Below are 68245 nucleotides of genomic sequence, written 5' to 3' on the forward strand. Positions count from 1 at the left end.
ACAGCCAAGATGTTGTTCATGCAAGACAAAGTCATTAATTTTTCTTTTTACAAAAATAGCATGGGGGACTTTCTGCACAATTTTGATAATGTTTTGCATCTAATTTGATCAATTTGTCTTATATGGATATTTGAAGAGAAAAGCAAAATTGAAGACAGTCGAAAATCCATACAGGATCAAGCTCAATACGGATACTATGTCTCTGATACCATATTAAAAAGGAATTCGAACTTCAAACCTAAAATCGATTGGTGATAGATGGAGTGGTCCTTCAGCCTTATAAACTAAAGAGAGATCCCACATTTTTTAAATATGGGATATATTCAACAATAAGACTTGACACGTAGTTACATGAGGTTTTTTTTAATAAGATCATTGTGAGTGCTCTAATTAGTATGTATCGACACCAATCGAGCATTGCTAGCCATACATGGCCTCGTTAAATATCATATTAGCCCTTGCATCCTGTCTGGCAATTTCCCATATTTAATTTCATCCTATAAGTGCTGAAAAATGTTGTACAATGATCAGTTCCAAACCATTCGACGATATGCTGGGATGGATCCATGATAACCGAGCACGAATGATGCCAAACTTGTTGGTTCATTGCTCGGGAGTAACCACGAAGACTCGGAGATCGATTTTCGCCCGGCCGGACAAAAAACTTGGAATGAATCATACGTTTTTGGCTACTTGTATCAATTATAATAAAATTTCGTCATACCAGAATATATGAAAGAATGCTAAATTTGACTATAGATCAATTCTTGTTTCATTTGAGTATATCCCATCTTCTGAATTTTTGCCTACCACCATACATTGCATTGTCTTGCATTTAGGACCTTTTCTTTTATATGAGCCAAAAAAAAAAAAAAGTCACACTTTTATTATTTTATCTTATAAAAATGGAAAGTCCTGATTGAAAGACAATGCATTCATATATCGTGACGACAGTGAAGATTCGAAAGATAGGATATACTCGAATATAAATCCATAGGCAAGTTTATCGTACTCTTATCTTATGTTTGTATGACAAATTTTTGTTTGACTTAATTAATACTATGAACCAAAGACGTAGGACACCACCAGGGAATTGTCTTTTCCTGAAAATAGAATTTTGTTAGGTGATAATAGTATTTACTTCATTTGTTTCATCCACCAAAGGAAAATTAATTGAGATTGGACATTAGTTTTAATTGGGAATTTTTTGTTTATTGTCTTGGTTTGAAATATTTTTTTTATATAAAGTATATAAAGAATTATGTCATTAGTAAAAAAATAATAGTTTATGTTGAATATTAACTTTTTAAAAAGAATAAAATATATAAAGTATATATTATATTTGTTGGGAATCGTATCATGAAAAAATTCTTGGGAAAACAATTAATTTAAATTAATAATGATATTGGTTGATGGTAATATAAAATATAGGTATTGTGATCAAATAGATGATCTAGTTAAGTAAAAAAAAAACTTGGATAGAAGGTAGAAATTGTGTTTTTATGGTTATGGTAAATTTGTAAATAATTAAATTTAAGATTGAAAACTATAAATTAAGAAATATATAAAAGTTTCTTTATACATAAATAAAATTTACATGTTTTTATGTGGATGGATGGAGTAATTTTTATAAAATATTTAACATAAAAATAAATATGTAATAGTATATATATATATATATATAAGGTTTTGATACGTTAAAGATATATTTTAAATATATATTATTTTTATAGTAGTTATTTTATTTAAAAGATGGGAAAGCTATTATAAATATTTAAATATATTTATAATTAAAAAAATTCAATGATTCGTTATATCTTATATATATTTTGTTAATGTATCTATTTTTATCTAAGCCATGCCCTTACGGCTACTTTTATCTCTACTCACATAGTTTCTGTTTGACTCTAACTCTATTAAGAACTATAGTTCTCTTGTGATTGGCGAGTTCTGTTTTTTACCCTAATTTCATTGTAAGCAAGCGAATCCGGATTCCGACTATAATGGTGTTGGGAACCTCATTTCCAATTCTATCAACATTAAGAGCTCTGTTTCCAACTTTAATGAAATTAAGCATTTTATTTCCGACTTTAATTCAATGAATGAGCTTGATTATATCACTTTCCGTCTCTCTTTAGACAAATTCAGGTTGATTCAATTCTACCTTGAGTTTGAAGATAAGTGTTAAAAAGATATTTAGAATATATATTATATTTATGTTTAATTATCTCACTGAAGAGACTTGTAAAGTATTATAAGAATGCACATATTTGTATTATTAAAATAGAGAATTTCATTAATATTCCAATACGATGGAAGTACATATTATAGTGTATCGTTTTTCTTTAAGGTTTAAATTTTAGTTTGAAATCCGATAATTATAAAATTTTAAATTAAAATAATAATATTTGATGTGATATAATAGCACAAATCAAGTCTAATTGGAAAAAATATATATATCCATGTGTTCCTTTGAGTTTGGAGTAAGAAAAATTAGATTGATTTAATATTAAAATAATATTTAATGAAATATTTTGTGATAAAATAGTAAAATTTAAAAAATTTATTGAAAAAAAACATATTGCAAAAAATAATAAATAAATATTGATACGATTCAATAAAAACTCTGTAGTCATACTTCTATATATAAGCCAAGCAACAATAAGAAACACATAACAAATACCATCCTTTCTTCTCTAAATGGCTCTCCCAAATGGAATAACTTCAAGTAAAGAGCTTCTTGATGCTCAGGCTCATATTTGGAGCCATGTTTTCAGCTTCGTAAACTCCATGTCCCTAAAATGTGTAGTTCAATTAGGCATCCTCCATGTCATCCACAGGCATGGCAAGCCAATGAAGCTTCCGGAATTAGCCGATGCCCTCTCCATCGACCGAGCAAAAACTCCATGCCTCAAGCGACTGATGCGCCTTATGATTCATTCCAAGTTTTTTGTTGGCACCAAAATCTCCGAGGATAGCGATCAAGATGGATATTGGCTCACGCCGTCTTCCCGGCTACTCCTGAGGGATGAGCCGGCCTCAAGTTTGGCGTCATTTGTGCTCTACCGTGTGGACCCGAATATCATGGATCCGTGCCATTCTATGAGCAAATGGTTTGGGACGGATCATGGCACGCCGTTTTTCACTACTTATAGGATGGAAATTTGGGAATATGCCGGGAAAGATGCAAGGTTTAATATGTTATTTAATGAGGCTATGGCTAGCGATGCTCGATTGGTGTCGGGTATACTCATTAGGGATTGTAGGCATATTTTTGAAGAGTTGAGATCGATTGTGGATGTCGGAGGGGGCGTGGGAGTTGTGAGCAAGGCTATTGTTGATGCCTTCCCGGGCTTGAAGTGTACCGTGCTCGATCTCCCTCATGTTGTCGCCGGATTGGAATCGACTAAGGACTTAACCTATCTTGTAGGAGATATGTTCGAGTTCATTCCTTCAGCTGATGCTGTATTTATGAAGGTATGTATATATACCGTATTATGTCAGGAAACATAGGTGTGTTTATTAGTAGAGTTTGTGTTAATATGATATTTTAAATGTATAATACTACATCCGTCCACCACCAATCTATCTATTTGCATTTGGCGTCGTTATTTTTAACATTAACTAATATTCAAAAAAATTTATTGTTTTTCCTTGATTTGTACTATATCTTGATATAATAATTAATATTCAAAGATTCACATGCAAAAAATAAATGGATAGATTGGCGGCGGAGGGAGTAAGTATAAAAATTAAAATATGTGAAGATAAATCAGCTGCAGATTTGATCTAGAGAAAAATATGTAAAAGAAAAACCCTACAAGCAAATACAGCCTTGTTTGATCTTATTAATCAGGCATCTTAGTTATTTAAATAGATGGTGTCTAAAAAAATAGTTAGAGTGTATTTGTTTGGAAGATTGTGTTAGATTTTTATTATTTACAATTTTTAAATATATATATCAAATTAAATACCTCATTTTAATTTTTTACATAATATTAAAAATCAATTTATATTAAAAAAATAACATCAATTTCTATTTATATCAAATAAAAAATATATAAATTCAAATACAAAATCTTATTATTCAAAATCAAACTCCTAAACAAAATCTAACTCATTCATTCATAAAACCAATATAGTCCTAATTTTGATCTCATTATCGTTAACGATAATCGATAATGATATCGAAAGAGATGCAAGATCATTTTCTGGGATAGTCATTTAAAGGATTAAGGTAAAAGAAAGGGCAGATTACAAAAGTAATATTACATTTTAAAAATATATATATTACTGTATTACTATAATTCTGGTATTGACTTTGTTGATTGAGATAATTTGTTCGCTTTGTTGATGATTTTTAGGATGAGATACAAAAGGTTCGATATATGTTATATATATAATTATGTCAGTGGATATTGCACGATTGGCCCGACGAGCACTGCATCAAAATATTGAAGAACTGCAAAACAGCAATCCCCAGCAAAGAGAGGGGTGGGAAGGTGATGATTGTTGACATGGTGGTGAATGACGATTCAACCAAAGCTCAACTGTTACTCGATATGCAGATGATGATTTACACTTCTGGGAAAGAGAGAACAGAAATGGAGTGGACAGATCTCTTTACTGCTGCAGGATTTAGCAGTTATAAAATGACAAATGTTCTTGGATCCAGGCATCTAATTGAGCTTTTCCCCTGACCCTAATGGCTATTTTGCATGTAAGATCGTGTGTATATAATGTTTATATATTTTCGAGATATCAGGGACTTGGTTAAAAGTTTCTACAAGTAATCTCATAATGCTTAGTGAAGGCCTTTTGAAAGTCGATTTAATTGGTTTCTGATGCCAAATGCCAAGAAAGAATTTCAAAAGTCTAAAATCAGTGTATAGAAAATTAAACTACTTAACCTAACAAGGATGCATTGTTTGGCGCTTAATGTTATAAACACTGCTTTATTAAAGATTTGAATCACATATAAGAAGTTATATGTACGGCTGTGGATCTAGTGCTGATCTAATCAAATCATTATCGAATCAGCAAATCACATAAAAATAATCAGCATATTTATATATTATCCTAACATACTTAGGATACAACATATATTATGTTATAAATCAACATATGATATCTTATAATACCTTGTGTGTACATTAGTATTAAAATATGTATTATATAGCGACAGCTACAGTGAATGTAAAATTTGGTATTGTGCTGAATAGCACACCGTCTATTACCGGACAGCACACCGTCTATTACCGGACAGCACACAGTGTTACGATAGACAACATATAATACAAATACAGCACTTGACTTAACAACATATGATATATTCTCACACAGTACATACAATACTTGATTTTAAAGCATGACATACTCTCATACAGCATACGTTATAATTATAAACAAACAGCACATGCTTTTATTACATACAATATATGTGTTGTTTGTAATAAAAGCATATACTACTTGATGTGTGCTGATATATATATATATATATATACATCTAATATTTTGCAAGAAAGTTGGTTAGGGGAAAAGCTTGATTAGATGTCTCGATCCAAGAATATTTGTTATCTTATAACTGCTAAATCCTGCCATAGTAAAGAGATTTGCCCACTCTTTCTCACTTCTTTTTTTCCCAGAAGTGCAAATCATCATCTGCATATCGTACAACAGCTGAGCTTCAGTTAAGTCGTGACCCAGCAAAATATCTACAATCATCACCTTCCCAAACCTCTCTTTGCTGGGGATTGCTGCTTTGCAATTCTTCAATATTTTGACACATTTCTCGTCGGGCCAATCGTGCAATATCCACTGCAATTATATACTGAAATTTTTACTACCGAACTGTTTTATCAATCTCATATTCAAAATTAAACATCTACAAGACAAAGTGAATAAGTTAATTATCTTAATTTACAAACTCAGTACCTGAATTTACATACAATTTTAGTTTTATATTTTGTTGTAAGTATCACAAAAATGAGATAAAAAAATTAAGACTATTTAAATAAGTACAAATTGGGTAGCTAGATAGCAATATATTAGATGATGTCCATTTAGGTAAATGAAATTATACTAAAAAACATGCAATGTAATTGATCAAAATGGGTTATAACGTGGGCTAACAAACAAACACAGTCCACCATATTATTTTAATAACACATTAGTTATATTAACATAATATAAACACAAATATATAACAATTAATTTTAGCAAATGATATACTCATATATTTCTATACAGCAAGTGTTATAAGCATAAAACTTGCACATGCAACAAATAGGGAGACCTTACCTAGACTCTGACACCATATCGGATGCTAATGATCGTCTCACCTAAAAGCTTTAACTGTTAGGGAAACTAAATCATTATTCACATATCCGCAAACGAGAGTCCCAACACAATAGGTAAACGAAATATAAATCAACAATACAAGATATATTGATAATATAATACATATTCAAAATATATGTTCATATTTTATTTTTATTTTTTTTTTATGAGCGTGAGAACTCGCAGCCGAGTATGCACTGGATAAACCCCCGGTCGAACCTAATACCCTGCAAATTAGACCTAACACCCAAGTCACACCCCTAATCATTTCTTTTTATTTTTTCGGTAGATATAACTTATGGTGTGTTTGTGTTTAATTTAAATAAAAAATTATATTATTTCTTATATGATTTTCAATAAAAATGCATTATTCAATCAAAATGCTTCATCGGTCATCTAAATATATTTTTTTTTATCATTTAAATTTATTCTCATTTCCCTTTATTTGAATATTTGTGAAAAATAAAAATTACATATTAACCTAAAAAGAGAATGCATATATATTGGCATGTGAGTCCTAAATAACAATATATAAAAAATATGTTAATATCCTCTTAATATTATGGTATTTTCTTAAGTAGAAAAGTACCATTTTTGTACATTTTCTTTAGGTTAAAAAGTTAAAAAAATTATTTTTACCTATTTTTTTTTAAAACACGTGTCTCTGGTCAAACGAGTAGTATTTATATCATAATTCAGTTTTATATGAATACATATTCTAATTTAAAGTTTTAAAACATACCCTATAGTATCCCAGGGGCGGTATTATGTGTGGCCAAGACTGGGCTTCAGCCTCCTTCCCATTAATTTTTTGTGGGCTAAGGGTAAGGGTGGCTTCAGCTTCCCTTTCATTTATTTCGTCCGGACAAGTAAAAAAGAAGTAGAGTAAAAATTATTTTTGGTCTCATTCAATATTATAATTATTAATTTTGTTCTTATTTTTAAAAAAATTATTAATTTGGGTCCCCACTCAAATAAAAATTTATCAATTTTAGTCTCAAATCGGTTGATTAGGACTGAACACGACCGTATTGGCTTGAACACAACCGTGTTGAATGACTCAAAAGGTGACTGAACGTCCTAGGAAGCCAACACAGCCGTGTTCCCGCCCGTGTTCTAAACACAGACATGTTCCTGGAACTATATTTAACTTTTTGACTTTTGCATAAAATATTGTATCTTTTATTATTATTTTGTAGGAATTACAATTGGAAATATTACGGGATGAATTGAGCGAAAATAAATATATATACAAAGTATTAAACACAAAAATATTAAAATCATCGTACAAATTTCAAAACTAATAAAATATTACTTCTTTCGTCCTGAAAGAATAGGTTAATTTGTATTTAACACAAACTTAAAAATTATTGATATTATATTGATAGTTAGTACAATTTTTTTAAAAAAAAAAAAGAAAATTGCTCTTATAAGTGTGTTTTAATTTAAGTGTAGAAAAGTGGTAATATTTATGTAATAATAATAATAAAATATATATATATAGTTACATAGTATTAATTTGAAACGTGTTGAACATAACTATTAAGTCCGAAGGGTGGGAGTATTGTTTTTATATCCAACTAAAGTTACTAAGGTGTGTTTGTTTTGTATTTTGATTTGAAGGAAAAAAATTCATGTGAGTTATAGAAAATTGTGTAGATAATATATAAAAATAATAAGTATGTGTAATATATTAATTTTTTTTTAAAAAAAAATTGGTTGAAAATTTATTACAAAGTAGGAATTGGGGTTTGATATTCTAATAAAAAAAAATATATTATATGATATAATAAGTAAGAATAAATATTGTAATACTCTTTGTCCTACTACAATGAACACTATTTTTATTTTTGTCTATCCTATAATAATTAACATATATATCTATTTTTTTGGTAAAATTTACCAAAATTAAAATATACTTAACAATTATAAATAATTAACTATGTAAGATATAATATCATCATGTAAACTCATTCAAAACTCTTTTATTTATATATTTCTCTTTAAAAAATATACATATATTTATCTATATTTAAAATTTCGCATCTTTTATAAAATTAATTTATGTTAGTTATAAATAAATAAAAGTATTTTTTTTATTTACTTCTATTATAGAATTTTTTTTTTACAAAATTATATTCATATTGTATATATTTTTTTTGCGATATAATTTTTAAAATATTTAAAAATATATTTTAATTTTTTTTTAATCATATACTTCGTCCATCTCATTGAAATGTTGTCATTTTCTATTTTCGTCAGTTTTAAAACAAATTACTATTTCATAATTTAATAATTGTACTATATATTTAATATAATAAATAACCTTCCAAATTACAATATATTATTATAGAAATATTATTACTTTTATATTATACAATCTTAATAGGGATATTTTTGTCTTTTTCAACTACAACCCAATATAATACTAATTTAAAAAAAATTATGTGCAAATAGTAAACAGTAACTTTTCAATTGGACGGATTGAATATGTTAAATTTATTTTAAAAGTGTTGGATATTCGATCAGTCCCCAAAGAGGTCCAACGTCTCTGATCTATATACGCAATGAAAATAAAAAACCGTCGGTGGATTGCACAGCTTTGAATGAATGATTGTCGCGTGGTTATAACGGCATTATGTGTTTGTGCACAGATCGATGACTAAATAAGTGCAGAAAGGAAACAATACACAAAGTTTGTTTACCCAGTTTGATTTTCCAACCTATATTCGGAGGATTCCAATCCAGGAGTTTTAACTAAACCAAACACTTGGTTTACACCGTATAACACATCATACAAAATTACTCAACCTATTTTCTACCCAAACTTCATTTAGTTTACACAAAATCTCATAGACTGACTGTTATTACACCGTAAAAATTTCAACAAATCAGCGGCCAAGCTAAAAATAAGATTTCATACCGGATGGTTATTTCTTTTGGTTTCGACTCCAAAAATTCTTATTCTCGTCTTTTCAAACTTTTATGGATGAGAGTCTCTCAACACTCTAACCGGTGGAAATGATACACCACTCTTGAGTTCTGATTGTTCACTTGATTCAAACACAAACATGAAAACAAAACATATACACGCGATATAGAAATGGACAAAGTTGACTGGGAGCAACTTTGAAGCAGCGAGTACTAGACAATAAATGTCATGCAGGATAAAAGGGACACTGAAGAGGGGCTTATACACTTGTCTCATTCCAATTCAATGCAGTCAAATTGACCAACTCGGTCATTTTTCTGTCTGTGTCGAAGATTTTCTAATTTGTAATAAATATTTTTTATTTGTAATAAACATCAGTTGCGACAGCAAACACTCATTTGTTCATACGTCAAAAATAAATAATTTTGTCATTTTTCTAATAAAAATTATCAATATTATTAATTATATAAAAATAATAATAAAATAATATTATAATTTATTATTATTAATTATATATATATATATATCATTTCCTTAAACATGTACTTTGGTGCAAAAATAAATATTGATGTTTAAAAAAAAAAATGGTTAAATAATGAGTGGTAAAATTCTCTCACCAAATACAACCACCAATCTTATTTTTTATCCAAACGGGAGTATTTTAATTTTTTTATTGATTTATCCGAACTTTGAAAACCGGACAGGGACACGTCATACGCGTACAAAGAAATACGGAAATTGAAGAATCAACCACATAGGAACGCGTGTCACCTGTCAAAACATCGTCATCAACCCTCTTACCCTCTGCCTCTCTCTGCTGCTGCGCAAATATCTCCCACTGCTGGATGGATATGGATAATTGGATATACACACCATTCGTACAAATCCATACATCTCTCTCTCTCTCGCAGACTATCCATTTTGTCTCAATCTTAACCCCACCATGTCTGGAAAGGAAATCGTCCACAAGATGATGGTACCCCCTCTTCCAATTGCATCGTTTTCGCTTTTCAATTTTGATTATCAGACGACACACAAGACTTCAACCATTCCGAGGTCGTGCAGCACTGTATGTAATCATGTAATAACAAGCTCTTAATTAATTTCAGGAAAAAGTGGGAATCTCTTCCCCCCGCGGCGACGTGGGGAAGGGAAAGAGCAAGATGTCGAAACACGTCACGCATGGATTCCATTTGCTGGAAGGCAAATCCACCCACCCCATGGAGGATTACGTTTTCGCGCAGTTCAAACAGGTCAACGACAAGGAGGTCGGCCTCTTCGCAATCTTCGACGGCCACCTCAGCCGCGACATTCCAGAATATTTGAGGTCTCATCTTTTCAACAACATTCTCAACGAGGTTGTCATTTTGCTATTTAAAGTTTTATAATCCCCAATTCAATTTATTCAATTAATTTAATTTGATTTAATTTTGAATCTGCAACTTGCAGCCCGATTTCTGGACAGCTACGGAGAACGCAATCCGTCGGGCATACCGAATCACAGACACCATGATTCTCGACAAAGCTAAGGATCTCGGCAAAGGCGGCTCCACCGCCGTGACGGCGATACTGATCAATTGCCAGAAGCTCGTGGTGGCCAATGTCGGCGATTCCAGAGCCGTTATATGTAAGAACGGCGTGGCGAAACAGCTGTCGGTGGATCACGAGCCGGAGAAGGAGAGGGAGACGATTGAAAACAGGGGTGGATTTGTTACAAGGTTTCCAGGTTCGAGGATGTCGACGAATTATCGATTACTTCCATTTCGATCCAGATTATTTGAGGTTGTCTGTATATATGTTAATTAATTAATCAGGCGATGTTCCGAGAGTCGACGGGCAATTAGCGGTGGCGAGAGCATTCGGCGACAAGAGCCTGAAAGAGCATCTGAGTTCGGAACCCGACGTGGCCGTGGAGATCATCGACGATGAGACTGAGTTCATCGTCTTGGCCAGTGATGGCATCTGGAAGGTCTGCAGTTCATCGTCTTCTCCGAATGCCTTATTTATTACAGAAGTAAATTGATGGCGTTGGGATTAATTGCAGGTTATGTCGAACCAAGAGGCAGTGAACTGCATCAGGAACATCAAAGATGCTAAATCTGCAGCCAAGGCTCTGAATGAAGAAGCAGTTTCTAGAAAGAGCACAGACGACATTTCTTGTGTAGTTGTCAGATTTGGGTGACAAATAATATCTTTCGAACAGTTTCTTTTGTTACATGTATAAAATTTGGCTGTAATGAATTTACACAATCAGAATGATAATAGTTTAGGCCGTCAGATCCAAATCGAATTGAAGAACAAACCGGATCAAATGCATTCTATACAATATACATCGAAATTGAACAAACTTTTGTCTCGATTATAGGAGAATGTCCTATTCCTAAATATCGACCGCATCTAGCAACGATACAACTTCATCGATCGAGGGTCTTCTCCGAGGATCACGGTCTAAACATTTACAAGCAATACCGAGCACAATCATCAGTTGTTTGTTGTTGTCATAACAATCTTTACCTCGAAGAGTCAAATCAAATATCTCTTCCTCCGATTTCTCGAATTTCTTTTGATGCACCCACGCAACAAGGTCCCGGCAACTTTTTCCCTTACACACCTCGACAGGTCGCCTACCGGTAAGAAGCTCAAGTAGAACAACTCCAAAGCTGTATATGTCGCCCCTGAAAGTCGCCGTCAATGTCTGGCTGTATTCCGGCGGAATGTACCCCAAAGTACCGACTAAATCTGTCGTTACATGAGTGTCGTAAGGGCGGAGTAGCCGCGAGAGCCCAAAATCGGCTAAATGAGCTTCGAATTTCTCGTCCAAAAGGATGTTACTCGTTTTGATGTCTCTATGAATTATGTTCGGCTCTTTGTGCAAGTACGCCAAGCCATGAGCTGTGCCACGTGCAATTTTTAACCTAGTATCCCATGTAAGAAAAGAACTTGCATCGACTCTTTCGTGCAGCCAGTAGTCGAGACTTCCATTTTCCATGTAAGAGTAGATTAGCAGCCGGTCGTTCCCACAGCGACAATAGCCCTGAAGCGAGACGAGGTTTTTGTGCTGCGCTCTTGAGAGAGCTTCGACTTCGGCTTGAAATTCGCGTTCCATTTGTCCGCAGTCTCCAGAAAGCCTCTTGATCGCTGCTTTAGCGCCGTTAGGAAGATCAGCCATATAAACTAATCCGAAGCCTCCGCAACCAACGATGTTCGATTGGTTGAAGTTATTAGTCGACTTAAGCAAATCAAGAACTGTGAGTTCCCGACACTCGGCATTCTTGAAAAGAACCAGCTTCGGAGGCCCAAATGCATCGGTAAATCCATGGCTGATTTCCTCCTCCGAAAGTTCAGTCGGAACTTTAACATCATTTCTCGATATTTTTATTACAAGAACTGCTACGATCAAAGCCATCGCAATCCCAACGCTGAGTGTTATACTGAGAATACTTCCCTGACCAAATTTTCCATGTCGATGAGACAAAGAAGTATTATCCGAGTTTTTGTCGATACAAGATGAAATTAACTTCCCACAAAGTCCAGGATTTCCCTCAAAGCTCGAGCTCGGAAAACTAAAGAATTGTCCCCCGGTTGGAATAGGCCCCTCGAGATGATTATTCGCGACGCTAAACTTTGAGAGAAAAGTGAGGCGGTTGAACGATGAAGGGATCGATCCGTGGAGATCATTGTCCGACAAATCAAGTGTCTCGAGATTCACCATTTCCGATATCGAGCTGGGAATGGTCCCGGATATGTTATTCCGACTTAGATCCAAGACATGGAGCTGCCTCAACTGCCCAATTTCAGGCCAAATCGATCCATTTATCCGGTTGTCGTTCAAAAATATCGACGGAGGGAAACTCGAAGCTTGATTATACTGCAAGGCTGTGCCGGTCTGATTTCTCTTGACAAAAATCGGGATACCAGTCGAAGCATTAAGGCTCGAGGCGTAGCCGTTGACAGAGCTAAGGCTTCTGAGCTCCGTCACACTTTTTGGAATCCCGCCGGTTAATGAATTGTTAGATAAATCCAAATAGAATAAACCGTCCATCCGGCCTATCCAGGAAGGCATGCTGCCGTCCAGACGGTTCCACGACAAGTCGAGGACTTGCAACTTCCGGCAATTCGACAGCCAATTTGGGATCCTACCGGTCAGGCCGCAGTTTCCCAGGGCAAGAAGAAGGAGGCTTTCGAATCCAGACACATTTTCGGGAATCTCTTCACCATGGAAATTTTTCGTGAGTATAAGGGTGGTGAGGTTCCTGCAATTCTTCAACACAGATAAGGATCTCGATAAATCAGCAAGGCTATTGTTCGACAGCGAGAGAAATTTAAGAGACGACAGATTAGCATAGCTAGGTGGGATCGAACCACTTAAATTGTTTCGAGCAAGGCTCACAACTTCCAATCCTTGGCAGCGAGAGAGCGACTCTGGTAATGATCCAATAAAACGATTAGTTCCCAAATCGAGTGTACAGAGATTAGAGAGCCCCGAAAAATCAAGATCAATTCGACCAGAAAGTGAGTTGTTGCGGAGATCTAGCACCCGTAACTTAGAGCAAAGTGATAAAGTCGAGGGCAACAAACCGTCGAATGAATTCGAATATGCAATAAACAGCTCGAGATGAGTTAAATTCCCAAAAACATTAGGCAGAGAGCCTGAGAACCGGTTCCCGGATAAAACCAACACTTTGAGGTTGGAAAGGTTGCCGATTTTCTCACTGAGCTCGCCGGAAAAATTATTTACAGAAATCGACAGCAGCTCTAAAGAGGACAGCAAGTAAAGCGAATCAGGAATTTCACCAGAAAACGAATTGAAATCAAGATGAAGCTGCTGAATTAACCGGCTGCAAGCGTCGAAGCCTTGAATTCCACCGGTGAAATGATTCCGAGATAAATCAAGAACTCTGATTTTGCTGGAGAAGCTGCAGTTTCTTGTGTTGAGCTGACCATTGAAGAAATTGTTGCTCAAATTCAATGCGAAAAGATTTGGGAATATCCCGAAATCATTTAAACTTCCATTGAATGAGTTTCCGGATAGATTGAGCGACTGAATTGATTCCAAACCAGCAATAGATCCGAATGCTGTTCCGACAAGAACATTATGGCTGAAATCAAGGACTTCCAGCTGCTTCAGATTGGAGAATTTCGAAGGTATTTCGCCTTCGAGAGAATTGTACGAAAGATCGAGCGATTTCAGGTTATCCAAATTGGAAATGGATGCTGAAACCACTCCTTTCAAGCCTTTGCCTGATAAACTCAGCTCGATCACTCTGCCCAATCCTGATTTGTCGACTCCATTTCCGCAGACAACTCCTTCCCATCCACAGCAATTCGATTCATTCAGCCATTGGAATTTTACAGAACCGTTGGTTAACTGCCCTGCAAAATCCTTAAGGGCTGACAAATCATTTGGATGACAAGTCTGCGAGGCAGCTACAAGACTAACGAAAATGAAAGCCAAGAATCCAGAATTCAGGAGATTCATCAGTGGGAAGTCACTGGCAATCATTAATCCTCGTTTCAGAAGAAAATTATGGTGGGATTGACCGATTGAGCTTTTCTGCAATACCTTTCGAAATCGAAGAATACTCCCAAATTGCTTCCACCACAGAGTTCGAAAATCAAACCCTACCAGAGAAAAGCAAGCTTTGGGCAGGAAATCAAAAGATTTTAAATATCCACCTGCAGAAAAACCACCCCCAAATTCTCAGTTCCAAACCCGAAATCGAATTCGATGGATATGTATTCAATACCTAAATAGAACAATTTATTCAGTGCAATCCCTAATCAGAACAAGAAAGTTCATATAAAAATCAAAATAACCACCACAGGTCCACAGCAAACAACAAAGAGAGGTTATTAGGGTTTCGAATCCCGAACTTACATGAAGAAAATCAATTCACACAAAAATATGTAATAGAAAAAGGGGCACAACAGAAGCAATTTTGTCAAGGCCATATCGCTTGTAGAGGAAGCAAACCACAGTCCCACAACAGAAATGAATGATCAAACACTTAGCAAAAGTTGGCCCTTTTTTCCTGCAAGTGGGCTTCGACGACTACAGCCACTGGAAATAAAAACAGAGAATCTTGAAATTTGAAGATACGGATGGCTGAAGAAAATGGTGAAAGATAAATAAAGAGCAGAGAAGACTTACTCGAACACAGTAATGCTTGCTTTCGAATTAAAGAAACTTGGAGGAAAGCAAGTTAACCAAAGATTCTTCTTTATTGCGCAGGAAAATTAAAGAGGATAAAATTTCCCCAACTCTCCCTCGTCCCGACGACTTTGGCTACCTGTTTTTTCCTTGTTGGGGGCTCTTAAAAATTGGTGATGGTGATGGTGGGACTTATTATTTCAAATGATGACACAACCAGGGCTGACTTTATTTCAAATGAGGATTAATTAATTATTACTTAGTGGACTAGAAGTAAAAATTAAATTGTAATTTTGGCGTGCCATTAATGTGTTCTCATTGCAATTTTCCCATCTTTCTTGTCCTATTTGTTGGTAAAAGAAAGAATTAAATTGAAAATTATTTAAAAAAAAGTATTCGAAATATAAAAAATATATATATATATATATAATGCATGCAATGATGTAGATAAATCAATTTAAAAGGACCATATATTACCGGTGGAAAAATAGAGAATGAATCGTTACATGAAAACAATGAATTAAATAAGAGATGGTTTGATTGAGGTGAGAATATATAAAAATATATATTGTCCTATTTAATTAGTGAATTTTTACTTTGATATGTTATTTGAATAATAATTTATATACTTTATCTGTCCAGTAGAAATATTACTATTTTAAGTAAATTTTTTAATATTAATATTATATTGGATTGTAGTGAAAAATAACAAAAATACGTCAATAGTATTTGTAATAGAAAAGTAATTGCATTTGTGTAATATAATGTAAGTTGGAATGCTATTTATTATGTTAGATCGGAAAGGTTATTTATTATGTTAGCTATATAGTACCATTACTAAATTAACATTATTTTAAGACAGAAAGAATATAATTTTTATGAGATCGGAATATATATATTTAATAAAAATCATAAAAGTTAAAAATAAATAAACACATAAATTTTTAATTTTTATTTCACTTTATTTCTCAGCACATTAAAGACAAATCAAAATAAAAAATAAAAAAAATTAAGAAATTATTCATCTCTCAAAATTTTAATTTTCTGAATCAAACAAACTACTTTTATATCTCTTATTCTAATATTATTTCCCTTTGGAATCAATTCATCTGATTTCCTATTTTCATCCATTTGAAATCAATTTATATGTTTTCTTAAGTAGTTATAGTCCATACATGTATTAAAATAAGCACGGGATCTCGTAATGATTTGACGGGATCAATACGATCAGCATTAGATTCGTGTCTAGTGACGAAAATAGCATTTAAATTTTGTATGACAAAATATTATAATTTATTTAATATTAACTAATAAATTTAAATAAAAAATAATGACATAATTATATATGAATTTGGATAGTTTTTTAGAACAAATTGTATATAAATACATAAAAATTTATATTTTTAACACCAAAAAAATCATAAAAATTTGAGTTTTGAAAGTCAATAGTTTCATCCCTGTCCGTGCCCATTAAAATACAAACTCTTATATGTTACAGCAATACAATTAATAAAATTTAAGTGCATTATAAAACATTTTAAAGATAAAATTGTATATTCATCTTTTTATTACATTATATAGATATATAAAATGCTAACAATATTATAAAATATGTGTAATAAATAAACATAGAACTATTGTTGAAAAATATTAAATAAATAATTAATAAAGGATGGGAGCGTAGATTGAGGTCAATGTTTTAGGGCGTAGCCGGTGCCCCTATGGTCCTAATAATAATAATAATAATAATATTACACCCTAAACTCTCATTTTCTTTTTTGGGGTGTCATAAAAATATATTCTTATTTTTTTTAAGTAAAAAATCATTCTATTTTTATACTGTTTTCTATTACAAAAAAAAAAATTAACAATTATTATTTATTTTTATTAAAATTCGTGTCCGATCAAATGAGCACACGTTTGGATAACGGATGGAGTAATAATATTGACAAAAATGAGGACTCGGCTTCACCTAATTCATAGAAAACAGGAGGCGGTCTATATCATATCATTTGCTTGTAAATTGTAAGGATAAATCATAAAGAATGAAACATGCATACAACAATACACATGATTTAATATAAATATATAACATATATTTTATCTAAATTTTATGATATACTAATTTATTTTTATATCAACATAAAGGATGGATTTAATGTTCATAAGAGGAAACAACATTATATTAATTTTGAAATGCTGTGTTCTTTAGTTAAATATGTTGAATTCATGTGCAAGATACAATGTTAGCTTCAAAGTAATAAAAGGGTGTGCTATCTACATAAAATATGACCAAATTCGGTTATAAATAAATAAGAAGTTCAGTATTTAATATACTTTTATTTTTATTTTTTAGTTTTGGGATGAGTTATTTTAGTTTCTACACAATTTTCTTACAATTTGGATTTTATTCTAGTAAAACATTATTTTTATTTTTTTTTCCAAAATATCATATGAAAAGTCTAAATTTCAAAATCCAACTCAGACCGAAAAGAGGTTGCCAGACTATTTTGGGTAAATTTTCGATTTAACCTAATAGCCTTCAAACTAAACCCAACAAGACAAGTCACACTAACCTGACCACGTGTGATTAGGGCTGACAAAGGAATCAGGTTTGAACTTGATCTAGTTAATTAAACGGGTTGATATTTGTAACATTAACTTAGACATTTTATTAATCGGATCAACCTGAATCCTACCTGTATAATCTGTTTAAATCTGAAATTTGTAAATTTTAATTTAAAATTGTAATTTCTACTAACAAAAATTTCAAATGCATAAAATATTTACATATTAAAGCAAAAACTACTTATTCATATCATTAAAACCGATATTAAAGAGTCGAATTAACAAACACTATATAATAGTACACAACACAATCATTTGTTTAATCCTAATTTTATAGAATTTTAGATTAAATTTTATTTTATTTTTATAAATTGTCCATGAATATTTGAATTGAATTGGTAAAATTTTAAAATACATTTAAATTTAAAATAATATTAATTAAACAGTTTAGACGAATTATTTTCGAGTTGAAAATTTGAACTTAAACCTAACTCATTTAATTAAACAAGTTAAACAGGTTTGACTCAATTATTAATTGAGTCAAAAATTTCAACTCAAACTCAATTATTTTGGGTCAGATTCAGATTGAATTATCAGAGTGGATCAACTTTTATATTTATGTATATATATATATGATAGTATAATTAAATTTCAATTATTATGTGTAAGTCGACTTACATCAATCTCCTTTGAATTTTGGCACCCAAATATACCAACTACATCTAAACCTAACATGCATCTACATATGATCTATCGAATCTAAATAACAATAATTGTTCTCCACAAATATTTGTCTCTTCTAAATTTGGAAACCAAATGTCAATAAATTTGATTTAACTTCCAACCTACGAAGAGACAAACATGTCTTGCATTGCAACCCATCTTAACACGTGTCCAATCAAATAATGCATTAACTTATAACGTGCATCGGTTATTTATTTAGTATTTTAGTTTGAAATAATTTTTTGATGTAAAGTATGTAAAAAAAATTAAGTTGATAATATAAAAAAAAAATAACATTTCATCCGTCCACCTCTAAGTATTACATTTACATTTTGCGTTATTGTACTTAACATTAAAAATATCCTTATAATTGTATAATTATACTTAATTTATACTACGTTTTAATATAATAATTAATATTCAAATATCAACACGCAAAAAATAAATGAAAAACAAATGAAGTATTTTATTTTAATTTATTATTTTTTATGAAATAATACAATATATATTATTCATATTGGATACATATGTGTATATATTTTATTTTTTATTAATTTTTATTGGGGATTATATCAACACAAAATTGATGGTGAACAAACTCTGTGTTTGGTTACATATTGTTGGATTTTGATTGATACTACACTCCCAATTTTTTCTTCAAATATAGTAGTATGTTTGTTTTTATTTGTGATTTGAAATTGTATGTCAATTTGATTTTTTTGTTGAAATAGTATTTTTCATATATTATTTTGTAAGAAATATCTATATTTTTTAAATGTTTAAACACATATTTTTAATTTCTTTTTAATTATATATAAATTAAATCATAAATCAATTATTAATTAAATAAATTACTTTCAATCCAACTTTCAAACTAAAACTCAACCAATAACAAAATACATTTTCATAATACTTTCACCATATTTCTCAATAATAACAATATAAACTTTTGGTGTATTTATTCATGGAATTTTGGTTTTGAGTTTTGATTTTAAACAGTAAAATTTTAAATTAAAATTGTTATTTATGTGATATAAATATATATTGATTGATATTTTGAATCTAAAATTAAATTTTAATGCAATATAATAATTAAAAAATATATATATGTGTGCTTGATTTGATGGTTTTTCAAATAAGAATTTAGAATAGTAAAATCAAAAATAAAATTTTACAGGTAAACACACCCTATATTTTATTTATTTTTTATATAAAATTATATATTATTAGTATAAAAACATACATAGATTAAATCCTTTTATCCAAAAAATATTATTAGTATAAAGCATACATAGATTAAATCCTTTTATCCAAAAAATATTATTAGTATAAAGCATATATAGATTAAATCCTTTTATCCAAAAAAATAGGACAAATAATGATATAGTTATTAAATAAAACATATGATATTTATGCAATTTTAATAAGATATGTAGTATAATTTATCCTTATACATATGTGCTCCTCCATACGTAATAATAAAATATATTTATTAAGTTCGTCCAGTGTAACTTGTTTTAATAAACTTAATTTGCAGACTATTAAATTAGATCGGAAGTTTACCCAGAGTGTACCCAGGGAGTATGAATTTTCACATTGTTGATTATCTATATATCTTTATATTTGATCTAATATACATTGGAACTGTAGCAATTATAGGGTCTCATGTTATAAATATATATATATTTTTTACATTTTAGCTGAAAAAATATATTATTTTCGTTAGACTCTAAGGTCTCATTTACATTTTGCGTCATCGTACTTAACATTAAAAATATTCTTTTATTTGTATAATTTTTACACAAATGTCATTACAATGTATTATAAGATACTAATAGAATTATTTTTGTCATTTTCACTTAATTTATACTACGTTTTCATATAATAATTAATATTCGAATATCAAAACGTAAAAAGTAAATGGAACGTTTAGAGCCAGACAGAGATAGTATTTTATATTGATATATCCTAATTATATTTAAGATCCATTATTGTCGTCGATACAAGAGACTATGCTAGTTCTCAATCGTTCAAATGACACATTCTAAAGGATTAAAGACCGTACTTAACCGTATTTTGGCAGATCTAATTTACAAATTATTAAATTTGATTGAGTTTACTCGAAGCACATGATAAATAGCGATTGCAGATTTTCGCATTATAATATATATATATATATCAAACAAAGTAAATACGCTATTATTAATAATAGTAGTAATTACAATAAATATAAATTATCTATGAAATTGTGAATTGGGAGCAACATCATTATGCATATAATGGAAAAATAAGTCAAATAAATGGTGGGAGACAATGACCATATGATTTCATCAATAATATTTCAGAGTAGGAGTCAAACTCCACGGATAATATTTTATTGGGTAATAATAATAATAATAACAATAATAATAAGTGGAGACAATAATCATATGGACAAATATTTATGGGCATAATTATGCTTTCAGCCTTTTGCACTTTGACAAGTTGAATACAAATTTAATATAATCCCAAACTCTACACAAATTAAAAGTGACCTAATTAAATTACTTGCCCATTAATCCAATTTCATCCACATATTAAACCCACAAACAATATTAAATATTTAACTAAAATTAAAATATAATAACCTCTATATTGTTCAATGACGCCACTATTTAGGTTGTAGTATTATGCGTGGACTAATGTCCGTTTGGATTGGCTTCTAGCAGGAGCTTTTGACTTCTGCTTCTAAAAAAAAATAGTTTGCAGTTGTTTACATTGGCTTCTATTCAAAAGTAGAAGCATGTTTTGAAGTTGAAAAGTGTTTTTTTCAGAAGCACACTGGGGTAGCTTCTGCTATAAGCATAAGCACTTTTCAGTTAAAATTATTATTTTATCCTTAATAATAATAATAATAATAATAATATAAAAATAAATAACTTATATATTACTCCCTCCGTCCCAAATACCATGTCCACGTTGCCGTTTATGTCCGTCCCACGTACCATGTCACTTTCCTTTTTCGGAAAATGATTACACACTTTAATCTCATTTTAAATTTTTTAATTTTATTTTTCTTTTAATTTTAATTAAACTAATTAGTTATCTTAATCTTAATTTGTAATTATTTATATTATAGGATAATTATTTTCAAAAATACATTCTTAATTATCTACTAATTACACCCCTCCTAAAATACCGTGTCTACAGTGTAGCAGACACGGTATCTGGCACGGAGGGAGTATATTTTAATACAAATAAAAAAATATAATTAATTTATTATTTTTAATTTATGTACTATATTTGGATTAAAATTTAAAATTTAAATACCGAATGTAAATAGGAGTATATAAATTTTGTAATTATACTTAAATTACTAAATATAATTTATAAAATTTTTAAATAAATTATAAAATACAAATTATATAATATTATACTGTAATTTTATGTTTAATTGATATATTATCCTTAAATTAAAATTTTTAAATACAAATAATCAAAATTTAAAAGTATATTTTTTATACTTTAATTTAACATCTTTAAATATAATTTATAAAATTTAAATTAAATTATAAAAGTGTTATATAAAAATACTAATATTATATTAACCGCATGTCATTTTAAGTAATTTTAACAGTTTAAAAAGCACTTTTAACTGTACAACGTCCAAACAGTTTTTTACGAAAAGCTGCTTTTATAATGATTTATCCAAATACAAAATTGAACTTTTTCTGCTTTTGGCTTCTGGTTCTGCTTCTACTTTTGACTTCTGCTTTTTTTTTAAGCCAATCCAAACGGCCAGTGTACTATTGTCATGAAATTTTATGTGAAATAATGGGTTATTAAATGTAATATATTGGGTATATAAAAGGAAGTATATTTAGAATGATAATTAAATTTCATATGTAAATTATTATATATATTATATAACTATCCAAACTACCATATATATATATATATATACTAAATATATCTTAAATATATTTGACTGAAAGTAAAAATACAAATTCACAACAGAAATTATGAAAATTGACGTAATTATATCGAATTGTTTAATTATTTGAGATGATTTTATTTTTATTTTAAAATGAATTAAACTTATTATTGTTGATATTTATATAATTTATTAATTTCTTATACAAATATAGGCCCTCTTTTGAATGGGCCTGGATTGCACTTCCCCAAGGCAGCCTTTATTGAATGTGCTCCTTCCAGAAAATATTTTTATTACAAAACGCTCTTTAAATAAAAAAGTTCAATTTACATGGCAAGCTGCTATCATGCATACTAGTAATTAACAACATATAATACATAGAAGACCAATGGTGTGCTTCTTTTAGCACTAAATTTCCATATTTTATTATTTCAATTTTATGTTTTTCAAAAAAAAAAAAAATTCTCACAAAAATATTCTATTACATTATTTTAATATAAAAATTTTCAAATCAAATAAAAATAAATACAAATTTATTATTTGGATATAATCTTTCTGACTTGCATAATTAACTATATATTTATTTATGTTTGCATTGTAGTATCTTATTTGTACTACAATCTATATAGTTTGTACTATTAATAGTTTTAAAATATAAATTAATGTATGATGATGTATAATATTATTTATTTTATATTTAATTAAATTGATTTATATTTATTAAATATATTTTACATTAATATTTTTATTAAATATAAAAATATGTCAAATAAAATAAGATGATTTAAAATAAAAAAAAAATCATTTTTTAAACAATTGATGGAGTAAAAAAATTAGCTACATCTGTCCCTCTGTAAAATTTCATTTACTTTTTATCTGTTCATTTTTAAATGTTAATATCAAAATCTAGTATAAATTAAAAATAAAATTACAAAAATACTTTCATTTGTATCTTGTAATAGTATTAAAAGGACATTTATAAAAAATTATATATAAAAATATTTTTAATATAAGTACAATATTTACAATATAATGATGAAAGGTAAATATGATGTTTAAAGCGGACGGATAAAATATTTCTTTCATTTTAATTGAAAGTATTCTATTTATTTTATATTTTAAATAAAAATAATTATATATTAATATTAAAATATTTTTTAATTATATTCAAATTACAAATATATTATTACTTATTCTAGATTGTACCTCTTGTTACGATCACGTTCAAATCCATTCTAAACATAACTACGTTGATATTCGATTTCACCACGATTATCCAAAAAATAAATAAATAAATAATCCATCCAAAAAATAAATAAATAAATAATCCATCCAAAAAATAAATAAATAAATAATCCAAAATAGACAAAAGAGGAAACTAATTATAGTGCAGAAGTATAGGTATGAAGGGTAAGCTCTGCAAATATTGACTGGCTAAAACACAAATTGACTGGCCGCTATGATCGTTCAACCAAGACAAGAGAAAAGAGAAAGAGTTGCCAAACAGTAACTCCACGCGCAGCCTTCATTTCCTTTCATGGCGCATCAACTCAATTTAAAATCGCGGCCAGTGGGTAGTTGGGACTTCCCCCAATCGCCTTCGATTCACTCCTCTACTTGTCTTGTCGCCTACCGCCATTGCCGTCCCTTTCCTCACCTTTATGTATCGCTAATTCCTACTGACAATAAAAGAGAGGTTTGAATTGTGCACAAGTCCGTGAAGATGGCCGGCGAGTTTGACGAGGCGGACCGGCCGCTTCTGGACCGGCCGCCGTCGTCGGAGCGGCGGTGGTGCAGAAAATTGATCGATTTGGACGAAGCCAAGGATCAGATGCTCTTCGCTCTCCCCATGATACTCACCAATGTCTCCTTCTACCTCATCCCTCTCGTCTCCGTCATGTTCGCCGGCCACCTCGGCCACCTCCAGCTCGCCGGCGCTAATCTCGCCAATTCCTGGGCCTCCGTCTCCGGCTACGCTTTCTTGGTAACCATACTTTAATTAATCACTGATCTGTGTTAAACGATAACACGAGAATTTTATACGCGGAAAACCGTCCACGATTCGAATTCAGGAAACTCTGTCACCTGATTGCCAATTGTGGTTTTTTGATTTGATTGAAATGATTCCAACGATGCTCCATTTCCAAAAAAACTTGTCCTCTCCGTATTTAGGGTTTTTATATTGCACACAAGATGTTCGACGAAATAATTCATAATTGTTCAACGCAGATGGGGTTAAGCGGCTCGCTGGAGACGCTATGCGGACAAGGATACGGCGCGAAATTGTACAGGCTGTTAGGGTTGTACTTACAGGCGGCGTGCATCATTACGACCTTCGTCGCAGCTCTCTTATCCCTCCTATGGTGGTTTTCCGATGCTGTTCTAATTCTTCTCGGCCAAGACCCAGAAATTGCAAAGGCCGCCGGGCTGTACTTGAAGTATCTGATTCCAAGCCTGTTTGCTTACGGATTTTTGCAGAATATTTTGAGGTTTCTTCAGACACAATCTGTTGTTATGCCTTTGGTGGTCTGTTCGTTGGTTCCTCTCGTCCTCCACTTCGGGATCGGCTACGGTTTGGTGCACTGGTCCGGGCTTGGGTACACCGGAGCTCCATTGGCAGCTTCGATTTCGCTGTGGATCTCTGTGTTGATGTTGGGATCGTACGTTGTTAAGGCGGAGAAGTTTAAGCTTACCTGGGATGGGTTGTCTTTGGAGTCGCTTAAATATGTTTATTTGACTTTCAAGATTGCGCTGCCGTCAGCAGCCATGGTTTGGTAAGCTTCGTTGATTATAGTTTTTTTGAGAAAAAAAATATATATATATATATCTTTATGATTAATTTGCCTCTGCTGGAAGTGAATTTTGTGTTTTTATGTTGTTTGATCAGCCTGGAGTACTGGGCGTTCGAGATTCTTGTCTTGCTTGCTGGATTGATGCCGAATTCGGAAATCACTACCTCCTTAATCGCGATGTGGTAGGAAAAAATGATTAATTTTTTATTTAAAACATCATATTAAATGCATATTAATGTTTACGTCTGCAGCGTCAATACTGAAGCCATTTGCTACATGGTTGCATACGGCCTCAGCGCAGCGGCTAGGTAATTTTTAAATGGTTATAATGTTATGTCATGTGTTATCAGTACTGTGCTAAATTATAGATATTATTTAGTACGAGGGTGTCGAACGAATTGGGAGCCGGGCATCCGGGAAGGGCGAGGAGTGCGATGATGGTTAGTCTTAAACTGACGGTAATTCTCGCGGTATTGGTGGTGTCGGCATTGGGGTTGGGACATGATCTGTGGGCAAGCGCTTTCAGCGACAGCGCGGTGATCGCGGAAGCGTTTGCGCCGATGACGCCGCTGCTTGTTGCATCGATACTTTGCGATTTCGTTCAAGGGATTCTGTCGGGTGTGTCGAGAGGCTGCGGGTTCCAACATTTGGTAGTCTTCATCAACTTGGGGACTTTCTATTTGATCGGAATGCCCATCGCGATTCTGCTGGGATTCAAGTTTAATCTCTATGCCAAGGTAATAAAGGATAATATTGTCATCTCTACAGCATATGTTCATCTCTTAATGAACAAATGTGGTTTGTTTTCTTTGTACAGGGGCTGTGGATTGGATTGATCTGCGGCCTGTCGGTGCAGATGATGAGTCTATTGCTTCTTACGAAATTAACAAATTGGACGCGAATAGAACTTGCGAGGGATTCGTCGCCCAAGCTTGTCGGAGAAATTGTCTGATTATATGATACTCCAACAAATATAGTCTTAGTTGGATTCGGCACGATGTTGATATTATATTATAGATAAAAAGACTTTTTTGTTATAAAAACAGTGGTAATTGTGTAATAAAAATGTAAAGTAAAATTAATTTACGATGATATGGTTATTTATAGAAATAAAATTATTATTTTGAGTTAAAAAAAATAAATAAATAAGGGCTTGTTTGGTTGGACTTTTGTTTGAAGATTTTTTTTTTTATTGTTTATTAATTTTATGTTAAAATGTTTACTTATTTTTATAATATATTAAAAAAATTAATTTTATATTAAAAATATTATATCAATTTTTATTTATATAATATCAAATAATTATATAAATTTAAATTAAATCAAACAAAAATACCTTACATGGTGGTGGTCTATGTCATACACTAACAAAAAATTTAAATAATAAATTTTTAGGTCAGAATTTCTTTTCTGGTCAATTTTGCATTGCCATTTATTTTTTTTATAATATATTACAATTCTGCTCATATTTTATATAGGTCATTATTAGGCAGGACCTTGTCAGTTTTATCTTTGAATTAATTGATTAATTGGACAATCATTCTAATCTAGTTTAGTGCTATATTATTTCTTTATTGTAACTGATTTTTACTTATTATTTTAATTTAAGATATTTCATAGTTGTTAGGAATTTTTCATTACTTCGAATTGCATATTTTCACTTTTGCCTGTATAATTCAAAGATTTAATTTTTTTTTTTTAGTAATGATGGACCTACCACCAATTATAAATATCTCTATTTTTACATTTAATTTTATCCCTACTTGTCTTTATACAATTGAATACTACTTCATCCGTCCCAGATATCATGTCCACGTTGCCGTTTCTATCCGTCCCACGTACCATGTCATTTTTTTTTTTGGAAAATGATTACACACTTTAATCTTATTTTAAATTTTTAATTTTTTTTAATTTTAATTAAACTAATTAGTTATCTTAATTTTAATTTATAATTATTTATATTATAGGATAATTATTTTCACTAATACATTCTTAATTATCTATTAATTACACCCCTCCTAAAATACCGTATCTACAGTGTAACAGACACGGTATCTACGACGGAGGGAGTATAAATTATGATTAAAATACTGATATTTTAAATCTGCATGGCAAAAACAAATATACAATTGTAAAACAAATGTAAAAAATTTCCTAAATTAATGTATAGAGTTTGTTCAATTTGTGTTTTTTTTAACATAATTCTACGCTTTGATTACTCTATCAATGAGTACATATTATATAATTGTATATAACATAATATATTTTGATTTGACCACAAAATAAATTATACAAACCAATACAATATATAACTAGCACAACATGTAATTTTAATGCAATATATTGCATAATTATATAATACATATTATATAATTTTATATAGTACAATATTTAAGCAATATGAGCAGATTAGAAAATATATCACAATATATAACTAGCACAAGACATAATTTTATATAACACATTAAATGTTATCGGTCTTAGGAATGATAATTGTTTTATATTAATGTGCTAACTCGATCAAATTAATTATAACTGCGGCTTAATTTTTTATAAATATTATCAAAAATATAATATATACACATTAAAATAATATATACTCCATCCGTCCCAATACAATAGTCTTATTTATTATTTTTTTTCCGTCTCAAAATAATAGTCTCATTTCCATAAATAATCATATCACTATAAAACTATTATTACTTTTTCATTATTACTACACAATTGCAACTACTCTTTACACTAATACACTCACAATGGCAAAAAAGTCTTTTATCCGTATTTTTTACCCACTATCAATATACTATCAATATTTCTTAAATCTCGGGTCAAACACAACCCAGACTATAATTCTGAAACGAAAGGAATATTATGTATACTTTATCTATTCATAAAAAAAAAAAATTAAAAACATAATATATAGAAGTCCGACAAGGCAAGTCATACAATAACTCGTGACCTCATGGTTATAAGTGACCCCAACCACCAGATTATTCCTTAATCAACAACTATTTTAAAACAATAAAAAGTACACAAATATTTTGATGATTCCTTCTACATTATTTTTTGGAAATAACAATATATTATGTAAGCTATTAAAGTTAAATAGTACAGAGAGTGAGTATATATTTATAATTTTATTTCAAAATAATATGGTACAATAAAATAAGTCATAAATTAAATTATTATTAGGTTAAAATATAAAAAATATATATTGCTAATTCAATTAATGCATCAACAATCAATATATATTGAAAAATTTTGATTTGTTCTGTTTTGTTTATTAATATATATTAATATTCAATGCTCAAAATTATATTAATATATATTTTTTTAATCAAAATATATATATTTATTATTTTTCAAAGTTTAATTATTTCGATTAATTTAAATTTAAAATTAAAAATTATAATCTTATTGAAATCAAAATTTATAAATTTAATTTTGAATCGAACCAAACAAATTACTCAAAAAGTTTAAAGTAAAAAATTTCGTTTGTTTTCTATTTGTTATTATGGTCCATAATGATTCATTTGAATTAATCTATTTGTTTTTTTTTTTAGTAATTATGGTCCATAATAATAATTTTTTTAAAAAAATTAATTATCAGTTATTATTATAATAATATCATTTATATAATTTAACTATATTACAAATTTTTTTATAATGATAAAAATATATATTTATACATCTATTATACTATATATATTATAATTAATTTTAATAATAGTTCAAAATCTACATGCAAAGTAAATAGATATATTAATACCGAAGGGAGGAAATATCTTATTTTACAGAATTTATTATTTAAAAAGTGAAAACATATGCGTGATAATGTATTATTGCAATATACTATATCGGATGCAAAATGACCGTGTCTATTTAGATTCAGTCTCTATTTACATAATTTATTTCAGTGCAATTCTTTTTTTACAAATGAAATTGATTGTAATTCTACCCATTTTTCTGAAACTGCATCATTCAAACAGTTGAATCCTCTCCTTGGCATGTTAGGGATTGGAAATTTGATCATCGGACCTGGATCCAGATCCGGATTCAAACGTGATTAATTAAAATAATGAATTTTTTTTTTTTTCAATTGAGATATACTTTTATATTGTTATTATTATTATTATTATTATTATTATTGTTGGTGGTGGTGGAAATATGATTGAATATTTATACTTTATCCATCAACTTCTGACAGTTATACTTATTTTTTAAGTGTAAAATTTTTATTACTACTTTATAATACAAATACAATAACATTTGTATAGTAAATTATAAAAATATAAGAATATATTAAATGCTAATTACTACTACCCAAAAGATAAAGGTACCCAAAAGATAAAGGTAAGCTTTAGAACAGGACGAGAGTATTTGTTATATATTTTTATAATTTATTTTTCTGAAATAAATAGATATTTTTTTAAGTAGGTCGAATCTCCGTTCGGGTTGAGTTTGTGCTGAAATTTTTCAACTTTGGCAGGTCTAGCGTGTCCGGCGAGTAAATCACGGGTAGGATCCGAATATATTTGGACCTGGGTACACTTGAGTTCGAGTAGGGTTTTGGATTCAGTAATATGCATTAGGGTAAGATATCGAGTCCGGCTATATTCGCCTCATACCCTACCCATTCCCATATACCCAACCCATTGTCATTGCTAAGTTTCACCCATATCTTATCATTTTGCAGCTGATTTCGAGTCTTTGAGAATTTATACCTTTTGAGTAAAAGATTCATCTTCAGATTTGATTCAGAAATTTAAGCGGTGGTATATATTTTGAGATTCTTAATATGAAGTATCATATTTGCTCCATCAACTAAACAAATTATTTGTTCTTTGTGCCTTTTCGAAGTATATGAATATAATACATTTACTTAAATTTTATGTGTTCGTTTGATGAATTTGGACAAAATCTTACTATTCATCTAAAATTCTCCTAAAAAATATTAAATCAAACACTTATTTTTTATTTTTTATATTATACTAAAAATCAATTTTACATTTAAAATATCACATCATCACCTTAGCATAAAAAAATTATGTGGTATTTTTTATTAAAAAAAATATGAAAATAAATTTATATGAAAGAAAAAGAAAAAGAGAAAGAGAAAGAGAAGAGGTGGTAATAAGTTTGGAAGGAAATACAGTTCTTTTTTGTGTTAACATGAACTTTTAGCAGACACAAGACCGTTATCGATTATCCGCAAAAAATTGGAGTGAAAGATCCTCAGCCCCTCCTTCCCCACACAAAGCAAAGGAATCAAACTTTACGACATTTCACGGAGCCTGCTGGCTCCTATCGGCCTATCCATCCTGCGCTTCCACACCCATATGTGCACATCCAAGCGCAGCAGCAATGGCGGCAGTTGCAGCGGCATCTTTTGCAATAAACCTACCAGCGAAAATGGCGGCAACTTCTCGTGCAATATATATGGGAAGAACTAGAAGCAGAGTAAAAGAAGAAGCCATGGCCATGATTACAGCAGGCGTGCACAAGGATAGGCATGTATTATCGTCTCTTTTGCCAAGCTCTTCTGAATGCTCTCATTGTGGCCTCTTCTTCTTGAAGGTATGAAATTGGGGAATTTTGGATTAGATGTAATGTCTTTCTGTATTAGGAGCTTTTATTGCACTATGTTGTTGTTTGATTGTGAATTTAATAAGTATTGAATAGGACATGGGAGAAATTTTGGGGGTTTAGGGTTTATGACATGGGAGAAGTGACGTGTATCTAAAATGTGTAAGGCTGATTGAAGATCATCGATCTTTGCTAGAATTGTTCTATAACAAATGTTAAATATGTGATGATGCCTTATCAAGAATTTATGGATTGCCATTGGGAGCTGATTTAAGGTTATGTTGATTGTTTAAACAAGATCGGAATCTTGGATGATATCGATTATCTTGAGCACACCTTCCCAACAAAATGATCAAACTTCTTGTGGGAATGATTCATTTCTACAATGACTTCCCTGGCGATCTTTGATTGTTTCGACATTTACCCAAATGATGAAATGTGTTTCCAATTCATTTTCAGGGAAATTACTATAGCTATTGGTTTGATGCTTCCATTAAACTCCATACTAAAACCTCGAATAAAGTTCATGGTGACCATTATAATGTAAAAGCATCTCCGAAGACTGGAATTTCAACTAACGGCATTGAACCATCACGGGTAAAGCTTCGAGTACCGTTTGGCTCTGTTCATATATGTGTATTTTGTAATTTGAGTTTCTTAAAATGATCGGTAGCAGCGATGCATTGTGCTGGACATAGAAGGAACGACCACTCCAATTTCGTTTGTGACGGATGTTCTCTTTCCATATGCTCGTCATAATGTTAGGAAACATTTGGAGCTGACGTATGACACAGACGAAACTCAAGATGATATTAAACTACTACGAAGTCAAGTAAGTTTAGTTTTGTACAAAATGAGGTGTTGAGACAATAATTGGTTTCATGTTTCTTCGAACAGGTGCAAGAAGATTTAGCTAACGGTGTTGTAGGGGCAGTCCCGATTCCTGCAGATGGAAGGAAAGAGGAAGTCATTGCAGCCATAGTAGCTAACGTCGAGGCTATGATTAAAGCAGACAGAAAAATCACCTCCTTAAAACAACTGCAGGTCAGAATCTAACTGAAATTGTATTTGCTAATATGACCTGACCTCTTCCAAGAATCGGAAAAAATAAAATAAAATGCATAATTTCAAGAGATTCCGAACATCAACTGCCTCAGGGTCACATATGGCGAACCGGATTTCAGAGTAAAGAGATGGAGACTATAGTGTTCGATGATGTTCCTGATGCACTCGAGAAGTGGCACGATCATGGAATTAAGGTCCCTTTCGACATCCTTATTTGAACTTTGGCTCAAGATATATATTTCCAAGCTAAGAAACAAGAATCTTTCTTTAGGTGTACATATATTCCAGTGGGAGCAGACTGGCGCAACGGCTATTGTTTGGCAACACAAATTATGGGGATCTTAGGAAATACTTGTGTGGATTTTTTGACACAACGGTCGGGTGAGGTTATGCTTCTGATCGACATTTCAACCATGTTATTACACTTGATACATAATCTGAATTACAGGAACAAAAAGGAAACTAAAAGCTATATCGAAATCATGGAATCACTGGGAGTGGATGATCCATCCGAAATCTTATTCGTCACCGATGTCTATCCAGAAGCTACAGCTGCTAAAGCAGCAGGTAATGTTTCGCATTCCATATAATCCCTGAACTACAATTTCAAGTGACTGTCCTGCTGCCATTGTAATGCAGGTTTGGATGTGATCATATCGATTAGGCCCGGAAATGGAGCTCTTCCGGAGAATCATGGTTTTCGGACAGTGAACTCATTTGCAGAGATCTGAAGAGAAAATTCAGGTATCAAATGTGTGAAGTTGGCTTAGAATATTGAACAAATGTGCATTGCCAACAATAGTTTACATTTGTTGTTTCTTTGGGTATCATCTAAAAAGATTATTTTGAGCAGATTTTTGGGGGACCCATTTGAATTCAGTTCGATTAAGTTAAGCAATGAGAATCACATTATACTATCATCTCCCTCACCCTTCTCATGCTAGCCCTACATTTCCCTAGGGCTCTATCATACTTAAATGACGATGAGAATGAAAACAACGACCAAGATTATAGGGGTGGCGGAGCAAGAGTAGGTTCTTGGCCACTAGCACAAAGAAAACCACTCGAACAGGTGCAAGTTGCGATGCCAAAACCAAGAAGCATTGCTGGAATGTTCTGGGAGATCGGAACTGTGGTCGATGATGAGATAACCAATCTATGTCATCGACAAAAAGTAAAACACAACAATACTAAGAGAAGGTTTTCAGTAGCACTTCAAAATGGCAAGATATTTGCCTGTGTTGTTTTACACTAAATTAAGTTTCATATACCTCTCTGTTCTGCCTCTCATTATTAGTCTCCATTCCATCGATTTCAATAAGATACCAAAAAAGAAGACAATTAAATAAAAAAAACCCTGAAAACAAAATCACTCTGCTTACCGATTCATGCATCATACTGCTCGTTTGCATTGTAGGATCGACAGAACCCCTCATCTCTTCCGCATTCCTTAGGTTTCAGAACTCTTTAAATTAAGATACCTGTATCCGACTATTGCAAGTATCAGAGCCAACAAAGCAGCTGCTGCTGCTCCTCCCCATAGCCAATAGTTTGTTGCTTTCTTGCGCTTGAGGATGGCTTTCGGAAGGGGTTTCTGGCCCCGGGGGCGGTTTCTGTGCCTGATTGTGCTGTCTTTAGTATCCTTGCTCTTCTGTGGCGCCGGTATTTCTACTTTCTCCTCGATCTTCTCTGGTTCAGCAGCCTCGACAGTGGCTTCTGTAGATTCTTCAGGATCCGCGGTAGTAGCTCCACCACCAGTCTTCTTCTTTGCTCTCTTCTCGCGCTCCTTGATGAATTTCAGACAGGTAGTTTGATTTTAGAGCTCAACTGAAATTCTTGTGGGAGAGTAAGGGTAAACAATCATTATTACCTTGAGCTTCTTTTCGGCTTCTTTCTGAGCTTTTATTGCTGCTTTGGCAGCAGCTTTCTCTGCCAGCTTCTTCTTCCTTTCCTCTGCCTGCTTTCGCTTAGCTATTTCTTCCTGTCTCTTCATCTCCTTAAGTTTCTGCTCGTCGACTTCATCCTTCTTCTCCATTTGTGATTTGTTGCTAGAATAGTACTCCTGATCTGCTGGTTCAGTTTCTTCGACATTGGTTTCCTTCTTACTTCCTTCTTTCTGGTTTTTTGCACCCTTAGCTTTCTGAACTTTCTGCTCAGAAGTATCAATCTGGGCTAGGGGTACAGCATCCTCTTGGACAGTCTGTTTTACGCTTTTTTCAACAACCCTAGTTTCAGGTGCAGGTGCCTCTGGTAGCACAAGTGGTTTCTCGCCTGGATTCCTCATGCGGCCATCCTTACTCATCTGCCTCGTGTCAAGAGAGGGCAAAATTCTTCTTTCATAATCATCACGGAAATCTTTATTAGTATTCCAGAGGGGCATGAATTTCTCAACCTACCAAGGAAAACAACATATGTAACTATCGGTTTATAAATCAAATAACAGATAACATAGAGATTCAGTTAAAGTATATATAATAATCACCAAACCTCAGTAGTTGAAAGTTCCGTTAGTGCATCGAGGTCTTTGTTTGCAGCAAGTGATTTTGCTTTGGTCAAAAGTGTCCGGTTTTGGTAGAATGGTGCATTCTGAAATTCAGGATAGAAATTCATTAACAGCTAAGATCTATACCTTGATTTGAAATTTTTCTGAAGATCACTTCAAGGCATAAATTTGGGAAGGATCAAATATTTTCAACATATTCAAAGATATAGACAGGCTAGCATATTGTTTTATAGCATGAGGATAATATAGTCTATATAGACAAGAGAAAACTCAGATCAATACAGGTAATGGTATAAAAACATCAATCAAGACCATATGTTAAAGGAAAGTACCCCTTCTTCTCTCAGTTTCCTCAAATCCTTGATTGTTTCGAACACGGTGTCTCTCTTCTGCGAAACTGCTGTCAGCTCTGTCTCCAATGCACTTATCTCCTTTTCTATTGCCAATTTTGCTTCATCAAGCTGCTTAAGTTTGACATTGTTTGCTTGTTTTTCCTTTTTAGCTCCATCAAGATCCACTCCGATCAACTGAAATTATGTGGTAAGTTAATGATAAAGCTAACTCAACCTGAGCAAAGAAGCAAACTGTGAAATGAAGTCGTAACTTGTAAGAAAATTTTGTATTAATAGTGACTTACTTTAACCTGGTCCCGGATTGCATCTTTCTCCCCCATTGTGTCCTGAATCTGTGCCCTCTCAGTTGCATTGGCAATAACCTTTTCCCTAGTCCCTTCAAGCTGCTTTATTTCCCTTAGGATTTGTTTCTCTTCGCTGAGAGGAATGCTTTCATGCTGAATTCGATAATGTAAACTTCTAATCTGATGAAGTTTGGCGGCAAGGAAATATAAATCAATCATTATTCAACCAAAATCAAGTGGTAATCAATCCAAATATGTACAAGGTAGTCCATGTTAAATCTTACAACTTCATTGAGTTCTTCCTCAGATGAACATATGACTGCACCTCTATCTCTACCACCAGAACCTCTCAACTTGCCGAGAGCCTTCGTGAGAGGCTCTATTTCTTTTCGTTTTTCATCCATGATTGACTTAAACTGTTTGTTTTCAGCACTTAAAGCCCTTATTTGAGCAAGTAGCTCAGATCGATCTGCCTGCAAAAACATTCTTAGCAGTTAGCATCATTAATATTCTTTCAAGTTTCATCATCTGTTTCGCAATCCATATCTTTGTGTAACATCTATAAGCCATGAACATGCTATTGGTTTCAACTGAGAAATCCCACACAAGCTTTTTCACTGGGAATAAATTTCTATAACTAGAGATTACACTTTACACCTCACAATTAATCAGCATTCTATCTATAAGCTTCTATAAAATAAGATAGATATCAATTCAAGTAATGACTGGTGGCATAGGGACAGAAACTGCATAAAACATATACTGCTAGTGCAACGAAAGAAGAGAAAATCTGTTGGTTATCAAAATTACAAGTGAGAAACAAAAAGCTAATTGAGCTTAATGTCATTTACAACAAGAATTAGAAATAATTAAAGCCAAATACTATAAGCAAACTTGAGCACAACAACAAAAAGTATGTTCTGAAACTACTAGAAATCATTAGTCTGGACACAGCCGTAATAATAATTTTTAAAAATAGACAGTTTAGGAAAAAAGTTCATCTATATTTCAAACTTCTCTCTGGGGCACGCACCCATGACTAGGCCTTTTGAGAAACACAACCATCATAAACCCAGCATATTCAGGATATTTAAAGCTACTGTGCCCGCACTGAATACAGAATGAATTTCTACAACATTTACTTCCACAGTATCTGGCTACGGTCCCTCCAGTATACCAACATATTAACTAGTATCATCCTTCAAATTACAGAATGAGATTAAAATCATGTTAACGAATTGGCAATAACATAAAAGGAACTATTCATGCAAGCCACAATAGTGAAAAGAAGAAAAAAAAACATCAATGGACAAAAACAAAAAGATAATGGTGCCTACCCTTTTAGCTCTTAGTTTATCAATGATCTGTGACCGAAGCTGATTCTTTTTCTGCAGCTCTTTATCAGCCAAATCAAGTTTGGCCTTTAGATTCGGGTCTTCAAATGCACGATATCTAACAAAATAGAAGGAGTAAATCTGACTGGGCTCAGGCCACTCATCAGCTACATCCGTTGGGAGATTGGATTCAGCAACCTTGTCAGATTGCCACTCAACTGTCTCATCCACACCATGGGAACCAAACTTTATGCTAACATTCTCACTATCTACTGACATGTCCTTGTCGGTTTGAACTTCAGCAAAATCCAAGTTAGCTTTGGCAACCTCCACACCCATAATATGGAGTTGATGCCACCTATAAAGGCGCCGCTTGGAATTGCCCTGAAGCAAAAGGCAACAGGCAAACTTTGTGAATACAAATTATTAAGGCCACTTAGCTTTCAAGCTATATCAATGTCGATTCTTGTAGACATTAACGACATAGAACAGTAGTCTATTCAAACTCCAGGTTCATTAAAATCACAAAGTCCGGCGCAGCTTGACACTAAATATCTAATTATCTTATGAATCACAAATGGATCTGCATACAAATAAAGAGCACATCCATATAACACCACTTCAAACACCTCCCAAATAGCAAAAATAAACATTTACAACCCTAAATCGAATCAGATTAGCTTCGTGACATAACAAACCCGAATCAGCTAAAGAACGAGTGCTTCTCATCAGCATTTTTTCGGGTGGAACACCCAGAGAGGAAAAACAAAACAAAACAAAATAAATCTAGTTAACAAAAACCCATAGAATTATCAACATGCACGAGGAGATATTCAAAGCGAACGCAGACGAACAAATCACAGCCCGGCACCGATGATTCAGACAAACACACACCTCTCCATCCTCAATAGGGGGAAAAAGGATAAAACAAAGACGATCAAAACATAAATAAACCCACAGATCAAATCGAAAACAGTGAAGAAATTATAGAGAATTCGAAATTGGGGGATTGGAAAAGGAGAAGACAAAAAATAACATAAAATAAAAATACAAAAACAAAATTGGGGCAAACTTGGGCGATAGGCAGCACATGAAGAAACTTTTACCAAGAAGGAAAAAGAAGACGAGACGCGGAGATTCCGAGGAGAGAGCTTCGTAGACAGGATTAGAAAGCAGCAAAGCAGGCTCCCAGATCTCTTTGTCGATTACCACCGAGCGAGCGAGCGAGCGAGCGATTCTGGAATCCTCCAAAGATCGCCCAAACAACGAAGATAAAAATCTAAATGGTAAATAGCAAAGAATTATAGGAGATCGGAAATTTATTACGTATTCCCTCCGTCCCAGGTTACATTTTGCAAGTAAATAATTACGTAATATAAAACAATGATATTTCTATAAAAATTTAGAAGTGTATTTATTACTATTGCTAATTTAGAAAATAGTAAATTTGAAACGAAAATAAAAAATGACAATTTTTAAATAAGACGGATGGAGTATTTTTTTTACATTATTTGCTTTATTTATTTATATGTAAATTAACGAAAAATTATAGGGTTTCTTTGTTTAAGATATTGAATTTTGGTTTGTAATTTGAATAGTAAAAAAATTAAATTTGAATAGTTGTATAATGTGATATAAATATGTAAAATTAATTTTTATTATAATATAAAAAATAAAAAACATATGTTTAATTTAATATTTATGGAGAAAATTTTTATATGAATAGTATAAATCACCTCAAATCTTTAGAACAAACACACCGAAAATCCAGTTGTTTTAGATAAATTTTGAATTGAAAACATATACATGAATTTTTGACTATATTTGCTTTGTATTTTTAATTTGGAATATTTTTATACTATTAAATATGTAAAAATGTATAAATAATATAAAAAATATTATTTTATATTAAAATATTAGGTTTTATATTATATATTTTATTTTTTTATAATATTATTATAATATCTATTATTGTTTTTTTAAAAAAAAAATTAAAATATTTTTTAAATATTTTTTTCCCTAAAATGTTATTTATGTTTTTGATAATATTAATTCTGTAAAAAAATTCCCTAAAATACTTAGTCAAAATTCACTAAAATATTTTTGTAAGTTTATTTAAAAAATATTAAATTAAGTATTTATTATATTAAAAATTATTTTTATTTTTTAAAAAATATTATATTAAATTTTAGTTATATTATATTATCTTCGTGGGTTTATATTACTATTTTTTTAATTTGTCTATTAAACTAATATATTTATTTATAATAAATAATTATATCAATTTGTAATATTATGATTTATATTTTAATAAATAATAATTAATTTATCACTATTTGTTACTTAACTCATTTGTTTTTTTATTGTAACAATAATTTTATAATATTTCAATTTTATTTTTTTATTTACTATATTTTTATATTAAAATATAATTATTTTTAATTTTCATATTTAACCAAACAAACATAAATTTTTGTAAATTAAAAAATCTAAAATAATTGTTTTAATTTAAAGTTAAAATGGCATTGTCAAACCTCATGTTGTATTTTTGTATAATAAAAGTTGATTTCAATAAAAAAAAATCAATACAATTAAAGATAAAACTATTGTATTGAATCGAACCGGAAATAAAATACAGAAACGAAAATTAAACACATATCTGGTGCATGAAAATTAAACACATGCATCAGTTCGGCTTAAAATAGCCTCTACTAACCGATTTAAGTTTCGCACACCAAACCCTAACCACAATACTTCGTACCGAAAATCCTCATCAATACAAGAAGAAATTAACACAAATCTCTCAATCTTACACTATGAACTCAGCCCACAAATTTAGAGGAAAAACTCTACTACAAGACCCTCAATCGGTCGCACAAAGAACTGAAAGAAAGAAGACGACAAACTAAAAAAAAAAAAGTGACAGAACGACTAAATTTGAAGTGCAGCAGCATAGAAATATCATGTCACACTATTAATATAGATCAATGGCTAATAACAAAACTCTTAATCCAATAGCTTAGATTAGGTTTCGACTATTTAAACGGTTAGTTGGCTAGGCTAAAGAACTGGACCACGGCTTTTCAATTTTTGACTTTAATATACAAAGTCTGTCATTATATATCACATGTAAATACTTAACATTACTCTCCACTGCATAATAATATGACGCTGTTAGGTGACTCATCATTGTCACTTAGGTTTATACACAAAGTTGGTATTTACTAGAAAACAATCAATTAATAAATAAATAATACAAGAAACAGCAAAATAGGATGTAGTAAACAACTAATTGGATTTGAAATTTAAAATTTTTAGGCATCATTCAAATTTGAAAACAGACAGAGGTTTTGTCCCTATATCGGTAGAGTTAAATTATGAAGGTATTTCTTCAAGTTTTATAAAAAATTTTGCAATTATATCTCAAATAAAATAGAATATAATATCAACATACTTGGTTTTATCGTAAAAATAAAATTTTTATACAATCGAATAGATGATTGATTATCGAAAAATATATGTACCACATATTTTAAGTATCATATCCAATTTCAATCAATAGGCCCTTGAGCCATATGGCCTTTTTTATTGCCCTTGTAACTACAATATATATTCATATTATTTAGTCGACAGTGCAACTATGTATTACAAGTTGGTGAAGTTTTCCGGTAAGAAATATAATATTTTCTTGTGTTGATTTCGGGTTACCATAAGTCATTTCGCATCTTGGGCTACGTCGAAATCATTGTCCCTTAATCTCCAATGAAAGATCAAAAAAAGAATCGCCGGAGTTCACTGCAGTTGTCCCAGATGGAAATATGTTTGAATAATTCTGTTGATTCCGACTTCTGTTGTGCTAGTATTGTATATGTGTGTTTTTTTAGTTTTCTTTTCTATTTATGAGAAAATTTGCTCGCTTGCAAAAATAAAATTTTATGATGAAAATAAATTAATATTCAATTACACGATTATTAATTTCATAAATGTAATTTAATACATATTTATATTATTATATTTATTAATTAATCAAATCAATACATATCAAAATTCCTAAAAACTCAAACCATACCTAATAACATAAAGGAACAAAAAAAAAAAAAAAGAAAAATACAAACCAAATTCAAACCAAATTGTCAAAACCAAATTGTCAAACCTCCTACCAAACAAACCCTGTAAATCGATAATATTTAATTCAACCTTTATTAAATAAAGGTAAAATTAAATACCCATGCATTCTTCCCAACTGCTAACTGTCACCCCTTCCCCTATAAATGAGCACTCTTTCTTTCTCTCTCTCTCTCACACACATACATACATACAATACACACCTGAGTTCTTCAGCAATGGCGAAACTGTTGATGGTCCTGACGGCGGCGGCGCTCCTCCTGACGGCCAACTCCGCCGCCGCACAGCCCTTTCAGTTCCCGTTCCCCTACCAGTTCCCTCCGATGCCAAACTTGCCATTCCCGCTGCCCCAATTCCCGTTCCCGTTCCCGCCAATGCCGGGCTTCCAGTTTCCGCCACTGCCCCAGGATATTCCGCCGGGGATGAGCCCTCCGCCGCTAATGATGGCTGACGACGGCGGCGACGATCCTCCCGAGTACTGAAAGTGAATGGTGGTGGATACAGAATTATGGAAATAATATTTGATTAGTTATATAATGTTAATTTCCTTGATTTAATTGAAATACTAATGAATTGTTATTGTTCTGTCAATATAATGTCACACACAACTACAAATGCTATATTAATTGAAATTATATGTTAAAAATAAGCATCATCATAAAATACCATCTAGTTTGAGTGTACCAAATTTCTCTTCTCCATTGACAAGCATTTTCAGCCCAGCTTTCAACTCTGGAATTCCTTCTTCCAAAACAGCACAAACTGGGAAGATTGGGACACCAGGCACCCTCTGTTTTAATTCTTCGTATACCTCGGCAGCCCCCGTCTCGTCGATTTTATTGGCCACAACCAACGACGGTCGATCTGACAAGCCCTCCCGATACATCTCCAGTTCAAGCATCAAATCTTTCAGTTGTTGCCATGGAGGTATGCCCTTTCTACCATCTGTGGCCGCAGCCAGATCCACGACATAAGCCAAGACCTTGGTGCGTTCGATATGGCGTAAAAAATGATGTCCAAGCCCTCGATTTTCATGTGCTCCCCTTATGAGCCCAGGGATGTCGGCTACAGTGATGGAAATATCGTCGTATTTTAAGTTCCCTAGATTGGGCCTTAAGGTAGTGAAGGCATAATGGCCAACTACGGGCTTAGCTCTCGATAAAGCTCCAAGAAGTGTGCTTTTACCGGCATTTGGCATCCCTACAAAGCCCACATCAGCAATACTCTTGAGTTCTAGCAATAAGACGGTTTCAGAACCGGGAAATCCAACATGACTTGGAATGGTGTCTTCATTATCAGGGAGGTCGACTTTTGAATCTGTGGTCATGGACATTTTAGAACGCTTAGAAGATTGCACGTTGCCAAAGCCGCCACCGCCTCCTAAAGCGACAGTTACACGTTCACCAGGCTCTGTTAATTCAGCAACATTGTATTGTATATCATCTGTCCCTTCGTGATCTTCCCTGTCGGAATTTTCATCACTCTCAGGTCCAGATATATCTGCTTCACCTTCCGATTCTTCCTGAACACTATAGGCTTTTACCTTCTGAAATGAACTGGCTTCGGGATTGTTCTTGGTTTTAGCTATTGGAGGTGAAAATCGAGAACCCTTCATCTGTGGAGCGCGCGGAGATCTCTTTAAGGTTTGGTTGCTCAGCAGGGGTGCACTCTTGTCATCAATTCCAGCATTCTCCGAATCCACGGTTCTATTGGTACAAGATTGTTGAGAAGATTCAGAAGAAGTGGACTCAAGTTTACCAGGAATGTCCCAAGGATCTGTAGCTCCAGATGACTTCTTCTCGACAGCGGAAGGAAGTTCTCCCTCTAAAAGATGAATAACAGTGCCGACAGGCACCAAAACAACCTATCAGATGAACTTCTTTTCAGTCCAATGCATCAAGTGTTCTAAATAAACATGTGTAATGGAGCTAAACCTTAGAATTTGCAGTTAAGAATTACAGAACAACCTTATCGGCTCCTCGGCTTCCAATCATATTTTTGGGAGCCCCATGCCCTCCTCTCTTTGCATTCTGAAACAATCTCAAATGTATTAGAAAGAGGTTAGTGTAGCATCTTCATATGTGAAATATTCGAAAAAGAAAAACATTGGGCCATGGAAATGAATGCAAAAATAACAAAACAGAATAAGAAAATAAAAAGTAACTCACAACATGGTGTTGTAAACTGCTGAAATCCCAAACATCCGTTGAACATTCAAGGATTACATCACCACCTCTCCCACCACTCCCACCTGCATCAAGTAGATATCAAATTAAGAAAAGGTGCTATTGGAAGGATGGCCACTGCAATAGTCTTCTTAATTTGCCAAAGAAATTGATCAAATCCGAAGCAAATAAGTGAATTTCAATGTATTCTCACAAGGGATTCTATAAACTCAATCTTAATTAAGACAAACCTAACATTTTTGTTTGGCCATTAATTTACCTCAATTAATAGTTGATTGGATCTGTACCCAGAAAGAAAAAAGAGCAATGATTTTAACAGGTTAAAGAAACATTGTGAAGTGGCTAAAAAATTAATCAGTGGATACTATATAATCAGTACATTTCTAGGATAGTGACAAAGAACTACCATCAGGGGTCCCTCGGCGATCATGGCGGCTGCGACGAAAGCTGGAACAACCATTGCCTCCATCACCTCCTTTAGCCCATAAGCTAAATCGATCTATCATTTTGCGCTCCTACATCAAAACAGGGAACAAGCACAGACATATTCATTAAACAAGAGTGAGTTAACTACACTTAGTTCTGTACATAGTCGAAGACAAATTCATGTGAAAATATGAAGTATTGTGAGAAGAGAGAGGCAATTTACCAGTAGAGGTGCTATCTTCTTTTTCTTGTAAGGAATATCTGAATAGGAAGATGATTGGGCAACCCATTGCAAACTTGAGAATTTTGAAACAGCCTCTAAATATCTCAATGCATTCTTGCTACCTAACCACATGCCTTTCCAATAGTTTGTCATTCAGACCACCACTATCTCATCTCATGAACCCTAAACGTAACAACATAAGTTTCTCATTAACAAAGTTATTCTTTAAAATGCTTACTATAAGATCAAATGGGATAGTATTCGATTACATATATTTTAGTGTTTTATAAGTGATATTAAAAATAAATATATGTATATCAAAACTGAATGATGTGATCATATATATTATTTTTAATATCAATACAACAATGTATAATTGTAACAAATTCAAAAACTACCAATTAACCATAAAACTGCAACTTATTAGCATAGGTTTGCTATTTTATCATGTCCTGCTCATTCATAAAGATATCAAGGGTGTGTTTGTTTGAGGGATTTGTTTGGATTTTCACTATTCATCCTATTTTTTTTCCCAAAAAATATCAAATCAAACACCTATTTTTCATTTTTTATATTATACTAAAAATCAATTTTACATTCAAAACATCACATCAACACCTATTTATATCACATCATACAATTATTCAAATTCAAAATTTTTACTATTCAAATCCCAACTCAAAATCCAAACCCTCAAACAAACACACCCTAAGACTATCCCTACTTTTAAAGTATGTATCCATTACATTTAACTGATAGATATATCGAGACATAACAAAAACAAAAATACAAGTACAAGTAGCCAAACATGACACATACAAACAAATACATTGCCAAGAACTAACAAATATAACCTCTAAGCAGACAGGGTCAAATACAACAGTAAAAAAACACAACAAACCAATCTAAGTCCATATTAAATCCAAATTTGAACAATCTAAGCATGGAAGTAAATTTTGGTAAATTTCTAGTAACAAACCATGCAACGAAGCAAACAATTCCCAAACAGCTGTGCTTTGGACACAGGAAGACCTATGATATACTTATATATTGATTTAAAGCATATACACAATAGAACTTTTTATCATGTCAATCCAACGCTCACCATGTAGAGTTGGTTGTGGATGTGGTGAATAGTAAGAGTTGATCTAGTCGACACAAAGACCTGGATTAACATAAGAAGCTGAAAGAAAAAGAACAAATACATTAACAGAATATATCAGAAGTTTTTACAGACAACGCTCATTTTCCATGAAAAAACTAGTGAAAGAACATATGAGAGCAAAAGCAAATTAGTATAAAAATAAGCAACTTAATACAAAGCATTTTTATCACCAAAATTGCATACTATAATGAAAATATTGCGGACAGAGCAGTGGAGCGGCGGAAGGACTGCGACGAAGGAGGAACGCCGGCGTCGGGCTTGGAGGCGGTTGTCGAATCGAAGGCGAGGAGAAGAAGCGAGGGGGAGACGATGACGGACTGGGCAATGGACGACTCCGGCGGATGGAAGACGGCGGCGCTGAAAGAGGGCGACGCCGGCGGTGGAGGGGGCTCGATCGATAGGTGCGAGAGAGAGGCGCGAGAGCGAGAAAGAGCTGTGCGGGTTCGGGTAGGGTTTAATTTGCGAATAGGGATTGGATAATTAGGGTGTGTTTGGTAAAATGACGATAGGGTAAAGAAGGAATTTTAAAGAAAGTGACAACAAGAAATATTAAAATTATAATATTGCTAATATCCTACTACAATATATAAATAAAAATAAAATTGTAATAGAAAATAAATTATGTTAAATTGCAAAAAATTCGTCACTAATTTCATGCAAAATTCTTTATTCTTTTAAAATTTATCAAATTTTTTTTTTCATAAACTTTGCGTACGGTGTTTGACCTAGCCTTCAAATTATGAAAGAATTTTATATTAATAATTCATAAATTTTTAAAATTATAAATATATTTATTTATCTTATGTTTAAAAATAATTATTTTGAAGTATAATTATTATTTTTTGATGTTAAATAATACCAATAAGTAATTTAAGGGTTTAGAAATAAAAATAGTAAAACTTATTCGTATTTTGGGCGTGCCCGTCAAACACCGTTAAATAAGAACAGCGGAGGGGTAAGACTCAAAGTTTATGAAAATGAGAAAGTTTGACGCACTTTGGAAAGAACGAGATTTTATGGTAAAATTACACGTGAATTTTGGTGTAATTTAGCTGATAAATTATACGGTAAATATAACTTATAAGACTAAATAAATAATTATGATTGAAATTTTACGGAATTAATTCGACTATTAAATTAAAAATAATTTTATTTAATTTATTTTATAATATTCGTTCTGCTCTTTGAGTCGTTCTCAGTGTGAAAAAAATATATGTATTATACATCTAAATTAAAAAAATAAATAAATTAACATGTTATGAATACAATAATAATATAAAGCCGTGCATATGAGACGATGCTAGTAATAATATATTACTGATTAGGGTTTACGTACTTAAAATATTTTAATTCAACGTACATGCAAATATAAAAATTTAAAAACAATTCAATAAAATCTTATTGCAGGCCAATGTTCCAGAAGAATCATCTGCTATTATTTTTATACAATTACAAAGAACTTAATAAAATAATAATAATAATAATAATAAATAAATAAATAAATAAATAATAGAAACCAAGAGAACTCTTACTCAAGTATCAAGAAAACAAAAACACCTTCAAAAAAATTATCGGAAAAAATGGGGATTCGTTCTTTTGAGTTTTCGGTCAAACGAAAAAACAGCATGATTAAATGCTTTTCCGTTCTTTAAATCTTCAACAATTTTATTTTCTTAAACTTTTATTTATTTATTTTTTTCAAAAAAAAATTTAATTTTTTTTTTTCAACAAAAAAAAAAAAAAAAAAAGATTGGCCCAACGAAACAGCAACAGAAATTTGCACACATATCTCACCCACTCCTTAATCTGGAACTGGTTTATCCCACGTAATCTACCTATCTATCGAATTCCAGAATTCTTATTCATCGAATCGATCGCCATTGTTGCTGTTTTTGTTATTATTATTCCAGCATGGCCTTCGTTGTTCGATAGTAATTTATTGATTTCACTGTAGATCCATCTCTCCGCTCCACTGCGTTTTCGAAGGAAACAGGTATGTTTGTTTTATTATTATAATTATTAATTCATATGTTTTGATCCTTTGTTAGGTCTGTGAGTTGTTGTTGTTGATGTGTAACTGTAGTGTGTTTCTTTGGAATAGTGTTTCCCTAAGCTTCATGCAATTCATGCCCTGTGAACGTTTTTTTTTTTTTTTTTTTTATTTTTTAGGGATTTCGTTTTGGGAGAATCGTGTGGGATAAGCTTGTGTTGATGATCCAATTTTTGAGAATTATCGACTACTTTTGTTGATGTTTGTTATAACTTATAAGCATTCATTATTCTCATGTGGTGTGTATGATTTCGATCCGAAATTAGGGCTCGTAGATTGCTCGGATTTGTTCTTTTACATCTGTTGCAGAGTTCATCAATGGCTACACTGTTCTCTCTGCACATTAATCAACTCTGTTTTCATGTTTTTTTCGATTAAACAGCAGCTGCATTGATTGATCGATCCTCGATTCAATCGAGGGAGTCGGCAACATCCATAAATCGATCAATCCGGTGGCCTTAAGGCTGGAGGATCTTCGATTACGGAACTCCTGGTGGAGCCGATGCTCGAAGGCTTTGCCAATGGGGTACGGCGGCGGCGTGGAGAGAAAATGGGTGTTCCCGATAGTTATAACCTCGCTGATTTGCGTGTTTCTCCTTGCGACGTCGTTCAACATGGGGCTAATCTCATCGGTGAACACAATCAATTTGCTCGCTTCTTCGCTGCTCCACGGACATGCCGTGATGAATCAAACTTCTCATATATCGACACCTTCCCCGCCCCCGCCCCCTCCCAAGTTCGCCTACTTGATCTCCGGGTCGCGCGGAGATTTGGAGAAGCTGTGGAGGACTCTCCACGTGCTCTACCATCCGTGGAACTATTACGTCGTGCATTTGGACCTCGAGGCGCCGTTGGAGGAGAGGTTGGAGCTCGCACGCCGCGTGAAGAACCATACACTTTTTAGACAGGTCGGGAATATCTATATGAACGAGAAGGCGAACATGGTTACGTATAGAGGGCCAACGATGGTCTCAAATACGCTCCATGCTTGCGCGATTTTTCTGAGGAGGATTCGGGATTGGGATTGGTTTATTAATCTCAGCGCCTCCGATTATCCGTTGGTGACTCAAGATGGTGCGCGCCGTCCTCCTCGACTGCTTTTTTTTTTTTTTTTGTCGATTCGATTACTGATATTGGCTTCTGTCTCAGATCTGATTCACACATTTTCAAGTCTTGAGCGCAACCTCAATTTCGTCGAGCACACGAGCGACTTGGGCTGGAAAGCGTAAGTTGGTAGTAGTCGTTGGCGCGCCATTGTCTGAAAAATTTTCATGTATGAAAATGTGGCTTCGATGCAGGACCGAGAGAGGGATGCCTCTGATCGTCGATCCCGGGCTCTACGAGAGAAACAAAAGCGACATATTTTGGGCCGATCCGAAGAGGAACTTACCTACCGCATTCAAATTGTTCACCGGTAGGTACACACATCGATCCGAAACGATGATGATTACAACAGCCACCATGACGATGACATATTCCTGGTGTTGCAGGTTCAGCTTGGACAGTCTTATCCCGGGCATTCGTCGACTTCTGCATATGGGGGACGGACAATCTCCCGAGAACCCTCCTCATGTACTACACGAATTTCGTGTCCTCTCCCGAGTTCTACTTCCAGACCGTAATCTGCAACAGCCCCCGATTCATATCGACTGTCGTCAACCACGACATGCATTTCATCTCCTGGGACGACCCCCCGCAGCAGCACCCTCGGACGCTGACCCTAAACGACACTGGCGACATGCTAGAAAGCGGTGCACCATTCGCCCGCAAATTCAAGATGAACTCCGCCGTCCTGCGCAAGATCGACGTTGAAGTCCTCTGGCGAAAAAACGAGAGCTTCGTCCCCGGCGGATGGTGCAAAGGCAAACCTAAGTGTTCCAAGGTCGGAAATCCGACAAAGCTCCGGCCGGGCCCCGGCGCCGAGAGGCTTAAAAAGCTTATAAATAAGCTAATGTCAGATAGGGTAACTCAACCTCCCTGTACTTAGCTAGCTAGGCAGAGGCAGTTAGTTCCATTTTCACTGTATCATTGATCATTAAATTTTACCATATTTATCCACAGATCCTCCAGCAATAATGCATTTTTGCCACCATTTTTGTGAGTCAAAGTGGCACTAAAATTGCATCCAAATTGTTTTTGTGTTTTCGATCGATTGGTACCTTTTGTGGTCTGAAACTTGTCCTGTATTTAGACATGGTGAAATCATCAATCAATGTATAGACATTTCTCCCCAAACCTTTTTTGTTCTTTTTACAATGGACAACATACGCATCCGAATCTTTCTTACAGTTAAAAAAAACCAGTGTGGTGTACTCTACAGTAGGGCCAAAAATTTTTTCTAGTAGAAAACAGTTTTCTACTGAAGTACCTCTCGCCTGCCTGGCTGTCGTTGTCGTCGTCGTTGTCGACGTCTGCTTGATTCGGTCCCGGCATTGTGCATTTGTATCAGTTGCCATTCGGGCTTTGGTTGCGTCGGTCAAGCCATCTCCAAAAGCTTGATGTTTCCCATGGTGTTTGCGGCAACTAAGGTGGAAGATTGCCCGCGCCAGCAAACGGACGAGATGAACTGTGCAGTGTCGTCCACTTCGTCGCCCGAAAGAGGATCTGTGCTGTTGAATTTAAAAGACAGCGCAGGCATTGGGAAAGCCTTGTGGTAAACGTAAACCTGCAACATTCGGAAAGTTCGTAAGCCGACAGCGAAAACTACAGTTTCAGGCCTAAGCATATATAGAGGATACTATCGCATTACAATTCGAGCAACAATGTGAATCGGTTATGTAGGAGATACCTCATTTGTTTCGGAGCCAGTAGCAATATAGCCTTCGGATACAGACAAGCCGACAAAATTCTGAAATTTACATCATTCTAGTGTCAAATATCGTACAAGATCATACACTGAACAATCTGCGACGCAACAATTCAATATAAGTGCATAATACCTTTATATTCAGGTGTCCCGTAAATGACTGAAGCGGACAATCCAGAACTCTCGAAGTGCACATCGACAAATCCCACAGTTTTAGCGTGTTGTCCGTGGATGCAGACACAAGCGTGGTCGAATCAATGAACTTAACATAGCTCACGGTTTTATTGTGCCCGACGAGAGTACAGAGAGGCATCTTCGAGTTGCGAAGATCATAGTAATATATTTTATGATCCGCCGAGCCGAATGCAAGAGAACGGCCAGAGTCAGTTGGGAACTGAACACAGCAGACATTGGCCTTCGTCCTGATGGTACCGAGACTTGCCCCCTGCAGTTTTGCCGCGTATTAGAACAAGGAAACTATATGCAAAACCAGAATCGAACACAGACAACAACGATAACTTGATATGCTGTAGTACGTTCAGTTTCAAAGCTGACATACACCAAGTGTGAAAATAGAATTGCCTGATTGATATTCCAAAGCTTAACAGAACCGTCGTCGCTCCCGCTGGCCAGCAGCGTCGGATCAGCCACTGAAAAGTCCACAGACCACACGCGCCGTTCGTGTTCTTTCATTTCTATGAATGTCTGCCTTCTCGAGACATCCCACACCTGAAAATAAATAAATAGATTAATAGTTGGGATGATTTTCGAAAAATAGCTTTTGAAGTAGGACGCCTATTTTTCAAGTTTAAATTTACCTGCACGACTCCATCGAAGTTACTCGAAGCAATTTGGCCTTTGATGTATCCATTCCAGCATGTGCTGCTGAGCTTCGACCTACCTGACATCTCAACCACAGGATAATGAATGTCGCGATCTTCGCTCAATATGGAGTTATAGTCGAACACTTTGATCTTCTTATTTACTCCAGCAGTGGCGAAAAATTCCCCGTCGCGGTCAAAACTAAGCGAGCATACCAGGTTGGAAGAGTTTAGGAGATCTCCTTGCTTTAAGTTTGCTTTAACTTTTAGCGAACTATACGACAAGTACTTCGATAACCCTTCCAGGAATGTATTTACCCATCCTCTCTGCCCAAGTTCGTTGGGCCGCTCTTTCAATGATTGATTACTGATAGAACTTCTTTCGGTTGCAACAATGGATCCTCGACCGCCGCTGCTCAGTGGAGAAGGCCTGGCCAACAATCCGCCAGCCGGTTTTACAAACCTGCGCCTCGTCAAAAAATAAGCAGACTCGAATTTCCTGAAATTCTTCATTAGCCTACTGCTTTTCGGGAGAGCACTTGCTTGATGTCTCTCCGACTTATGATGATCATCCGGATGGTTATTGGATTCACGTGAATTTCCAATGCAAAGACCTTGGCGAACGCGCTTTCTGGAGCCGGAGAAGCCAGAATCATCATCGTCTGTCATGTTCACAGAAAGGGGGCCGGCTGTAGAATTCTGGCTCGGATCCAAGTTCGGGTCAGCTTTTGCCCTGAGAGCTGTCTGCATGTTTGTTGCTTCCTCAATGTCGGAAGATATGAATGATATTGTCTCGTTCAAGCTATCAGTTGCGTCTTGCTTTCTTTGTTGCAATAAAAGAAGGAATTCCAGCAACAATTCCTGCTCCTCTATCTTCTCCCGTAGTTCTAGAGCAGCTTCTCGTTCCTCTATGTCATCTCTTGGTTCGTTTAAAAACTCACTGTGCAACAGCTCACTGTTAAGCAGTTCGAAAAAGCATTAGCATCAGCAATCAAGTTCACCGATATTTTGCAAAGTGAATGAACATTGAAACTACCAAGAAATAATAGCAACAACATTCGATTCGACCAATTTCTTGCTCCACAGAAGAAAAATGTTCGTAATTCATAGACCTTTGTATGATTGAAGAAGAGATGACAACTGCTCAGCTATCAATTCCGCATAATACAATGACATGAACTCTAAAATGTATTACAGACATCAATGGAGAACATAAAATTTATATACAATAGGTTAGAAAGAAATTGCAGAAGCTTCAACAACAATAACAAATTTGCACCTCATTTTAGGTCGGCAACTCGGCTCGGGATGGAGCAGCCACAGGCAGAAGGAAGTTTGTTTAGGCCATGTGAGAAGCATCTGCGGAGGGAGCACCCGGTGTCTCAAACTTGCCATTGTTGTGCTCTTCTCTTCCAGCGAATCGAATGCGTAAAACAGCTGTGATCATGCATAAAAATGGATGGATACAGCTAAATGTTGATTCATACATCGAAAATAAGCAAGCAGGAATAAAACTCGTCAACAATTAGGGAAGACGAAGGTCCCTATGTATTTATTGTACCTCAAACAGCAACACGCCGAGCTGGTAAATGTCGGAAGCGCAAGAGGTAGGGGCGCCGGCGGCCTCCTCGGGACTCCGGTACCAATTCGGTTCCACAAGCAAAATTTGTTTCAGTGTAGAATTATGCCTCCTCAGGTTTCCGGAGAAATGCATTGCCGGAGGCGGCGACGAATCCTTGAACTCAGCCATTTGAGGATTCGATCCGCAATCGAGCGAGTCGGAGGCGCAATCGGAGTAATTGGACGGCGATTCTGCGAAAGTGACGCGATTAAATGAGGAAATTGTGAAGCAGGAGGGGCGAACGTTGTGGACGACGATGCCTTGGGAATGCGCGCGGTTCACAATGTCTGCAATTTGGGAAAAAATGTGAAGGCATTCTAGGGCATCCACTTTTCTTCCAGGAGTATCCAACCACTGCCTAAGACTAACATCTTTACATTCCGCCGCTACGCCAACGCTTCCGCCGCCGCCGCCGCCGACGCCAACGCCGCAGTCGCCAAACGGAGCTCTGAGATGACTTACCTGAGGCCACAGGGTTTTATCCCTCCCTTTCCTCGAAGACAAAAACCCGCCGGAATCACGAGACGTGTTGTCGCCGGAGGACCTCGCCCGGGCGGCTCGGGGATTCCGGTCCAACAACGACGAAGAATTCAACCCGGTCGAATTATCCGACCGCGGCCAACCGGACTCCGACGAACCATCCATAACCGCCGCCGCCGACTATCTTAAGCAGTGAACAAACCCCAGCACACAAACACAGACTACACATACAGAATCGAACGGTCGATTTTAACCCTGAGGATTCTAAGCCTTTTCTTTTTTCCTCCGCCGCCGGTAAATTCTCCGATCAAATAAGTCGCGAAATCGCCGCCATAAAAAAAGTAGGACCTGTACCTGACTACGCTTAGAAGTAGGACCTGTACCTGACTACGCTTACTTGGCAATGGATCATACACAGAAACGAAATTCAGACAAGCGTCACGCGGATAGAACCGCCATCGATCATCAACAGGTGTAAGAACGCCATGAAAGCCGACAACTGAAGAAAACCCTTCTCAAAGGGCGGCTATCGGAAAATCAGAGAAAACACACATCAGGGACAGATGCAAACAAATTAGGAGCAGTATGAACACAGAGAGAGGAACACAGCAAGCAGCACCAAGTTTCGACAACTATGGACATGAGAGAGAGAGAGAGAGAGAGAGGAAGAAAGAGAGAGAAACAAACAAAAGAACAAGAACCACACAAATAGATACTCACAGCCCGTTTGAATCCCCAAAACACCATTCAATATTCCACCCACAAAATTAATTAAAATTAAAAAATAATAATAGCAATCCAAACATTTGTATCTTTCTTCTCCGCAGCACAATAAAAAAAGAAAAAGAAAAGAAGAACAAAACCCAGAAAGAGATCAAAAAATCGCAGGCCATTGCTTGGAAATGCACCGTGGTATTTTTCTGCAAGATTATTTTATTCTTTTTCTATAAATTCTTTTATTTTTTTTATTGTATATTTTATTATTACTTCTGCACAGTCTATATGTAATAATAAATGTTGGAAAACCTAAGCAGATTTTGAGATGTTCTGAACCACATTCATCGCAACGGCTACGTGGCTCTTCGCCACCCGCACGTTCCGTACATAGTATAAGTTATTTATCGTTTCCATTCTGGGCAGGTCTTATGTTGCTCTGTTAAAATATAAAATGAAATAATAATAATTTTAAATTAAAAAGACATCATTTTTATGTGGGGCCAACGTGAATTTTCCGATGACAGTCGCCACAACTTCAATTTTTTGTTTTTATGAAAAAAAATAATAATAATCAGAAATTAATGGACACCACTTGACAACATGTTACAAATCAAGAATAATTAATAAATAAAGATAACAGAATGATTCAATATACACACATCTATGTGAAGTTTTAATTATTATATTTATATTTATAGGGAAAAGTTGGAGTTTTTTTATTTAATTAAGCTAATTGTGATGATGCAAAGTGCAAAGTTGGATATTAATAATGTGATTGATTATATTTTAATTAGTAATTAAAATGCAATCGTCACTCGTCATGGTACATGCACTGTCACTGATCGGCCATGGGAAACGTGCCCTCTCTTTGTTTATTTTTTTTTGTCACACATAAATTGTTCATTGTCTGTTTTATATAATTTGTGTTTTTATTTTTTTAAAAAATAATTATATATTTTAATTATATTTTATAATTTATATATTTTTTAATTTAATTAAATTATTTTAATTTAATTTATAATTATTTTTATTAATATATTATTTAATTATTTATCGGTTATATTTTACTTAAATTATAATACCTATAATAACGTGAATCCTTTTAGGTTGTGTTTGTTTGGGATTGAATTTTAAATTCACTGTTCATTCCATTTTTTTCCAAAAAATCAAATTAAACACCTATTTTTTATTTTTTATATTATACTAAAAATCAATTTTACATTCAAAACATCACATCAACACCTATTTATATCACATCTTACAATTATTCAAATTCAAAATTTTTATTATTCAAATCTCAACTCAAAATTCAAACCCTCAAACAAACGCACGTTAGTAGATTGAAAAAAACATTAATTTACTAGTGGCATACACATTCTCCAAACTTAAACACTCCGCTCATACAAGAGATTTTTAGGAATTTTAGTTTTTAAAAATAAGAAATTAAAATAATAAAAAATAGTATTTAATGTGATATATTAATAATAATAATAATATATTATGTCATTCCAGCTCTAAAAATCTCATTTACTTTTTTTACGTATTGATTTTGAATATTAATTATTATATAAAAATGTAACGTAAATTAAAAAAAAATGACAAAAAATACTTCTATTAGTATCTAATATTACTATGACATGACATTTGTGCAAAAAAATTATACAAAATATAATAATATTTTAATGTTAAGCAAAAGATAAATGAAACTATAAGAACCGAGGAAATATATGATATGATATCTTTAAAAATATATAAGTGCTAAAAAACCAAAATTATTGTCTAAATTGAAGCAAGCCCCCTAATTTTGTATATAGACTCAATTTTTCTATTGAAAAAGAGTGTACATAGGAAGATCAATTAATAAGACATTGTTCAAAAAAATTATTGGTGTGTTTGGATTTAGATCCAACTATTCATCCAATTTCCCTCATCCCCTAAAAAATATCAAATTAAACACCTATTTTTATTTTTTTATATTATACTAAAAATCAATTTTACATTCAAAACACCACATCAACATCTACTTATATCACATCATACAGCTATTCAAATTCAAAATTTTTACTATTCAAATCTCAACTCAAAATCCAAACCCCCAAGCAAACACACAAAGGTATTAATTTGATTATTGCCCAACTTTTTATAATGATATTGCCTTTGGATGTATGACTTTAGTATTTAAAGAATGAATATGTAAAGTTCATGTATTTTAAATTTAAGATAAGCATGAGTGATGAACGAAATTACTTTTATCGGATTATAAATTAAACAATTTTGTGATGAAATTTTCTTGATTCAGACCAAATATGTGAAGAACATGATGCATAAATTTGATATATAGAGTTCTAAAGTTGTTAAAAAATCGTTCAGACAATACGATAAACTGTTAGAAATATGTTAATGAAGATGACATTATCAGAAGTTGTAGAAAAACATTATTGTAAGTTTATTGTATCTAACAATTAGCCATCCAGAAATTGCATTTAGTATTGGTATATATGCTCCATTTTAACACTAACTATATAATTAATTTAGTATCTAACATTTTAATTTTAAAATTCAGATTGTGTCTGAACTTGTGCAAACCATGTCATCTCTGACTCAATATGATTTATGAAATAAATTTTAATATTAACTATTTTTAAATATATTATAAATATATAATAAATTAATCATATAGTTAGTGTTAGAATTTTTATTTATAATAAATATATTATTTTTTTATCATAATTATATTTATTAAATTAACATAATTTATCTTTTAATACAAATTTATGCAAAAACATATTTTACAAAATTAAAAATTAGGCTAGCCTGGCCGGACAATTTGAATCGGGTAGTAGCTGGGTTTAAGTTTTCAAGTCCAAATTAAAATTTGGTTAGATCAACTCAAAATTATTATTCTAATTAAAATTTATAATTATTTTTAAACCATTTTAAGATATGATTTATTTATAATTTTTATTTCTATTTGTTGATCTCATGCTTTTAATTTTTCTATATTAATAATATTTGTTTTTTTTTTAAAAAAAAAATTATAAATAGTTGTTATGGACTAGGCCTTGCTTGCACCCAGCATTGGCTTCTAAAACTAAGCCACTGTGTATCTTTTTATTGTTGGAATTGAAAAAAAAAAAAAAAAAAAAAAAAATCCTCTTGAAAATAGATGGACATAAATAATATATATATATATATATACTCTAAGGTACCAATTGTTGTTTCAATAAGTCTTTATGGTTGTGTTTGTTGGGGTCAGTTTGGCCTTAATTTTTATTATTCATAAATTTTTGTTTTAAAAAATATTAAATTAAATATTTATTTTTTATATTATATAAAAATAAAATTTACATTTAAAATATCGCATAAATATATATATTATTAAATAACAAGTTTAATTTAAAATTTTATTATTCAAAATTTAAAATCCAATACTCAATCTCACATCCTATATATATTTATATATATATATTTCATTCATAATGACGTATATATATTTATAATTGTTTATTAATTTTTTAAATAAGATAGCATTTCTCTTCATATGATAGAAGTAATTTAAGTTTGCCTAAAACGAGATGAAAGTGATGTTGTTGGAATTATCTACTAAATAAAACTCTTTAACAACCGTAAGAAACAGAATTCTCAATACTATTAGAGTAAAAATATGACTTGCTCGTTAACAACAAAGTTATAATCGATAATGAAATTTGCTCAATCGCAATAAAGTTAGAGTAAAAAAAAAAAAAAGATTCTCTCGTTTATAACGGAGCTAAAGTAAAAAAAATAAAACTCTCAACAAAATTAGAGTCGAAAATATAACCCTTCCGTAAAAATAGAAATGACGGCAATAACTGGGCGATGAATAACAATAGATACATCAACGAAATATATACTATATATAACATGTTACATCAGCTAAATATATACAAGATATAACATATTTGTGTTTGACTGTTTGTGTTTGTTTGCAAGTTTTTTTTTCTTTCTATTTATAAAACTTTTTTTTTCTTACAAAAATATTAAATTAAATATTAATAGATTTTATTTTTCACATTATATAAATATTTAATTTTAGTTTTAAAATATTATATCAATATATCTATTTATATTATGTCAAATAATTATGATCATAAATTTTGATGGGCTTCGTACAAAAATAAAAAAGAGGCTTGATTTTATTTTTTTTTAATATGTAAATAAATAAAGATATAATTTTTTAAAACATTTTCTAGGGTTTTTTAGTTCTATAGGTGTGTTTTGTTTGGGGGTTTGGATTTTGAGTTGAGATTTGAATAATAAAAATTTTGAATTTGAATAGTTGTATGATGTGATATAAATAGGTGTTGATGCGATGTTTTGAATGTAAAATTGATTTTTAGTATAATATAGAAAATGAAAAATAGGTGTTTGATTTGATTTTTTGAGAAAAAAATTGAATGAATAGTATATTTAAAATCCAATCCCCAAACAAACACACCCTTAATGAAAACATATATTTTTTTAATAAAATTATTAAAATATCACATTAAAGTATATTTAAATTAAAATTTAAATAAAAAAATTCAAATTTAAATACAAGTCCAACAAATATCATTATATATAAATATATTTCAATATTATGGATATATTTATAGTATTTGTTATATATATTATTAATAAAAATAGGTTCCCAAAAGTTGGATGATTATTGAAATAACTTTCTATATTATAAGTGTAATTATTTGAGACTGTAAAATTTCGAAATGAGCTATTTTGGGGGTCATTTGAAAAATATTTCGATGGATTCTTTTTTATATAGAGAAATGAATATAAATCAAAAATAGATTTGCGAATAATTTTTGTGAGAGTATATTCCCTCACAGAAATCCTTAGGAAATATTTGCAAGAAAATTTTCGTGGCTTTTGAATTATCGAGGAGTGGGATTGCGAGGATAAAAATTCCTCGAAAATTCCGTCAACAATAATGTTAGTGAGGCATAAAATATGATTTGTAGTGTTTATTAAGAAGTTTATAATAAATGGTGGAACAAGTAGAAATTCATTAGCAAAATAATTATTGTAATAAGAATAGAAATTATAGATAAATAATTTTTTTTATTATTATTTTTAAAAAGAAAGACGCGAGGTTAGACTCGTGAATGTAAAGTCGTGGGTTCAAACCCACGATGTCTCAGTTCACGTGTCACGCATAGTTCGCCTAGCGATAACGAAGAAAGAAATAAGAAATGGGTTCAAACCCCCCGACACCTCCTGTCACCTGCTACACATAGTTCGTCTAGTGTGACTTTTTCGTCGGATCTAATTTACAGGGTATTAGATTCGGCCAGGGGTTTAAAGAAATAAGAAATGGGTTCAAACCCCCGACGCCTCCGGTCACCTGCTACACATAGTTTGCCTAATGTGACTTTTTCGTCGGACCTAATTTACAGGGTATTAGATTCAGCCAGGAGTTGACCAGTGCGCATTTTTGGGTTCCCAAGTCATAAAAATAAATAAATAAATAAATGGAGAAAAAGAATAGGACAAGCAATGGTATGACATGGTGTCGGCAATAACCTCATCCAATCCAAATGAGATATTATTAATTAATATAAATATCTATTTAAATAAAATAAATACATACATGACGTACATGGTCCATTTATCCATGCCCATTTCAACCTCAATTATTATTATTATTATTATTATTATCTTATCCGATCTGATCTACTTATGTATACAAATTGAGCCCCAAACAAAAACACTAATCAGTCACTCACTACTCTACTCATTTTCGTTCTATTTATATATATATTTTTTTATAATCCGAAAATCCACGATCGCTATCCGAAAATAAGTATTAAGGGTCGGCCGAATTTAATGCCCAGCAGGCTAGGCCCGATAAAACAAGTCATACTAGGCGAACCATGCATGACAGGTCACGTGAGGCGTCAAAACATTTGAACTCGTGACTTCACGGCCAGAATATTATATAATTTATTTTTATTAAAAAATATAATATCTATATATATAAATCTTTTGTATAAATAATATTTAATGTGATATATTATGAGAAAAAATAATATTACATTAGTTAGGGTTTAAGGATCTCATTTACTTTTTTGTTGTTAGATCTTTGAAAATTAATTATTATATTAAAATGTACTCCAAATTAAGAAAAAATTGTAAAAATATTTTTATCGTTGTCTTATAATATTAATAAAATGATATTTGTATAAAAAATTATACAAATATAAAAATATTTTTAATGTTAAGTATAACGACGTAACAGGTAAATATGACCTTAGAGGCGGACAGAGGGAGTTTATTTTTGGACTAACATTCCAATCAAATCTCTTGACGAGGATTATTATATATATATATATATCTCTATACATATACGTAGGGTGTATTGTTCATAAGAGATGTGGTGTGGTGGGTTCTTCTTGATGTGTATGATCCATTCTGCAGTGGCGCTGATCTCCGGCGGGCTGATGATGTTCTACACCGACGAGGCGCTGGCGGTGGGGTCGACGGCGCACGACCGGCTGCTAATCCGGACGTCGGAATCTTTCTCCGGCCTGCTGCTGTCGGGGGTGGGGGTGGTGCTGTTCATGGTGGCGTTCGTGAAGGACGGGCAGTTCCAGAGCTTCTTCGCCAAAGGCTGCGCTGGCCTCCACGTGGCGGTGGCGATCTGGCGGTTCTGCTGCCAGAGGGAGGTGGAGGTGCTCGCCGGCGACTGGCTCAGGCTCGCCGGCGGCGACATCGCCCTCGGAGCTTCCTGGGTTTTGTTCCTCGTCCATTCTTGGACTGACACGTACGATTAATTAATAAATTAATTAATTAAATCTTGGATTTTAATTTGACTTAACTTCGGTTGTGTTTGTTTTCTATTTTGATTTGAAAAAGGTATTTGATGTAAAATATGTTAAATTTTGTGTAAATAATATAAAAATAATAAATTAAAAAAATATGTAAAAAAAATTTTGAAAAAAAAAAAGCAAACCCTTTAAAAAGAGGGTACAAATTAATGATAATAAGACAAAATTAACATTATAATGATTTGTTTTGTATTTGTACATATACTATTTTGTCACATAAAAAGAGTTTCTTTTTTCTTTATAACAATAATGAAATTTGTACATTAACAAAATATAAACACAAAATTCTAGATTTTATTTATTTATTATTATTATATAAAAGTATTAAATTAAATAGCTATTTTACTTTAAAAAGAGAAATTGAAGCCATTTCCTTTTACTATATGAACTTGTGTTGATTAAGATTTCACAAAGTTCCTATAAAAATTCAGATATCACATGTTCTATAAAATAAAAATACTAATTATATTTAAAAAGTATATTTTTTGGACTCTAAATCGAATATTTTAAAAATTTTTGATTTCATGTTATTTGAAAAAATCGTCAAAGTGTTATGTACTTTATAAAAGTATATTATATGTTCTTCATTCTTGTGTTAAATTTGTATTTTATATATGTATATAAATTATATGTTATTTAGACTTTTGATCGATGCTTTAAATAATAATAATGAATTATAGTTATTTTAATTTGATTCCATCTTTATTTAACAACAATAATGCAGATTAAAAAGGTCATATAGTCTTGCCAGTGTTCATATTTCTAAGTGAATATATTTTCATACAGAAAAGTAATGTATCAGTGATATACATATTCAATTGATTTAATTGAATAGGTAACATGTTTATTCATTCAATCTATTTTGAGTGATACAATTTTTTTTTTTATAAATATTATAAAAAAAACATTACTACCTTCGTCCACCACCGATCTATCCATTTGCATTTGGCGTCATTGTTTTTAACAATAAAAATATCTTTATATTTGTATAATTTTTTGTACAAATTTTATTTCATTAGTATTATAAGACACCAATAAAAGTATTTTTGTCGTTTTTCCTTAATTTGTACTTTTTTTAACATAATAATTAATATTTAAACATTAACATGCAAAAAGTAAATGAATAGATTGACAGTTGACGAAGATAGTATAATGTATTTATATTAACATAATATATATAATATCGATATTCTATTCACTCATAAAAAATCAATAATTTAATACAAAATATTCTTTTTTATATTACCGATATTATTGTCATAATTAACATTAAAAAATATATTTAAAAAAAAAACACAAACACAAAGTGGCCTGGTGGTGTGGGGTCGGACTTCTGACAACCCCGACGCCTCATGTCACATGCCACGCATGGCTCGCCTAGTGTTCCCACATCAATTAAAAAAAAAAAAAAAAACTTGTAAAATTAAAAAATCAAAATAATACTTTATTTTCTAAACATGCAATTTTATGAAGTATATACCTTAAGATCCAACTAATAAAGTGAAATAGTTTTTACACAAAATTTATGAATACTTACAAATGTAATGCTTTCTCTATTATCCAAACTTATATGTACATTTATTATTATTTTTTTATTGTTGTTATCCAAAAATATTATTATTTTTTTTAGAAAAAGAATACTATTTCTTTATTATATATATTTTTTATTTTTATATATTAAAATAATAGATAAGTTTAAAATAATAGTCTATCACCTCTATACATTTGAATTAATGAGACTTTTAAGTTCATATTTGACTGGACTGTATTTAAAACCACTTTCAATTTATATAACAAAAAGTTACATCCAAAATGTGAATAATCATTTGATTTTTTTGTAGGCTTCAAGAGAAATAAATTTTTATTTTTGTTAGGATTATATATTTATTTTACTTTGATTTGAATATTAGGTTGGATTTCATATTTGGTTAAAAAAAAAAAAAAAAAAAGAAAAAAGTGTGTTCTTATAAGTAATAAATCAAACTCTCAACTAACACACAAAAATGATCACTTTAAATGTAAAATAATAGCAATTAAAAAAATTTAAAATATTAGGGGTATATTCTTTTTATAGTAAGTTATTTTTTGTTACCTTTATATGAAATAATAATTGAATATGATATTTTATATATATATATTTTATTGAAATCAATAAAACTACATAGTGAAAATAATAATAATAATAATAATAATAATAATAATAATATAATATATATAAGCCAATGACTTTTTAAAAATATGTTTACATTTAAATAATTTAAATATAATACCCCTCCATCTAGCTAGTAGATATATATTTATTTTTTACAATTTTTTTTTTAAAAAATAAGAATATTTAAATTGCCTTATTCTCTTATTTTTTTAGTAATATAAAAGTTATGATGTAGTAATAAAAATGTTAAAAAAGAATATTTATATTAAATAGCAGAGATTCATACTTAATAAAAAAAAATATGCACGTTAGGACAAACAAAAATGATAGTACGAATATATATCGACAATAAAAACTTAGTCAATTCAACAAAACTAAAATTTTAAAGTACAAGATTAATAAATTTTTAAAAATATATATTTACATAGTGAAAAAATTCAGTTTGATGGAATACATCAAATCATGTTAGTTAGATTTAATCTCCATATGAGTTATATATTTATATATATATTCAAATATTTCTAATTATTTTGTTGAACCTAATTTGTAAGATATTAGATTCGATCGAAAATTTATTTAGTGTGCAATTTTGGGTAACGACTGTGATTACCACGTCATAAAAAAATAAAAAAAAATTCTAATCATCAAAAAATTAATAAAATTATTAATTATAGTCCATCTCATTGTTATATTGCATTTCGGTATATTGTGTTGGGCCGATTAAATTTTAGTCCGTCTCATTGTAGACAAATTCGCAAATAATACGTTTATCTGTAGATTTGGTGGATGATGGGCTAATCCGCTAATGGATCCATTTTTATAATTACAAAAGAATACAATGCATAAATCATAATATTTTTTAAATGTATATATAAAAAGGATTTATTTTTATTTTCAATAAATTTAAATGACGTGGAGCAAGTAACAAAAATGAAAACTTATCCGCATAAGGTGGTGGGCCGTGGGCAGTTGCAATAAATTAGTAGCAGTAATTATTATGGTGAGAAATATTGAAAAGAAAAATATTGCAATAATAATAATAATAATAATGAGAAAAAGAAATAAATAAAATCTGAAAGCGGAAAAAGTCATCACGTATGGACGTGGCCTACATGCAGAGGTGGGCCCTACAGCGCACGCGTCATACACAGTGGCATTATCGTAATTTTATCGAAATAGAAGGGCCTTATTTATCTCTAGGGCTCTGCAGCAACGCTGGCCCAAGTTCGATCCCGTCGTCGGTCTCGTTTTCTCCTCCATCGCCTTTCTGTTTCACATTTTCCTTACCAAACCTCTTCTGTTTTGTTCTGATCTAATCGCGCGGCGCAGTTCTTCTCTCCTGCTTCGTCTCTTTGTATGTATCGCCGTTGGGTGTGTGTGCGTTGTGTGTATGTGTCCAATTTTACGGATTTGATCTCTCAATTGAATCTATCTGTGTGCGCAGAGCGTCGGAGCCCGCTGCCGGAAGAACCCTTCTGTGTGGGAAGGAGGAGCTTTTTTTTTATCGGTGTGTTGTTTTTTGTGCCTGATGAGGATTGTACGAAACACGTCCGATCTTTCGTGCCCTAATTTCTGTTCGTGAAAATTTCAATTCTGGTGCCGTCTCATGGAATCGATCACACCTGTCTCTAGGTACATTTCTCAGAGTGCCAAGTGAACTGCCTCTTTTGATTTCGCCCCCTTTGGTTTCTTCCGTTTTTATAAAATTTTATTTCATTTGATCGGGTGTGATGGAGATTGCTATGTAGGAAAATGATGCTTTCTGGGGGAAGCTCATCGTCCCGGTGCAAAGAGGCCGAGATTTTGGGTATTTCTCCGTCGTCCGCGAATGGCAGTTCTGTATCCAAGCCGTCTAAGCAAAAAGAGGTGATATATCTATTATTTGATTTTCGTTTCTATTCTGTTCGTTGCTGTGGATCAGTGTTTTTGCTAGTTGAGATACCCCAATCGGTTGTGGTTTTTTTTGGTAGCCCCGATGATTGTCTGTTTTATGCACTTCGTCGTCATTAAGTGGGGTTGGGGTGCGCTGCATCGGTTTGGTTATGTGTGTACACTTCTTTTTTACTACTAGTATACCTTTCAAACTGTGTATGGAGAAAGTATATGATTCTGATCAAGGCCTAAAATTGAACTTTATTTGGATGTGACTTCAATTTTGTGTTGCTTTACTGATCTTGCATTTCATATTGGTAAAATTAAGTATGGCTGGTGCTTAACAATAGGTCTATAGGGAGAAATTGAATGGAGTTGTATAGGGAGATTATGGCCGGTGCTTTGTTTGGATTGCTGATGGGTTGGAAAGGATAGATTTTTCTTCTACTCCTAAAGAAAACTAAGGAAGCAGCTACCAATTGGTTAAAAAACTTATTGTGTTGTCTTTTGGGGGCCAAGTGTTGCCATTTTGTATATTATAGGTGTTATCATTGTTACTAGGCCATCCTGGTGTTTGGATAAGTAGCCGGAATGCATGATTTACATCTATATGCTAATTAGGTTATACATAATTTTCAATCCAAGGGATAGGTGAGGTAATAATCAGACCTGCACTTCTCTTTTCAACTTATTAATTATTTCATCATCTCACTTTATTTCTTGGTTTAGCGCCTCAAATTTATTCCTTGTGATACATCTTAACCTACACCATTCTCTGTTTCTTGAAGATTATACCTTCTGAAATCATAGACACAGAAATGGAAGATGATGTCCGTGGACAAGATTTTCTCAGTACAGGGGTAGTTGGCGACAATGGCAAAGGCAAGGTACTCAAGTTTACTTCAAATTAGCTACTTATTTTACGGACATAGAGGTCACTTTCTCCTTCCATTCTTATTTTTGGTGGCCAATATTTGTGTATTAAAAGGTGTTGTTTCTGAATGTAGGAAACTTTGTCCAATTTTCCATCTGATAATAGTAATTTGGCAACTGATGGATCTGGGAGTGATGTTCAGATGTCTGATCATAGCAATGTAGATGATTCCAGCTCTAATCTCTTCTATGAAGAGGATGAATGGCTCGATACTTACTATGATGACATAGTGTTTGATGACTATGATGTTCTACAATCTCATTATGACAGCATGAATATTCCACCCGGAGTTGAGATGCCATTTCCCTGGTTGCCCGATGGCCCTCAAATCAGCGCCAAGGTTCCTGTAGCTGCTGCTAGTGGGTCTAGTAGTTCAAGTGCTCAAGCTAACTCAAATGATGCTAAAGCACCCTCTATGGACTTGAGCCCTTCCTCTCCTACGGCGCCAAAGAGATCACTTCGCTTAAAGAAATTGGCGAAACCATTGAACCTAAGAAGAGCCACCCGGTCCACTCGTCATCATTTCAGTGATATGCCTCCTAATTCACCTTTGGAGTCTGGTTTTCTTTCAAAGAAATATACCATGTTAAGTCAATCCCTGCATACAACTTCAGAATCACCACCAGAGGGCTCGGGTTCTCTGCCTCCGAAGTTTATGAAGGAATCTTTCGATTTTATAGGAAAGAGTAAAAAGAGGAATCCTCCATTCTCCTATTTCAATTCCCATCCAACTCCTCAATTTGGTCCTGCTCCAATTTTCATGCCCCCTGTCCAGAATCAGAATGGCACAACAAAGTTGCCTTCGGTTGCAATGAATACTGTGCATAATATAACTAGTGACTATGCAACTTCAACCACACTGCCTAATACACCTGGAGTGCCGCCAGGGTATTCTACTGTCTGGCAGGATATGCCCATGACTATGTTCGAAAACACTTCACCTTTTGCACCAATTGAAGCAAGTATATTCTATCCAACGGTACAGGCCTCTGCTAATTTTCAAACAGCTGAACTTCCACCCCGGATAGGGCTAAAGAACTTGGATGAAATCCTGCGGAACTTTGATCAGTTTAAGAAATTTGATACTGTTGAAGATTGCTCGGATCACTTCTTCTTTAAGCAAGGTTCTGTCCCGGCTCAGGTGGGCAGCTTCAACGATTTTGTCCATTATATTTCATATCTTGTCAATTTTGTTATTCCATTTTAATGTAGTCTGCAATGATAGGCGCAGTCAACTAAACTTTGGGCCAAGAGGATACAGGAGGAATGGAAGATTCTTGAAAATGACTTGCCAGGTAAAAGGGTGGATCTTTTGCATATACTATTCGTTTTTTTATCCTTTCTCGGTTATTGTTGTTGATGCTGTTAACTGGAATGAAGTGATGAACTAAAACATTGAGCGCAGTTATATGATGTTTACACTGTACATCTCCCACTCTTTCCACATTGGGAATGCTCTTAGCCTTCTGTTAATTACTGTCATATATGTAGCTTATGCGTTCCTCTGTTACTTTCGCGGACAGATACAATATTTGTGAGGGTCTATGAATCCAGGATGGATCTTTTAAGAGCTGTGATCATAGGGGCAGAGGGAACCCCCTACCATGACGGTCTCTTCTTCTTTGATTTCTATTTTCCTATCGGCTATCCCAATTGTCCGCCTGTAAGTTTGATTATGTAATCGTGTATCTCAGTGTCTATATATGCATTGATGGCTTGAAGCTTGAGTGATTGCTTGGTTTGTATTTTTTGCAGCTTGTGCACTACCATTCTGGTGGCCTTCGAATCAATCCTAACTTATACAACTGTGGGAAAGTATGTTTGAGTCTTCTGAACACATGGAGTGGTAACCATAAGGAGAAGTGGATTCCTGGCGTTTCGACTGTATTACAAGTCCTGGTCTCCATTCAAGGGTTGATTTTGAATGCTAAACCCTTCTTTAATGAGCCGGGATATGCTGATTTGCTTGGCTCTGAAAGTGGAGAAGAGAAATCCTTGGAATATAATGAGCGAACATTCGTCTATTCTCTGCAAACAATGCTTTACGTCATTAGAAGGCCACCAAAGGTAGTAAGCCAGTAGCCAGATTACTTGACTGTTATTTAACTGTTAGCTCATAGACAAAATACTCGATAAACCGGGCTAATTAAATCATCTTTCTTTGTTGTAGTATTTTGAGGACTTTGCCTACGGCCATTTCTCCAAGCGGTCACAAGGTATTCTGGCAGCAGCTCAAGCCTACTTAAACGGTGCTTGTGTAGGTAGCCCGGTTAATGGAGGAAGCAGTGAGGGCGATGACAAGGCCAAAAAGAGCTGTTCGGCTTATTTCAAATCCAGTGTTTCCGACTTCATTCCCAGACTGACTGATGTGTTCTCCCGAATTGGGAAAAACAATGGTACCCAGAGTAATTGTTTATCGGGGCCGAATCCAGCTATCTTGGCGCCCCAGCCCCAGCGCTCCGCCTCGGCTAATAAACCTATAAAGCTAGGCTATTGAAAAATATGCTCTTGCGTTATTTTAGACCTAACTGGCGAACAAGTGCAGGGTTAGAATATGCCTTGTTGCTTTTATTTGGATGAAAAACTTGAATGAACGAATGAATGAATGTACATATGAACAAGGTTTCAGCCCTTTGCTGTTTCAACTAACGAATCTTCTTTTATCGTTGTTAATTTGAACCGTTTTGGATACTTTGGTTTGAAAGAAAATAATGTCAGTAGTAAATCTTGCAGGAGTTTGTTGTTTTTTATTAAATAATATATATTTATGTCTGTGCCAATGATTGATTTGCAGTCTGCAGATACATCGAATTGAATTTGTCTGGAATGGCAAAACAATAATAGGGCATGGAAGACAGTGTGCAACTGTAAGAGGTAGCTATGCGGCGGCGATGACACGAACCTCAGTCTTGAAAAGGAGGAAATAAAGGGTGTCGACGGAGAAGTAGAGAAAGCCGCCAGGGGAGTGGGTGACGAACGAGCCAAAGCTTTTTCCGGCGACGCAGTGCCATGCCGGACCGTACTCCGAGTCGAATTCCTGAGGGGTGGTGGTGCTCTCAGATCAGTGGTCGGAATGGAATTGTAAAGAAAAAGAAATATACCTTTTTAAGGGATCGAGCCAGGAGTGTGGGTTTACGGTGGCGGTGGTGGAGGAGGAGGGCGCGGACATGGCGGATGGCGCGTTCCTGCATGGGGAAGGGCATGTCGGCGGATCTCAGTCGTATTGGCGGCGGCGGCGGCAATGGCGTCTCCGTCTCCTGGTGG

General features: G+C 32.9%; 12 protein-coding genes across 23 annotated transcripts in view; 7 read left to right on the forward strand and 5 right to left on the reverse strand.

The window, feature by feature from the left end:
• The first annotated feature begins 2690 nt into the window (after window positions 1-2690).
• Window positions 2691-5746, forward strand: LOC127247877 (trans-resveratrol di-O-methyltransferase-like). 2 transcript variants are annotated; one of them, XM_051269941.1, is made up of 3 exons: window positions 2691-3477; window positions 4413-4720; window positions 5646-5746. In XM_051269941.1, the coding sequence occupies exons 1-2, from the start codon at window positions 2701-2703 to the stop codon at window positions 4698-4700; spliced, it is 1065 nt and encodes a 354-aa protein (XP_051125898.1). In that variant the 5' UTR covers window positions 2691-2700; the 3' UTR covers window positions 4701-4720; window positions 5646-5746. The 2 variants fall into 2 exon arrangements, with proteins under 2 accessions (XP_051125898.1, XP_051125897.1); XM_051269940.1 differs by lacking the exon at window positions 5646-5746 and having other exon boundaries at window positions 4413-4759.
• Window positions 5747-10084: 4338 nt separating this feature from the next.
• On the forward strand, window positions 10085-11548 carry LOC127247511 (probable protein phosphatase 2C 39). The gene is made up of 5 exons (XM_051269370.1): window positions 10085-10247; window positions 10381-10629; window positions 10721-10997; window positions 11086-11240; window positions 11316-11548. Exons 1-5 carry the CDS (start codon window positions 10215-10217, stop codon window positions 11451-11453), a joined length of 852 nt encoding a protein of 283 aa, XP_051125327.1. The 5' UTR covers window positions 10085-10214; the 3' UTR covers window positions 11454-11548.
• A 13-nt stretch (window positions 11549-11561) lies between these two features.
• On the reverse strand, window positions 11562-15578 carry LOC127247510 (phytosulfokine receptor 2-like). 3 transcript variants are annotated; one of them, XM_051269367.1, is made up of 3 exons: window positions 15423-15578; window positions 15150-15332; window positions 11562-14947 (listed from the first exon to the last, which is right to left on the reverse strand). In XM_051269367.1, exon 3 carries the CDS (start codon window positions 14772-14774, stop codon window positions 11652-11654), a length of 3123 nt encoding a protein of 1040 aa, XP_051125324.1. In that variant the 5' UTR covers window positions 14775-14947; window positions 15150-15332; window positions 15423-15578; the 3' UTR covers window positions 11562-11651. The 3 variants fall into 3 exon arrangements, with proteins under 3 accessions (XP_051125324.1, XP_051125325.1, XP_051125326.1); XM_051269368.1 differs by lacking the exon at window positions 15150-15332; XM_051269369.1 differs by lacking the exon at window positions 15150-15332 and having other exon boundaries at window positions 11562-15018.
• An 8523-nt stretch (window positions 15579-24101) lies between these two features.
• On the forward strand, window positions 24102-26588 carry LOC127247219 (protein DETOXIFICATION 19-like). Its single transcript, XM_051268975.1, has 6 exons — window positions 24102-24610; window positions 24856-25400; window positions 25514-25600; window positions 25670-25726; window positions 25798-26155; window positions 26236-26588. Exons 1-6 carry the CDS (start codon window positions 24350-24352, stop codon window positions 26368-26370), a joined length of 1443 nt encoding a protein of 480 aa, XP_051124932.1. The 5' UTR covers window positions 24102-24349; the 3' UTR covers window positions 26371-26588.
• A 3998-nt stretch (window positions 26589-30586) lies between these two features.
• On the forward strand, window positions 30587-33170 carry LOC127247220 (probable bifunctional methylthioribulose-1-phosphate dehydratase/enolase-phosphatase E1 1). 4 transcript variants are annotated; one of them, XM_051268977.1, is made up of 9 exons: window positions 30588-30995; window positions 31464-31601; window positions 31678-31836; window positions 31902-32048; window positions 32162-32263; window positions 32341-32450; window positions 32518-32636; window positions 32709-32813; window positions 33030-33170. In XM_051268977.1, the coding sequence occupies exons 1-8, from the start codon at window positions 30783-30785 to the stop codon at window positions 32798-32800; spliced, it is 1080 nt and encodes a 359-aa protein (XP_051124934.1). In that variant the 5' UTR covers window positions 30588-30782; the 3' UTR covers window positions 32801-32813; window positions 33030-33170. The 4 variants fall into 4 exon arrangements, with proteins under 4 accessions (XP_051124936.1, XP_051124934.1, XP_051124933.1 ...); XM_051268979.1 differs by lacking the exon at window positions 33030-33170 and having other exon boundaries at window positions 30587-30995; window positions 32528-32636; window positions 32709-32989; XM_051268976.1 differs by lacking the exon at window positions 33030-33170 and having other exon boundaries at window positions 30589-30995; window positions 32709-32989.
• Window positions 32663-37840, reverse strand: LOC127247218 (proton pump-interactor 1-like). Of its 2 annotated transcripts, XR_007837851.1 has the most exons (9): window positions 37650-37840; window positions 36547-36927; window positions 35494-35682; window positions 35210-35389; window positions 34905-35099; window positions 34557-34655; window positions 33940-34461; window positions 33452-33855; window positions 32663-32796 (listed from the first exon to the last, which is right to left on the reverse strand). XR_007837851.1 is itself a non-coding variant. In XM_051268974.1 (8 exons), exons 2-8 carry the CDS (start codon window positions 36880-36882, stop codon window positions 33520-33522), a joined length of 1857 nt encoding a protein of 618 aa, XP_051124931.1. In that variant the 5' UTR covers window positions 36883-36927; window positions 37650-37840; the 3' UTR covers window positions 33261-33519. The 2 variants fall into 2 exon arrangements, 1 of the variants encoding a protein (XP_051124931.1); XM_051268974.1 differs by lacking the exon at window positions 32663-32796 and having other exon boundaries at window positions 33261-33855.
• Window positions 37841-40832: 2992 nt separating this feature from the next.
• On the reverse strand, window positions 40833-45137 carry LOC127248150 (probable GTP-binding protein OBGM, mitochondrial). Of its 2 annotated transcripts, none has more exons than XM_051270383.1 (8): window positions 44852-45137; window positions 44609-44686; window positions 43504-43686; window positions 43261-43369; window positions 42837-42919; window positions 42636-42698; window positions 41353-42532; window positions 40833-41146 (listed from the first exon to the last, which is right to left on the reverse strand). In XM_051270383.1, exons 3-8 carry the CDS (start codon window positions 43654-43656, stop codon window positions 41106-41108), a joined length of 1629 nt encoding a protein of 542 aa, XP_051126340.1. In that variant the 5' UTR covers window positions 43657-43686; window positions 44609-44686; window positions 44852-45137; the 3' UTR covers window positions 40833-41105. The 2 variants fall into 2 exon arrangements, with proteins under 2 accessions (XP_051126340.1, XP_051126339.1); XM_051270382.1 differs by having other exon boundaries at window positions 41335-42532.
• A 2102-nt stretch (window positions 45138-47239) lies between these two features.
• On the forward strand, window positions 47240-48827 carry LOC127248151 (beta-glucuronosyltransferase GlcAT14B-like). Its single transcript, XM_051270384.1, has 4 exons — window positions 47240-47792; window positions 47868-47943; window positions 48017-48132; window positions 48209-48827. Exons 1-4 carry the CDS (start codon window positions 47240-47242, stop codon window positions 48703-48705), a joined length of 1242 nt encoding a protein of 413 aa, XP_051126341.1. The 3' UTR covers window positions 48706-48827.
• Window positions 48828-48915: 88 nt separating this feature from the next.
• LOC127248149 (protein SPA1-RELATED 4-like) lies at window positions 48916-53383 on the reverse strand. 2 transcript variants are annotated; one of them, XM_051270380.1, is made up of 7 exons: window positions 51907-53377; window positions 51625-51782; window positions 50343-51300; window positions 50107-50253; window positions 49658-49969; window positions 49507-49566; window positions 48916-49383 (listed from the first exon to the last, which is right to left on the reverse strand). In XM_051270380.1, the coding sequence occupies exons 1-7, from the start codon at window positions 52609-52611 to the stop codon at window positions 49195-49197; spliced, it is 2529 nt and encodes an 842-aa protein (XP_051126337.1). In that variant the 5' UTR covers window positions 52612-53377; the 3' UTR covers window positions 48916-49194. The 2 variants fall into 2 exon arrangements, with proteins under 2 accessions (XP_051126337.1, XP_051126338.1); XM_051270381.1 differs by lacking the exons at window positions 48916-49383; window positions 49507-49566 and having other exon boundaries at window positions 49666-49969; window positions 50084-50253; window positions 51907-53383.
• A 6184-nt stretch (window positions 53384-59567) lies between these two features.
• On the forward strand, window positions 59568-59969 carry LOC127247375 (uncharacterized). The gene has a single exon (XM_051269205.1). It carries the CDS (start codon window positions 59568-59570, stop codon window positions 59967-59969), a length of 402 nt encoding a protein of 133 aa, XP_051125162.1.
• A 3437-nt stretch (window positions 59970-63406) lies between these two features.
• On the forward strand, window positions 63407-67654 carry LOC127247572 (probable ubiquitin-conjugating enzyme E2 25). 3 transcript variants are annotated; one of them, XM_051269474.1, is made up of 9 exons: window positions 63407-63529; window positions 63620-63807; window positions 63912-64041; window positions 64836-64934; window positions 65055-66122; window positions 66207-66276; window positions 66505-66644; window positions 66737-67048; window positions 67152-67654. In XM_051269474.1, the coding sequence occupies exons 2-9, from the start codon at window positions 63782-63784 to the stop codon at window positions 67476-67478; spliced, it is 2172 nt and encodes a 723-aa protein (XP_051125431.1). In that variant the 5' UTR covers window positions 63407-63529; window positions 63620-63781; the 3' UTR covers window positions 67479-67654. The 3 variants fall into 3 exon arrangements, with proteins under 3 accessions (XP_051125431.1, XP_051125432.1, XP_051125433.1); XM_051269475.1 differs by having other exon boundaries at window positions 66213-66276; XM_051269476.1 differs by having other exon boundaries at window positions 63924-64041.
• Window positions 67164-68245, reverse strand: part of LOC127247573 (dynein light chain 1, cytoplasmic-like) — a 1285-nt gene continuing 203 nt past the window's right edge. Inside the window, exons 1-2 of the mRNA XM_051269477.1 lie at window positions 68083-68245; window positions 67164-68018 (exon numbers count right to left, since the gene is read on the reverse strand). The exon at window positions 68083-68245 is cut by the window's right edge and continues 203 nt beyond it. Coding sequence (XP_051125434.1) covers window positions 67860-68018; window positions 68083-68245 — 322 coding nt within the window. The 3' untranslated portion in view covers window positions 67164-67859. The remainder of the gene's footprint in view (window positions 68019-68082) is intronic.

This window comes from Andrographis paniculata, unplaced genomic scaffold, assembly GCF_009805555.1.
Source record: "Andrographis paniculata isolate CXL003 unplaced genomic scaffold, ASM980555v1 Contig32END, whole genome shotgun sequence".
NCBI classification, from domain to species: domain Eukaryota; kingdom Viridiplantae; phylum Streptophyta; class Magnoliopsida; order Lamiales; family Acanthaceae; genus Andrographis; species Andrographis paniculata.

Coding starts and splice junctions, on each gene's coding strand:
- LOC127247572 (XM_051269474.1), top strand. CDS start 63,782: ATGGAATCGATCACACCTGTCTCTAG. Junction 66,277..66,504: donor TCTTGAAAATGACTTGCCAG/GTAAAAGGGTGG, acceptor TTTCGCGGACAG/ATACAATATTTGTGAGGGTC. Junction 67,049..67,151: donor TCATTAGAAGGCCACCAAAG/GTAGTAAGCCAG, acceptor TCTTTGTTGTAG/TATTTTGAGGACTTTGCCTA.
- LOC127247220 (XM_051268977.1), top strand. CDS start 30,783: ATGGCGGCAGTTGCAGCGGCATCTTTTGCAATAAACCTACCAGCGAAA. Junction 30,996..31,463: donor GTGGCCTCTTCTTCTTGAAG/GTATGAAATTGG, acceptor ATTCATTTTCAG/GGAAATTACTATAGCTATTG. Junction 32,049..32,161: donor CCTCCTTAAAACAACTGCAG/GTCAGAATCTAA, acceptor CAACTGCCTCAG/GGTCACATATGGCGAACCGG.
- LOC127247375 (XM_051269205.1), top strand. CDS start 59,568: ATGTGGTGTGGTGGGTTCTTCTTGATGTGTATGATCCATTCTGCAGTG.
- LOC127247510 (XM_051269368.1), bottom strand. CDS start 14,774: ATGATTGCCAGTGACTTCCCACTGATGAATCTCCTGAATTCTGGATTC.
- LOC127248149 (XM_051270380.1), bottom strand. CDS start 52,611: ATGGATGGTTCGTCGGAGTCCGGTTGGCCGCGGTCGGATAATTCGACC. Junction 51,301..51,624: donor AGTTGCCGACCTAAAATGAG/GTGCAAATTTGT, acceptor ACTGCTTAACAG/TGAGCTGTTGCACAGTGAGT. Junction 49,567..49,657: donor CGGGACACCTGAATATAAAG/GTATTATGCACT, acceptor TGTAAATTTCAG/AATTTTGTCGGCTTGTCTGT.
- LOC127248150 (XM_051270382.1), bottom strand. CDS start 43,656: ATGACAAACTATTGGAAAGGCATGTGGTTAGGTAGCAAGAATGCATTG. Junction 42,920..43,260: donor TCGCCGAGGGACCCCTGATG/GTAGTTCTTTGT, acceptor TACTTGATGCAG/GTGGGAGTGGTGGGAGAGGT. Junction 41,147..41,334: donor TGGTACACTCAAACTAGATG/GTATTTTATGAT, acceptor ATTCACTTTCAG/TACTCGGGAGGATCGTCGCC.
- LOC127247219 (XM_051268975.1), top strand. CDS start 24,350: ATGGCCGGCGAGTTTGACGAGGCGGACCGGCCGCTTCTGGACCGGCCG. Junction 24,611..24,855: donor TCTCCGGCTACGCTTTCTTG/GTAACCATACTT, acceptor TGTTCAACGCAG/ATGGGGTTAAGCGGCTCGCT. Junction 25,601..25,669: donor ACCTCCTTAATCGCGATGTG/GTAGGAAAAAAT, acceptor TTACGTCTGCAG/CGTCAATACTGAAGCCATTT.
- LOC127248151 (XM_051270384.1), top strand. CDS start 47,240: ATGGGGTACGGCGGCGGCGTGGAGAGAAAATGGGTGTTCCCGATAGTT. Junction 47,944..48,016: donor AGCGACTTGGGCTGGAAAGC/GTAAGTTGGTAG, acceptor GCTTCGATGCAG/GACCGAGAGAGGGATGCCTC. Junction 48,133..48,208: donor CGCATTCAAATTGTTCACCG/GTAGGTACACAC, acceptor CTGGTGTTGCAG/GTTCAGCTTGGACAGTCTTA.
- LOC127247877 (XM_051269941.1), top strand. CDS start 2,701: ATGGCTCTCCCAAATGGAATAACTTCAAGTAAAGAGCTTCTTGATGCT. Junction 3,478..4,412: donor CTGATGCTGTATTTATGAAG/GTATGTATATAT, acceptor TAATTATGTCAG/TGGATATTGCACGATTGGCC.
- LOC127247218 (XM_051268974.1), bottom strand. CDS start 36,882: ATGGGTGTGGAGGTTGCCAAAGCTAACTTGGATTTTGCTGAAGTTCAA. Junction 35,390..35,493: donor AGGAAGAACTCAATGAAGTT/GTAAGATTTAAC, acceptor AAACTTCATCAG/ATTAGAAGTTTACATTATCG. Junction 34,656..34,904: donor GGAAACTGAGAGAAGAAGGG/GTACTTTCCTTT, acceptor CCTGAATTTCAG/AATGCACCATTCTACCAAAA.
- LOC127247511 (XM_051269370.1), top strand. CDS start 10,215: ATGTCTGGAAAGGAAATCGTCCACAAGATGATG. Junction 10,248..10,380: donor AAATCGTCCACAAGATGATG/GTACCCCCTCTT, acceptor AATTAATTTCAG/GAAAAAGTGGGAATCTCTTC. Junction 10,998..11,085: donor ATTTGTTACAAGGTTTCCAG/GTTCGAGGATGT, acceptor TTAATTAATCAG/GCGATGTTCCGAGAGTCGAC.